At 42.2% G+C, this 72089-nt stretch overlaps 4 protein-coding genes and 1 long non-coding RNA gene across 8 annotated transcripts in view; 2 read left to right on the top strand and 3 right to left on the bottom strand.

Annotated features, from left to right (window-relative positions):
* The first annotated feature begins 11944 nt into the window (after positions 1-11944).
* LOC311111303 (hepatoma-derived growth factor-related protein 3-like) lies at positions 11945-22307 on the top strand. 3 transcript variants are annotated; one of them, XM_084154024.1, is made up of 7 exons: positions 11945-12076; positions 12661-12761; positions 13739-13815; positions 15734-15872; positions 16353-16520; positions 18660-18791; positions 19413-22307. In XM_084154024.1, exons 2-7 carry the CDS (start codon positions 12678-12680, stop codon positions 19437-19439), a joined length of 627 nt encoding a protein of 208 aa, XP_084010150.1. In that variant the 5' UTR covers positions 11945-12076; positions 12661-12677; the 3' UTR covers positions 19440-22307. The 3 variants fall into 3 exon arrangements, with proteins under 3 accessions (XP_084010150.1, XP_084010151.1, XP_084010149.1); XM_084154025.1 differs by lacking the exon at positions 11945-12076 and having other exon boundaries at positions 12091-12761; positions 18663-18791; XM_084154023.1 differs by lacking the exon at positions 11945-12076 and having other exon boundaries at positions 12094-12761.
* Positions 22308-22405: 98 nt separating this feature from the next.
* Positions 22406-32911, bottom strand: LOC311111302 (transmembrane 6 superfamily member 1-like). Its single transcript, XM_084154022.1, has 10 exons — positions 32802-32911; positions 32467-32570; positions 31087-31188; positions 30733-30832; positions 29219-29301; positions 27362-27480; positions 26682-26786; positions 26219-26311; positions 25160-25279; positions 22406-23341 (listed from the first exon to the last, which is right to left on the bottom strand). Exons 1-10 carry the CDS (start codon positions 32891-32893, stop codon positions 23147-23149), a joined length of 1113 nt encoding a protein of 370 aa, XP_084010148.1. The 5' UTR covers positions 32894-32911; the 3' UTR covers positions 22406-23146.
* A 4335-nt stretch (positions 32912-37246) lies between these two features.
* LOC311111750 (BTB/POZ domain-containing protein 1-like) lies at positions 37247-45262 on the top strand. 2 transcript variants are annotated; one of them, XM_084154565.1, is made up of 8 exons: positions 37247-38446; positions 38853-39009; positions 39720-39825; positions 40306-40503; positions 41274-41466; positions 42299-42386; positions 42787-42933; positions 43341-45262. In XM_084154565.1, exons 1-8 carry the CDS (start codon positions 38028-38030, stop codon positions 43497-43499), a joined length of 1467 nt encoding a protein of 488 aa, XP_084010691.1. In that variant the 5' UTR covers positions 37247-38027; the 3' UTR covers positions 43500-45262. The 2 variants fall into 2 exon arrangements, with proteins under 2 accessions (XP_084010691.1, XP_084010692.1); XM_084154566.1 differs by having other exon boundaries at positions 37896-38446; positions 41337-41466.
* On the bottom strand, positions 45263-66783 carry LOC311111751. Its single transcript, XR_014610789.1, has 3 exons — positions 66701-66783; positions 46242-46316; positions 45263-46066 (listed from the first exon to the last, which is right to left on the bottom strand). It is a non-coding gene; the product is annotated as an uncharacterized lncRNA (long non-coding RNA).
* A 3560-nt stretch (positions 66784-70343) lies between these two features.
* The window catches only part of pcsk6 (proprotein convertase subtilisin/kexin type 6), a 97078-nt gene continuing 95332 nt past the window's right edge, over positions 70344-72089 (bottom strand). The window contains exon 21 of the mRNA XM_084154760.1: positions 70344-71383. Within this exon, the coding sequence (XP_084010886.1) occupies positions 71286-71383 (98 nt within the window). The 3' untranslated portion in view covers positions 70344-71285. The remainder of the gene's footprint in view (positions 71384-72089) is intronic.

Here is a 72089-nt window from a genome sequence, read left to right as displayed (position 1 = left end):
TTTGCAACTGCACATGGGGACAAAGATTGTACATTTTGGAGAAATGTCCTCTGGTCTGATGAAACAAAAATAGAACTGTTTGGCCATAATGACCATCGTTATGATTGGAGAAAAAAGGGGGTTGCTTGCAAGCCGAAGAACACCATCCCATCCTTGAAGCTCGGGGGTGGCAGCATCATGCTGTGGGAAGCTTGTGGAAGGCTACCCGAAACGTTTGACCCAAGTTGAACAATTGAAAGCCAATGCTACCAAATACTAATTGAGTGTATGTAAACTTCTGACCCACTGGGAATGTGATGAAATAAATGAAAGCTGAGTCATTTAGCAGACGCTCTTATCCAGAGCGACTTACAGTTAGTTAGCATACTTTTTTTTGTTCATACTTCAACTGTATGTATAAGCTGGAAGGAGAAGCTTAAGAGTTGTTGTCCATTACTTTACTCCAATTAGGGGATGGATGGTAGGGTTAGGGGAAAATAACAAGAAATTAAAATTTAAAAATATATATATACATATATATTTGATATACAGTGAGCTCCATAATTCACTGGACAGTGACCATTCTTTTGTTATTTTGGTTCTGTACTCTAGCACTTTGAGTTTGAAAGGATACAATGACAATGAGGGTGAAGTGCAGACTGGTAGCTTTAATTTGAGGGTATTTTCATACATATCGGATGAACCGTTTACGAATTATAGAAGCTTTTGTACATGGTCCCCCCCATTTTCGGGCATCAAAAAACATTGGACAGTTTAACATAATGTAGAATAAAGTAATCATTGTTAATATTTGGTCGCATATCCTTTGCATGCAATGACTGCTTGAAGTCTGCGATGCATCGCCATCACCAGACGCTGGGTATCTTCCCTGGTGATGCTCTGCCAGGCCTGTACTGCAGCCATCTTCAGTTCCTGCTTGTTTCGGGGACTTATTGCCTTAAGTCTCCTCTTCAGCATGTAAAATGCATGTTCAATTGGATTCAGATCTGGTGATTGACTCGGCCAGTCAAGGTTTTTCCACTTTTTGGCCATCAAAAACCCCTTTGTTGCTCTAGCAGTATGTTTAGGGTCATTGTCTTGTTGCGTGATTAAGTGCCGTCCAATGAGTTTGGAGGCATTTGGTTTTATCTGAGCAGAATTCATTGTTCTACTTCTGTCTGCAGTCACATCATCGATGAAGACAAGTGAGCCTGTTCCACTGGCAGCCATACAGGCCCAAGCCATAACACCCCCTCCACCATGTTTCATGGATGAGGTGGTATGCTTTGGATCATGGGCATTTCTTTTTTTTCTCCACACTTTTGTCTTTCCATCACTCTAGTACATGTTAATCTTTGTCTCATCTGTCCACAATATTTTTTTCCAGAACTCTTGGGGTTCTTTTAGGTGCTTTTTAGCAAACTGTAATCTTGCCTTTCTGTTCTTCAGGCTTATCAGTGGTTTGCATCTTGTAGTGTACCCTCTGTAGTCCTGCTGGTGTAGTCTTCTGCGTATGGTAGACTTTGACACATCTACACCTGCATCCAGGAGAGTGTTTTTGATCTGTTGGGCTGTTATCAGGGGTTTTTTCTTCACCATAGAGAGTATTCTCCGGTCATCCACTACAGTGGTCTTCCTCTGTCTACCGGGTCTTTTGACATAATTGAGTTCACCGGTTGTTTATTTCTTGTTAATGATGAACAAAACTGTTGACTTGGGCATGGCCAGGGTTTTTGCAATGTTCCTGAATGATTGATTTTCATTTCTGAGCCTTATGACGGCCAACTTCATTTGCATCGACACTGCTGTCTTCCTCATGTTGTCACACCCCAATAACAACCTCCAAAGGCAATAGCAACTTCTAGAATCATTACTATTCATCAACAGCTCTCCTGCATTCACTAACGACACAAATGAATTCACCTGCCTAACGACACACATCTGTGAAGCCAATTTAACAAATACTTGTAGTACCTTAAAATGGGGGGACCATGTACAAAAGGTGCTGTCATTTCTAAACGGTTCATCCGATATGTATGAAAATACCCTCAAATTAAAGCTGACAGTCTGCACTTCACACTCATTGTCATTGTATCCTTTCAAACTCAAAGTGCTAGAGTACAGAACCAAAATAACAAAACAATGGTCACTGTCCAATGAATTATGGAGCTCACTGTATATACACTACCAGTCAAAGGTTTTAGAATACCTACTCATTCAAGGGTTTTTCTTTCTTTTTACTATTTTCTACATTGTAGAATAATAGTGAAGACAACAAAACTATGAAATGACACATATGGAATCATGTAGTAACCAAAAAAGTGTTAAACAAATCCAAATATATTTTATATTTTTAGATTCTTCAAATAGCCGCCCTTTGCCTTGATGACAGCTTTGCACACTATTGGCATTCTCTCAACCAGCTTCATGAGGTTGTCACCTGGAATGCATTGCAATTAAGAGGTGTGCCTTCTTAAAAATTAATTTGTGGAATTACTTTCCTTCTTAATTGAGACAATCAGTTGTATTGTGACAATGTAGGGGGGGTATACAGAAGATAGCCCTATTGGTAAAATTAATCGAGGAAAATAAGAACAATCCAAAATTTCTTTTTGATACTGTTGCAAAGCTAACTAAAAAGCAGCATTCCCCAAGAGAGGATGGTTTTCACTTCAGCAGTGATAAATTCATGAACTTCTTTGAGGAAAAGATCATGACCATTAGAAAGCAAATTACGGACTCCTCTTTGAATCTGCGTATTCCTCCAGGGCTTAGCTGTCCTGGATCTGCACAGCTCTGCGAGGGCCTGGGATCGGGAGAGACACTTAAGTGTTTTAGTACTATATCTCTTGACACAATGATGAAAATAATCATGGCCTCTAAACCTTCAAGCTGCATACTGGATCCTATTCCTACTAAACTGCTGAAGGAGCTGCTTCCTGTGCTTGGCCCTCCTATGTTGAACATAATAAACAGCTCTCTATCCACCGGATGTGTACCAAACTCACTAAAAGTGGCAGTGATAAAGCCTCTCTTGAAAAAGCCAAACCTTGACCCGGAAAATATAAAAAACTATCGGCCTATATCGAATCTTCCATTCCTCTCAAAAATTTTAGAAAAAGCTGTTGCGCAGCAACTCACTGCCTTTCTGAAGACAAACAATGTATACGAAATGCTTCAGTCTGGTTTTAGACCCCATCATAGCACTGAGACTGCACTTGTGAAGGTGGTAAATGACCTTTTAATGGCGTCAGACCGAGGCTCTGCATCTGTCCTCGTGCTACTAGACCTTAGTGCTGCCTTTGACACCATCGATCACCACATTCTTTTGGAGAGACTGGAAACCCAAATTGGTCTACACGGACAAGTTCTGGCCTGGTTTAGATCCTACCTGTCGGAAAGATATCAGTTTGTCTCTGTGAATGGTCTGTCCTCCGACAAATCAACTGTACATTTCGGTGTTCCTCAAGGTTCCGTTTTAGGACCACTATTGTTTTCACTATATATTTTACCTCTTGGGGATGTTATTCGAAAACATAATGTTAACTTTCACTGCTATGCGGATGACACACAGCTGTACATTTCAATGAAGCATGGTGAAGCCCCAAAATTGCCCTCGCTAGAAGCCTGTGTTTCAGACATAAGGAAGTGGATGGCTGAAAACTTTTTACTTTTAAACTCGGACAAAACAGAGATGCTTGTTCTAGGTCCCAAGAAACAAAGAGATCTTCTGTTAAATCTGACAATTCATCTTGATGGTTGTAAAGTCGTCTCAAATAAAACTGTGAAGGACCTAGGCGTTACTCTTGACCCTGATCTCTCTTTTGACGAACATATCAAGACTGTTTCAAGGACAGCTTTTTTCCATCTACGTAACATTGCAAAAATCAGAAATTTTCTGTCCAAAAATGATGCAGAAAAATTAATCCATGCATTTGTTACTTCTAGGTTAGACTACTGCAATGCTCTATTTTCCGGCTACCCGGATAAAGCACTAAATAAACTTCAGTTAGTGCTAAATACGGCTGCTAGAATCCTGACTAGAACCAAGAAATTTGATCATATTACTCCAGTGCTAGCTTCCCTACACTGGCTTCCTGTTAAGGCAAGGGCTGATTTCAAGGTTTTACTGTTAACCTATAAAGCGCTACATGGGCTTGCTCCTACCTATCTTTCCGAGTTGGTCCTGCCGTACATACCAATACGTACGCTACGGTCACAAGACGCAGGCCTCCTAATTGTCCCTAGAATTTCTAAGCAAACAGCGGGAGGCAGGGCTTTCTCCTATAGATCTCCATTTTTATGGAACAGTCTGCCTACCCATGTGAGAGACGCAGACTCGGTCTCAACCTTTAAGTCTTTACTGAAGACTTATCTCTTCAGTAGGTCATATGATTGAGTGTAGTCTGGCCCAGGAGTGTGAAGGTGAACGGAAAGGCTGGAGCAACGAACAGCCCTTGCTGTCTCTGCCAGGCCGGTTCCCCTCTCCACTGGGGTTCTCTGCCTCTAACCCTGTTGCAGGGGCTGAGTCACTGGCTTGCTGGTGCTCTTTCATGCCGTCCCTGGGAGGGGTGCGTCACTTGAGTGGGTTGAGTTACTGACGTGATCTTCCTGTCTGGGTTGGCGCCCCCCCCTTGGTTTGTGCTGTGGTGGAGACCTCTGTGGGCTATACTCGGCCTTGTCTCAGGATTGTAAGTTGGTGGTTGGGGATATCCCTCTAGTGGTGCGGGGGCTGTGCTTTGGCGGAGTGGGTGGGGTTATATCCTTCCTGTTTGGCCCTGTCCGGGGGTTTCTTCGGATGGGGCCACAGTGTCTCCGGACCGCTCCTGTCTCAGCCTCCAGTATTTATGCTGCAGTAGTTTATGTGTCGGGGGGCTGGGGTTAGTTGGTTATACCTGGAGTACTTCTCCTGTCTTATCCAGTGTCCTGTGTGAATTTAAGTATGCTCTCTCTAATTCTCTCGTTCTCTCTTTCTCTCTGAGAACCTGAGCCCTAGGACCATACGTCAGGACTACCGGGCATGATGACACCTTGCTGTCCCCAGTCCGCCTGGCCTTGCTGCTATTCCAGTTTCAACTGTTCTGCCTGCGGCTACGAAACCCCTACCTGTCCCAGACCTGCTGTTTTCAACTCTAAATGATCGGCTATGAAAAGCCAACTGAGAGACCTGAGCCCTAGGACCATACGTCGGGACTACCGGCCGTGGTGACTCCTTGCTGTCCCCAGTCCGCCTGGCCTTGCTGCTATTCCAGTTTAAACTGTTCTGCCTGCGGTTATGGAACCCCTACCTGTCCCAGACCTGCTGTTTTAAACTCTAATGATCGGCTATGAAAAGCCAACTGAGATTTATTCCTGATTATTATTTGACCATGCTTGTCACTTATGAACATTTTTGAACATCTTGGCATGGTTCTGTTATAATCTCCACCCGGCACAGCCAGAAGAGGACTGGCCACCCCTCATAGCCTGGTTCCTCTCTAGGTTTCTTCCTAGGTTTTGCCTTTCTAGGGAGTTTTTCCTAGCCACCGTGCTTCTACACCTGCATTACTAGCTGTTTGGGGTTTTAGGCTGGGTTTCTGTACAGCACTTCGAGATATTAGCTGATGTAAGAAGGGCTATATAAAATAAAATTGATTGATTGATTGTAAAAGACCAAGTCCATATTATGGCAAGAACAGCTAAAATAAGCAAAGAGAAACGACAGTCCATCATTACTTTAAGACATGAAGGTCAGTCAATAAAGAACATTTCAAGAACTTTGAAAGTTTCTTCAAGTGCAGTTGCAAAAACCATCACGCGCTATGATGAAACTGGCTCTCATGAGGACCGCCACAGGAATGGAAGACCCAGAGTTACCTCTGCTGCAGAGGATAAATTCATTAGAGTTACCAACCCAAATAAATGCTTCACAGAGTTCAAGTAACAGCCACATTTCAACATCAACTGTTCAGAGGAGACTGTGTGAATCAGGCCTTCATTGTCAAATTGCTGTAAAGAAAACACTACTAAAGGACAGCAATAAGAAGAAGAGACTTGCTTGGGCAAAGAAACCCGAGCAATGGACATTAGACCGGTGGAAATTTGTCCTTTGGTTTGGAGTCCAAATTGGAGATTTTTGGTTCCAACCGCTGTGTCTTGTGAGACGCGGTGTGGGTGAACGGATGATCTCCGCATGTGTATTTCCCACCATAAAGCATGGAGGAGGAGATGTTATGGCGTGGGGGTGCTTTGCTGGTGACACTGTCTGTGAATTATTTAGAATTCAAGGCACACTTAACCAGCATGGCTACCACAGCATTCTGCAGCGATATGCCATCCCATCTGGTTTGGGCTTAGTGGGACTATCATTTGTTTTTCAGCAGGACAATGACCCAACACACATCCAGGCTGTGTAAGGGATATTTTACCAAGAAGGAGAGTGATCGATTGCTGCATCAGTTGACCTGGCCTCCGCAATTCCCCGACCTCAACCAAATTGAGATGGTTTAGGATGAGTCGGACTGCAGAGTGAAGGAAAAGCAGTCAACAAGTGCTCAGCATATGTGGGAACTCCTTCAAGATTGTTGGAAAAGCATTCCAGGTGAAGCTGGTTGAGAGAATGCCAAGAGTGTGCAAAGCTGTCATCAAGGCAAAGGGTGGCTATTTGAAGAATCTCAAATATAACATATATTTTGATTTGTTTAACACTTTTTTGGTTACTACATGATTCCATATGTGTTATTTCATAGTTTTGATGTCTTCACTATTATTCTACAACGTAGAAAATAGTCAAAATAAAGAAAAACCCTTGAATAAGTAGATGTTCTAAAACTTTTGACTGGTAGTGTATTATATGTTACAAAAATATTTATGGGGGATTGGAAACGATGCAGACAATTACATTGATGGAAGCCACAATCTATCTGCAATATTAAAGCTGATCTAAAACAAGAAGCTATTTTTGTTTCTTTTTGACCATTTTAATTGAAGACAATCACAGTAAGGTATTTAATTTTTACCCAGAAATTATTCGATATTGAGATAAAAACGGCTGCATTTGACCTTTAACAACTCCATATGGTTTAGCACCTACCTAGTTTGAATTGCAAACAGCCCCTTTGGATTAACAACCCCTTCCCACCACTCCCAGTTTGCCGGTTACACACCAATATGTATAAAAGGGTGTACAGCTGCTAAAAACAGAAGAATAAGGATCTGTTTGAATGGAGGTCATATAGTAATGACCTTTTTTAAAGGTAAAATACTGTGTATTCTTTGTGAAAATGGCTTTACATTGATAATTACCAAATTACAGAATGTTCTATTATTTTTTATAATGACAACCCTTATCACAGACTGTCACTATAGAGGTCCTATAATTCAATGTATTATTATGTAATAACACTTCAGCCAAAGGATCCACATGTTAACATGTACATTGAGGAAAAACATTTTGAACCCAAATAGATTAAAACATCTTTGATGTTATATTTGCTTTTTATCTTTAAATTATTTCCACTTTTCAGTATGACGACCTTAACCAGTTTATAGCCTACCAAGAGCCTTACCAAAATATTTTAGTAGCTTAAGTCTTGATATATGTACCATACACAACATGGAAAAAAATATTTGATTGAATGATCAAGTATAAACTATAAACTTAAAGCATCATTATGACAATTTTTTATCGAATGTGGTATGCAGTGCATTCGTAAAGTATTCAGACCCCTTCACTTTTTCCAAATGTTGTTACGTTACAGCCTTTTCTAAAATGGATTAAGTAAAAACATGTCCTCCTTAATCTACACACAATACCTCATAATGACAAATTTATTAAAAATAAAAACAGAAATACCTTATTTACATAAGTATTCAGACCCTTTGCTATGAGACTCGAAATTGAGCTCAGGTGCATCCTGTTTCCATTTATCATCCTTGAGATGTTTCTAAAACTTGATTGGAGTCCACCTGTGGTCAATTTAATTGATTGGACATGATTTGGAAAGGTACACACCTGTCTATATAAGGTCCCATTGTTGACAGTGCATGTCAGAGCAAAAACCAAGCCATGAGGTCGAAGGAATTGTCTGTAGAGCTCCGAGACAGGATTGTGTCGAGGCACAGATCTGGGGAAGGGTGGCAAAAAAAATCTGCATTATTGAAGGTCCCCAAGAACACAGTGGCCTCCATCATTCTTAAATGGAAGAAGTTTGGAACCGCCAAGACTCTTCCTAGAGCTGGCCGCCCAGCCAAACTGAGCATTCGGGGGAGAAGGGCCTTGGTCAGGGAAGTGACCAAGAACCCAATGGTCCCTCTGACAGAGCTCCAGAGTTCCTCTGTGGAGATGGGAGAACCTTCCAGAAGGACAACCATCTCTGCAGCACTCCATCAATTAGGCCTTTATGCTAGAGTGGCCAGACGGAAGCCACTCCTCATTAAAAGGCACATACCAGCCCGCTTGGAGTTTGCCGAAAAGCCCCTAAAGGACTCTCAGACAATGAGAAACAAGATTCTCTGGTCTGAGGAAATACATTTGCTAAAATTTATAAAAACCTGTTTTTGCTTTGTCATTATGGGGTATTGTGTGTAGATTGATGAGGGGGATTTTTTTTTTTTTAAATCTATTTTAGAATAAGGCTGTAACGTAACAAAATGTGGAAAAAGTCAAGGGGTCTGAATACTTTCCGAATGCTCTGTATATATTGTAAGCCTAATGTGATAACTATACTGAACAAAAATATAAACGCAACATGTAAAGTGTTGGTCCCATGTTTCATGAGCTGAAATTAAATATCCCCAAAATTTTACATACGCACAAAAAGCGTATTTCTCTCAAATGTTGTGCACAAATTTGTTTACATCCCTGTTAGTGAGCATTTCTTCTTTGCCAAGATAATCCATCAACCTGACAGGTGTGGCATGTCAACAAGCTGATTAAACAGCATGATCATTACACAGGTGCACCTTGTGCCTAATATGAACTGTAACTCAGTAAAATCGTTGAAATTGTTGCAAGTTGTGTTTATATTTTTGTTCAGTATAGAAAGAGCCAAAGCTAAACATTTGAGCTGTTTTCCCAGTCACAGTTTACACCTAGTTATAGACAATGGTGGAAAAAGTTCCCAATTGTCATACTTGAGTAAAAGTAAAGATACCTTAATAGAAAATGACTCAAGTAAAAGTGAAAGTCACCCAGTAAAATACTACTTGAGTAAAAGTCTAAAAGTATTTGGTTTTAAATATACTTAAGTGCCAAAAGTAAACGCAGTTGCTCAAATATAGTTAAGTATCAAAAGTCTAACTACAAATAATTAAAAATGTCCTTACATTTAGCAAACCAGACGGCACATTTTTCTTGTTTTTTATTTCTTTAAGGATAGCCAGTGTCACACTCCAACAATCAGACATAATTTATAAACAAAGAGGCAGGGATGACCAGGGATGTTTTCTTGATACCTGTGTGAATTGGACCATTTTCTGTCCTGCTAATTATTCAAAATGTAACAAGGACTTTTGGGTGTCAGGGAAAATGTATGGGGTAAAAAGTACATTATTTTCTTTAGGAATGTAGTGAAGTAAAAGTAAAAGTAGTCAAAAATATAAATAGTAAAGTAAAGTACAGATACCCCAAAAAACTACTTAAATAATACTTTAAAGTATTTTTACTTAAGTACTTTCACCACTGGTTATGGACTAAAAAACACGTCCAGGGTCGGTCCAGGGCTTTGCCAGAGTGGAAGAGGCGAAGTGAGAGGTTTTACTCCGTCCGAAATCTGTCCACAAAAAATAAGCCCACGAAGTGAGGAATTTTTGTATGGAGGTCAATGAAAGAGATTGTCGCATTTGGTCAACAAAATATGTAATTGCTAATTTGCTACGTGAGGCTTACTTGATCGAATATAAGTTTTGTAATGGTTAGGTTGTTACGACGAATGCACTGATATAAGTGTACGCACGTGGCATTTCGGCAACTATGAAAATAAGAAATGTAAATAGGAGTTGTGCCTGTAGTCATAGAGATAGATAGAGGACTCATCATGGATATAACATGCCATTGCCATTGAGGGCTTCGACCATTTTGAATTCCTCGACTGGGTGTGGATCCCTATGAGTTGGGAGCATTCAACCAATGAAGTAGAAGAAAACGGACTACTTTAAAATGAAGATAGCCGCATTGGCACTGCCCACGCTGTCACAGACGCTATAAGAGCACAGATACAAAGATGAGTCCTCTATCTATCTCTATGGCCTGTTGTTCACATGTGTATCTGCCCTCTCATTGGCTAGAATGGTCCCACCTGATCTCGCCTCCTCCCGCCTGCCTTCCATCTTTGAGGACATGTATTTCCATTGTTAGAGTGGTCAATCAACTATCTTGTCAATATATTAGACAATCTTTAACTGTGCTTAATCTGTGTCCGGGAACTGCGCCGTTATCATTTGGGCTGCGTTCAGTACAAAAAAAAAGGTGTGCAACGTTCAGTTAAACGGAAACGGTGCTGTTCTGTACGACCAGTTGAAAAACGGGAGGGGTTTGGTTGTGGGTTCAAAACGCACCGCTGCCATCTAAATACGCATACGTCACTCATTACGTACGTCAAGCCACACTCCGACACACCCACCAAACATACCTCAAAGTCTGTTCAAGAATGTTGACGAACGTTTTGGGGAAACGTGTCGTTCAGCACTAACCGTCACGCAACGTAGCAAATGTTGACTCGAACTGAACACACCCCTGGGAAACTGTGTCCCTGGCTGTCCATGAGTGTTTGGTCCTTTGGCATTGCTTAGGTTTTACTACCATCTGCTGGTTGAAACATATCTGCACATTATTCAGATTTTCCTCTTGAGTTTGAACATTAATTTATGTAACCTTGGATTGTAGTGAACATCTTTCGGTGAGTGTGACTTCCTCTCTTAATCTTTATATGTGGAAATATGTTATAGTTAATTCTAAACTCTACATATAACCACATTTCTTAATAGCACTTTAACCATTCAGAAAAGGCCTCAATCCGAACCACAATATATGAATTAACCAAAACCCAACCTAATCACAGCATCATTTTAATCTGGAATAAAAAAATAAAATAAAAAACGGCCCTGAATCAAATAAGTGCGATCAATATCTCTTTAAATAGGCTATACATAAGTTGCTAGCTAATTGTGAACCTTCAATGTTGGCCTTAGTATTGCCTGCATGTTTCATTAACTCATAAAATCAGTAGTTTTATGCTAACAGTAGAGCCCCACAGTGGAGGTGTCATATTACCCATTAAACCAAGTGGTCAAACATTCATTTTTCCGATAGGGGATGTTAGAAAAACTTAAAATAAAGGCTGTGTTTTGTGTAGGCTTACCCTGGCGTGACGTTTTGATAATCATGTAAATCTCTCTCGGACAATGTGACTTTTATCAATATATTCGGCTCTATTTACTCTCAGATTTGAAAATGCTAATTAGCATCAAAGTAGACTTCCTGCAAGTTTACAAATCCCTGCAAATTCCAGCACGTCATCTCTAGCTGACACCTTTGCTAACAGGTATTGTGTCAATTTAAAACTTGCACAAGACAGTTCACAGAATTGTCAATTTAAAGAAATGTAGCTAATTTATTAATTACTACATTTAGCTAAAATCTTAAATTAATCCAGAGATTCATACCTTTGCCTTGATTCGGCAGTCTGTCCAGATCATCATGGCATTTGTAGTTCTTTATGATAGCCACATTAGCAGCTAATTAGCATTTCATTTTATTATTATTATTATTTTTTTTTGGGGGGGGGGGGGGTAAATACAGGCAAATATATTGATAAAAGTCACCTTGTCCTAGAGAGATTTACACAGCCCTTATTTTAAGTGTTTATAAACCCCCCTATGGAAAAAATTAATGGTGGAACATTTGTTGGAACCATTTCAATGTTTGACCGCTAGGTTTTATGGGTATTATGACTCATACTGTGGTACTCTATATACTGTAACTTTTGCTCATGTGCATGGGGAGGTGTGCCCCTTTCTATCCAATGAGATAATCTGGACAGTGGCCTCTTTTGGATCAATAGCACCCCCAGAAGCAAAAATTCCTTACAGACTTTAATCGTGGTGTTCTTTGCACAAGGTAGTATATTTATGCATATACTTTGGCAGTGTTAGGGTTAGTTTGACACCTATGGCACTGGCAGACCTATTTACTGCCCTAATTTATTTAGCATATTTAAGTAGCCTGCAGGCTACTCAAAATGTAGGCTGTCATTGAAAACAATACTGCATTTAAAATTTGTCTCTTTGCAAGGACAGGCAAGAAATTGGTCATGTAGTCTAGGAATTACCCATATTTTCTGTCTCCATTTGAGGAGTAGCCTAATTTTGGTAAGAGTCCATGTTCTCAATGTCGCTCTCCTTTTTAAATTAATACATCCACTATTGAGGACGTTTTTTTTAGTTATTATTATTAACACACTCTCTAAGGACTACAGTGACAGCTTCTCGACGTTGGGATTTAGGTTTTGTACCTGTATTCTTGCGCTGATCTACACATTTTTGTGCATGAGGCACCGTTTCCAGGCCTTATCCTTTTCTTTAATTATTTATTTACGTGTAAACTGCAGTCTTGCTATCAATACATTGATGGTCGATAATTCCCATCTCTGTTGAGGGCCGAACTAAAACACCTTAATTTATTTTCATCTCAAATTGGAGTAGGCCTACACACAGTCATTATGGCCCGTCCACGGCCGCGGGAGTACAAGGCAGGAGATTTGGTTTTTGCGAAGATGAAGGGATACCCACACTGGCCAGCGAGGGTGAGTAGGTGATGCAGCCGAGCTGAAAAGCAGGGAGGCGGGGTTGCCTGAGACAATACCGCCGATGCTTTGGGATATATGCGATGGGCTCTTGCCGCCACCTTCTTCACCATGCTTGTTCGTCTTTTGCAGTAAAGTGCTTAGTTCACAGTGCACCTACCTTCATCACATATACAGCTATTGCAGCTCGCTATTTTGATACACTGCAAACCACAAGAACCAGTAATTCTTATGTTTACCATTGTTGACATTTTCCCTGTGTTTCTCAGTCAGGAAATGAGGGCGCTATTGTATAGTGTGCTACTATGTCTATTTTTGAATCCGTCTCTTCCTTACGTACGGTTTTTTCTTTTCATTTTCCACATTCCACAAATTACCTTGAATTCAAAGATGTTGCAATTGTATAGGCCTGTAGAGTAATTAGCTACTGTAGCAACTCACCGATTTGGTATAGCCTACTAGAGCTAGCCTTTATAGTCAGTCAGACTTGACCTGAGGTAACCGGGTGAGCGTGAGCCCTTTCCAGCAACAATGTTACATTGTAAGCGTTCTGGTTACACCGTTGCACTCAAGTGTTCTAGTATCTGCAACATTGTTTCAAGATACTGACACTTTATACTCTTGTTTCTGTTGTTTGGAATATGTAGCCAACATACAGCATTGAAGATATGATAGTACAGTTTACTGAAATATTAAAGTGTGTCAACAATGCAGTTCACATACACTGTTGCAGTTTGTATTATGAGTTCATTTTGAAAGATGATCTCATGAACAGATGCATCTGATTTGAGTGTTATAACAGTCTCTCTCTCTCTGTCTCTGTCTCTGTCTCTCTCTGTCTCTCTCTCTCTCTCTCTCTCTCTCGCTCTCTCTCTCTCTCTCTCTCTCTCTCTCTCTGTCTCTGTCTCTGTCTCTGTCTCTGTCTCTGTCTCTCTCTCTCTCTCTCTCTCTCTCTCTCTCCATCACCCCCCCATTAGATTGATGAACTTCCAGAGGGAGCCGTCAAGCCACCTGCTAATAAATATCCCATCTTCTTCTTCGGCACGCATGAAACGTACGCCAAAACACTACTATTTTGTCCCAAATGGCATCCTATTCCCTATGTAGTTCACTACCTTTGACCAGAGCCCTATGGGGTAAGTAGTGCACTACATAGGGAATACGTAATTTGGGACACATCCACACCTTTTCTTTGCAACTTCTTTGTATCAATACCTATTTTGTTGATAAGCAGATTACCAAAAGCATCTCCTGTGGCCATTTGTATTACACTGAGGCCTATGGTATTACACTGAGGCCTATGGTATTACACTGAGGCCTATGGTATTACACTGAGACCTATGGTATTACACTGAGGCCTATGGTATCACACTGAGGCCTATGGTATCACACTGAGACCTATGGTATTACACTGAGGCCTATGGTATTACACTGAGACCTATGGGATCACACTGAGGCCTATGGTATCACACTGAGACCTATGGTATTACACTGAGACCTATGGTATTACACTGAGACCTATGGTATCACACTGAGGCCTATGGTATCACACTGAGGCCTATGGTATCACACTGAGACCTATGGTATTACACTGAGACCTATGGTATCACACTGAGACCTATGGTATTACACTGAGGCCTATGGTATCACACTGAGGCCTATGGTATCACACTGAGACCTATGGTATCACACTGAGACCTATGGTATTACACTGAGACCTATGGTATTACACTGAGGCCTATGGTATCACACTGAGACCTATGGTATTACACTGAGACGTATGGTATCACACTGAGGCCTATGGTATTACACTGAGGCCTATGGTATCACACTGAGGCCTATGGTATCACACTGAGACCTATGGTATTACACTGAGACCTATGGTATTACACTGAGGCCTATGGTATCACACTGAGGCCTATGGTATCACACTGAGGCCTATGGTATTACACTGAGGCCTATGGTATCACACTGAGACCTATGGTATTACACTGAGACCTATGGTATTACACTGAGACCTATGGTATCACACTGAGACCTATGGTATCACACTGAGACCTATGGTATTACACTGAGGCCTATGGTATCACACTGAGACCTATGGTATCACACTGAGACCTATGGTATCACACTGAGACCCATGGTATTACACTGAGACCTATGGTATCACACTGAGACCTATGGTATCACACTGAGACCTATGGTATCACACTGAGACCTATGGTATCACACTGAGGCCTATGGTATCACACTGAGACCTATGGTATTACACTGAGACCTATGGTATTATACTGTTATAACACTGTATTATAGTGATCAGCAGATTATATAGGCCTATTATAACTGGGTGGTTCGAGCCCTGAATGCTGATTGGCTGACAGCTGTGGTATATCAGACCGTATACCACGTGTATGACAAAACATCTATCTTTACTGCTCTAATTACGTTGGTAAACAGTTTATAATAGCAATATGGCACCTCGGGGGGTTGTGGTATATGGCCAAAATAGAGAACTGCAATACTGCCGGTCTTTCACGCTCAACAGTTTCCCGTGTGTATCAACAATGGTCCACCACCCAAAGGACATCCAGCCAATTTGACACAAATGTGGGAAGCATTGGAGTCAACATGGGCCAGCATCCCTGTGGAACGCTTTCAACACCTTGTAGAGTCCATGCCCCGATGAATTGAGGCTGTTCTGAGGGCAAAAGGGTGCAACTCAATATTAGGAAGGTGTTCTTAATGTTTGTACACTCAGTGTATATGCAGAATTCCTAGACCAAAAAAACCGATTGTGAAATAATACAAGAACGTTACTTTGGACGTTACTTTGGACATCAACTCAATAGTATGAAGGTGTTCTTAATGTTTTGTACACTCAGTGTAAGTTACATTTTTGTGATGACAAACTAATGTTAGTGGTTTGGTACTGGTCATGTTGGCCTTACTTTTCACCATCTGTTGCACCACAGTGCCTTCCTGGGCCCCAGGGATCTCCTACCATACAACGAGTACAAGGACAAGTTTGGAAAGTCCAACAAGAGGAAAGGTTTCAACGAGGGTCTGTGGGAGATCGAGAACAACGCAGGGGTCAAATTCACCGGCTATCAGGTCAGTCGTGCTCCTCAGTCAATTTTTGTGGATTGACCGGCACATACAGAAGTATACAAAAGTAATCAAGATATGTGGACCGTGCATTCTGACTAGCAGTTATAACTTGTAAGCCAAACTCATAACTAATAACTTATAAGCCATCAGCAACAAGGACACACACACACACACACGAGAGTTGTATCTTAGTTGCTGATGTCTTATAACTGCTTGTCTGAGTCCAGTGTTCACATATTATGGGCTGCTGCTTGACTTTGGTGTAGTCATCTCCTGGAGAGTTTGTTATAGAAGAGATTTCTATTTTATTTGTTTTGTTGTTAATATGTTCTCAGTTGATCTCAATAGCACATCAGTGAATAACGTCTGCTCACTGTACTGTTCTGTAAATTTTTCTCATATCACTATGAAGCCAAAGGTATATTTTCCACTTCTTTTGGACAATAAAGTTGTATTCTATTCTACTCTATTCTATGTTCTCAGGCTATCCAGCAGCAGAGTTTTTCCAAGACGGAGGGAGAAGGAGGAAACGTGGCAGACGGGAGCAGTGAAGGAGAGGAGGGAGATTCCATAGAGGAGGTGGAAGATGACAAAGTCAAACTGAAGGAAGACCGGGCCGGGTCCAAACGGAAAAAGACGGCCTCCTCTAAGGTACAGGTTATCACAAACGAGTTATCAGACTCTAACCTGTTATTACACTCTATCACACTCTAAACCTGTATAACTCATCCCTAGTCCTGGATGTGTTAGTGCTGGGCTATAAAAAAGCCTGCACAGCCTGTGGGTCCCCAGGAACAGGGTTGAAGAACACTGGCTTAACCTAAGTGTCACGATGGTCTTGGGCGTGTTATGATTTTTTTTAGTATGAGATGGTTGCCAACAGGGTAATTTCAGGGGCATCTCTAAGGGTGCATCTCAAAACTCTCAAGAGGCTTCCTCTCCTTGCCTCCTCTCCTTCATCTGCACTGACCAGACAAGGTGAAAGCAATATAATGGATGCCTTCCAACCAGATATCTGTCTTCACCTGTTTAGTAATGTCAGCTAAATGAAGCAAAGGATAAAATGAGAGGAAGCCACGTTAGACTATTGAGCTCTATCTCTAGTCTCTCTGGAGCTATAGCTAACCTATAGGTTAAAGGTGAGAGGTCAGAGTGCAGGTGCTTATGTTCAGGGGAGCAGTAAGGGGGGGGGGGGTACAATCACTCACAGCTTGCTGTTGTAGGCTATCACAAGCACCTGTCACTACCCATGTTATAGCCTACTGTTACATTTCATTCCAAGTTGTCAGCTAATCTTGAAAAAGACAGATTATGAAGTCAACTAGGAGGGTTGAGAAACACTGATAGTTCCATTTGAATGGTGTTTCATTCATAAGGACAACACAAAGCCTATCGGCCTATATAGAGGCGGGGAGGTTGTAGGTAATGTTACTGTGGTGTCGATTCAGGCCTGGGTTGAAAAAAGTCACCCACAGCCCCCTCCACCCTGTCCTCGCTTAGCAACCACTGTTGCCTAGCAACTGGGCTCCATTACGCACATCTATTGGATGGAATGTAACATTCCAGAAGACCGACCTCAGCCTCTCAAATTGGAATGGTCTAACTCATACTTACATTACACAGATGGCAATTTTCTTGCTTTAGTCCTTCAAAGCGCTGGCTATGCTTTTACTGTTTTGTTTCTCAGTGCAAATACAGCTGTTATGTTTAAGCGCACACAGCATTTGACCTGTGTTCTTTATATGTGTAGTGTGGTGTAGTGAAAGGGAACAGATCAACATCACACACTGAGTTGAACTGAGCTACAAGGTCATGCAGAGCAGATGTTATGTTAATACATTATGATATACTAACAGGGATGTTATGTTAATACATTATGATACACTAACAGGGATGTTATATTAATACATTATGATACACTAACAGGGATGTTATGTTAATACATTATGATACACTAACAGGGATGTTATGTTAATACATTATGATACACTAACAGGGATGTTATGTTAATACATTATGATACACTAACAGGGATGTTATGTTAATACATTATGATACACTAACAGGGATGTTATATTAATACATTATGATACACTAACAGGGATGTTATGTTAATACATTATGATACACTAACAGGGATGTTATGTTAATACATTATGATACACTAACAGGGATGTTATGTTAATACATTATGATACACGAACAGGGATGTAGATCTTTTCTATCAGATTTGAGGTAATGAGGACAATGACCTGATGAAGCCTGACTGGGGGTTGGTTGAAACATTATTAGCCATGCTCATTTATTCAGATACCTTACAGAACATTTTGGAACCAAATATTATAAAAAAATGTATCCAGTCCAGAGAATAATGGATGCATTAATTAAACTTCATTAAATACTTACTTTATTGTTCAATGAGGCGCTCTGTTTACCACATATTGCAAGACTGCAAATCATCTCTCTGAAATGTAATGAAATAATTATTGATACAGTATCATGGAGTCTAGCTATCCACTAGCTAAGCACGTCCATGTAGTGTTGCATGAGTGCTGATCTGACAAATAAGCACCTCATCACTACCCGCACACAACAGCCCCCTGGTTACAACGTCCCCAGGAAGGAGTTGTCCTCAATAGGTTCAGAACTGGCCATGGCACATGCCTCGCCAACTTCCACCGATGGGGCATAAAAGCAAGCTATGGCCTGTGGGGTGGAGCAAACCATGCACCACATTCTTTGCATTCACTAAATAAATAAATAGAGCTGATCTGTGTGTGTTGTCCCCAGAAGTCGTCCAAGCTGTCCAGGATCTCGTCTGGAGAGGAGGATCTGGAGGACGGGAAAGAGGAGGATCAGAAGAGCGGATCAGAGGGGGGAGACCCCGATAACGGCATCATCCAGAACACCACTGACAGCAAGGTGAGCCGCCCAGGGGGGATAACAGGGTTGGGGACAATTCTAATTAATGTCAGTCAAATCAGGAAAGGATTTGAATTTAAATTAAAAATAAATATGTTCTCCTTTTCAATTTATTGAGAAGTCATTGAAAATATATGAAAGTTTTACAACAATTAAGTCGGAATTTCAGTCTACTTGACTGTCTTCAATTTGAATTGACCCCAACCCTGGTGGATGTAGCCTGATCCCAGATCTGTTTGTATGGTTGGCGTGACATTGACCCTAGTTGACAAGACATTGCTGACACATTTCAGTCACAGATATGTTTATTCCTTCCTTAGTACCACAAAGTGATAGTGTGGAAAGATCAACACTTGATTACTAATTTATTTGATTTAGCAAAGATTAAAATGGAGCTGAAAATGTTGCAGATATTGTTCATTCAATGCACAAATACTGACACCAGGGGGCATGGTAGCAAAATAATTGTTCAGATTCTGTTTGACATCTTGTATCATTCAAACAGCATTATTATGTCACTTCATTGTGTCCTGTGTCACTGTTAGATACATGTTTCTTATGAGTATTCTAATTCTTTAATAGGATCTTTTTCATTGACATTATTTCTGCCTTCTCTTCCAGAACCAGTTGCTGAGAGAAGAACATTAGGTGCCGTGGACACCTGCAGACGGAAGGGAAGGTATTCATTGTTGCTGTCATGTGAAATTGGAACGGTCAAACTCCCATCATCACCACCTCTAGCACGTCCTGTAATGGGCCATTCACTTCTAACTCTATGTAAAAAATAACATACATCTACGACAGTATATCACTAAATCTGTACAATTCTGCTTCAGGCCAACAGACTCACACCCAGGCTAGACTACAGCCAAAGTAACTAGCTTCAAAACCACACACACACACTTGTGTCCTCGTCTCGTCGAAATCAGAACACCACATTTAATATCCAAACAGTGTAAAATAAGCATAAATCGATATTTATATTGACCCTTAGCCTCCACTATCTGATTAATCCATCAATGATGTCATAGAGGTAAACATGTTAGCTATGTTTGATAAAAATTATATGAATATACAGTCTAATATACTCCCTTGTGGTCTATGATGATTGATATATGTTGGGTATTGCAGTGTTGTGATCATACTAGTTGTATCTTGGATTTGCTTTTCTAAAACAATGGTTTAAGGGGAGGGACTAGCTTATGGTTGCAAAATTCCGGTACATTTTCAAAAATGTCCAGTTTTCCAGAAATCCTGGTTGGAATATTCCTGTAATCAGGAGGGAATAAGCAGTACATCCGGGGATCATACGACTGGAATTTATGGGAAACCTGGGATTTTGGGGAAAGTTACTGGAAATTTGTGTTTAACTGACTGTATAACATTATCCATATCACTCAGCACTGTATGTAACCTTCAAAAAATGAATGGAAAAATACATAGATAAATGTACGAAGTGTTGTGCACAAATCGAGTTACACATTGTAACTCTGTATAACTCTGTAACTCTCTATCTATATATTTTACTTTGGCTGTAGAATATAGGGCCAATATTCTACCTGACTCCTCTAGCTAACTACTCGTCTGCATCCCAAATGGAACCCTATTCCCTACATACTGTAGTGCACTATGCTGCCTTCATCTTTCTATGGGAAGTGATGAATCGGTTTTAACGTGTGTCAGTAGAATGGGTTATGGTATATTTTAAAAGCTTTTTATAGTGGCATGCTCAACTGTTGTACACAACTACCTAGTTATTTTCTCAACGTTTTCAATTATACTGAACAAAAATGTAAACGCAACATGTAAAGTGTTGGTCCCATGTTTCATGAGCTGAAATAAAAGATCCCAGAAATGTTCCAATGCACAAAAAGCTTATTTCTCTCAAATGTTGTGCACAAATTTGTTTACATCCCTGTTAGTGAGCATTTCTCCTTTGCGAAGATAATCCATCTACCTGACAGTTGTGGCATATCAAGAAGCTGATTAAACAGCATGATCATTACACAGATGCACCTTGTGCTGGCGACAATAAAAGGGCACTCTAAAATGTGCAGTTTTGTCACACAACACAATGCCACAGATGTTGCAAGTTTTGAGGGAGCGTGCAATTGGCATGCTGACTGCAGGAATGTCCACCAGAGCTGTTGCCAGAGAATTGAATGTTCATTTCTCTACCATAAGCCGCCTCCAACGTCATTTTAGAGAATTTGGCAGTACATCCAACCGGCCTCACAACCGCAGACCACTTGTAACCATGCCAGCCCAGGACCTCCACATCCGGCTTCTTCACCTGCGGGATCGTCTGAGACCAGCCACCCGGACAGCTGATGAAACTGAGGAGTATTTCTGTCTGTAATAAAGCCCTTTTGTGGGGAAAAACTCATTCTGATTGGCTGGGCCTGGCTCCCCAGTGGGTGGGTCTGGCTCCCAAGTGGGTGGGCCTATGACCTTCCAGGCCCACCCATGGCTGCGCCCCTGCCCACTCATGTGAAATCCATAGATTAGGGCCTGCTGAATTTATTTCAATTGACTGATTTCCTTATATGAACTGTAACTCAGTAAAATCATTGAAATTGTTGCATGTTGCATTTATATTTTTGTTCAGTATACCTGCTGTTTTTCCATTCACACTTCTTCCACCGTGCAGTGAAGGAGAAAATAAGACATAACACAACAATGTTTGCAAAGCACCTTTTTCAGACGATATATTGGTTTTCATCCTTCGGCATTTATGACATGTTGGAAACTCAGAAATACAAGCTTCCGAGTGAAAAGAACAACATTTGAACGGCCCTCCAAGTAATTACAAGTGGGAAACTCGGGTATCATTCCTGTGCTCTGACTTCTCCGACATGCTGACCTCTGACATGCTGACCTCTGACATCACCTACTAAGGAAATTACCTCCATAACAACATTTTCGGCAGTTAAATGCAACAACAAAACATTATCTATAAAAAAAAAAACGTGCTATTTATATATTTTTTTTAACACTATAATTTCTTTACAAGCTTGATAGCTGTACTTTCATTTGTGATTGATGCAGCTTGTTTGCCATTAACCAATCAGCGTTCTCAACCAGTTCAAGGCACGTGAATGCACACAACTCGTTGCTCCAAGTGTACAAGTCATATTTTCAGAGTATCCAACTTGTCATGAATGCAGCTTTAGTGTTTGGTGTAAAGTTGGCATCTGGCATGCTGGAAAATTGTGTTTTCTGCCTTGGTTCATCGTACTGTTACACACTCCCATCAACGGGATGCCAGTTGCCTTCTTTCCTTCCTATTTCTGTCTTTATGAAAAAATATATTATATTTATTTTTTGACGATAGTTGATTATAACACTGTGTGAAATGTAAACTCATACATTTTCCTTTTTTTGTTTAAACCTTTCAATCTTTGTCAATGCACGGAATTGGAACATGTTTTACATTTGAAAGGTTTGTAGTTTAAAGTAAACTGTTTTTTGCTGTTTATGGACAATACTTTTACAGAATAAACTCATTGGAATGCACTCAGTGTTTGCAAACACTGATTATTTGGATAACACAGACATCTCACACGCAAGGGCACCAAAAGAGCTAGAAAACACAAATCAGATTTTACAAATCAAGATTTCTTTCAGGTTTTTAACAATTGAAAAAATTGATTGTACACAAATATTGCATCACAAAACTAGTACTTACATTATCTTTCTAAACACCTTTAAACATCACACAATCTATGTTGATTCACCATATAGCATTTTATGACACCAAACCTCTTGTCTTATTTCAACGTAAACGTTGTAGTGCTTGACAGAACCAGAGAATACAATAAGTAATTTAGCTGAAAACACACATTTAGAACAGGGCTGTATTCATAAAATGTCCCAGACTAGGAGTGCTGCAGATCTAGGATCAGGTCCCCCCTGTCCGTATATTGTTATTCATTGCAATCTAAAAGGCTAAACTGATCCTAAATCAGCACTCCTACTCTGATGTGACGTCAGTCCCATAAAGACTAGTCACTGACAAACAGAAATGAAGAGTAAAGGTATCAAGTTTTCTTTCTATGTAAAGGAATGTTGTACCACTGGGCAGGAGATGCTTGGATGCTGTTTTTAAGTCTCATTGCTGTTGTGTTGCGGCCAGTAGAGTACAGCAGTGAGACTACAGTAGAGTACAATAGAGAGTACAGTAGTGAGTATTGAATGGACTACACTTGGAGTTGGCCAGTGCAGAACATGAAACAGTGGCCACCAGGTTATGCTAGGCAGAGAGATACTTTTGGACTGGTTTCTGTGTAGTCAGGGCCTGAGTCCGCCAGCCAGTCAGCCAGCCAGCCAGACAGATAGCCAGTCAGCCAGCTCCTTCAGTCAGTCTTCTTGTCATTGGGTTGGTCTCTGAGGAAGAAGGCAGGGCTGGTGACACAGCGGTAGCAGAGGGCTTGAGGTACGATGGCATACAGGGCGTTGACTAATAGGAAGACAATCTGGCTGTCAGCTGGTACTCTGTAGGAGAACGGCGTCCGCGTGTGGAAAGATGCACCGATGTGGGAGAACTGGGCCTGAGGAGGAGGAGAGAAGACAGAGAGAGTATAAGAACAATAAGTGGAGGAGAAAGAATGGGGGAGATAAGGGGAGAAGAAAGAGGGAGAAGATGAGGAGGAGAAAGAATGGGGGAGATAAGGGGAGAAGATGAGGAGGAGAAAGAATGAAAAAAAATGAAGGATGTGTTTTGACAATCTCAACATGACAGATGGACGATACACTAGAATAGCTGTATTTCTTGGTACGCATCTTCTATATACTGTACAAGCATACCATACATCTGCTATGAACCCTGTACCATAGCATAGACCTACACTCTCCTGAGCTGTTTACTATCAGATTCTGTCACCATCATGAGTGGAATATCTCTCCACTATCAATCTCTGTACCGGGCCTATTTCCCTGTAGCCTACTCCTGTCATTCCTAGCATGGAGTGGCATTGAAACGAGACGTATGAGTCTGTCTGTCTGTCTGCTTGTCTGTGTCTGTCTGCCTGCCTGTTTGCCTGTCAGCCTCTTGTCTGTCTGTCTGCCTGTCTGTACACTCTCTACCTCTATATTTAGCCTGGCTAGGCAGCTGGCTTGTATACAATACCAATGTGCCTGCTGTGTCTAAAGATGGCCCCGGCTTTTGTCTCTCTTGGGACTGACAACACAGGGCAGCCTACTGGCTTCACAACAAAGCAATGGCAGCCGCTCACTGTTTTGTTTGCTTCTTCCAACCACACACGTGATCTGTAAATAAGCTTTTAGTGGTACACATACATACATTTTGACCGATCAATCAACCAAAATGTATTGTACCCAAAGGGAAATAGGTCTGCAAGCAAGGTAAACCCACCTGAAAAAGAACGTGTCAGTCCAACGTCTATCTGTATGTCACTAAAAACTGATTCAACTCATCAAGACCTGGTGTGATGATTTGTTGATCAGTTGAATCAGGTGTGTTGTTTAGGACAAGGCTGGAACAAAAGCATGCATACTGTGGGTCAGTTGCTTTAGCAAATATCACCGGTCCTTAAAGATGCATCAAAATACTGGCCATATACAGAGCGCTCCCTGAGCCCTTGTTAGAGAGAGTACCTTAGAAACCCAGGTATATATAGCACTAATCAGACTCTGTGTGTGTGTGTGTGTGTGTGTGTGTGTGTGTGTGTGTGTGTGTGTGTGTCTGTGTGTGTGTGTCTGTGTGTGTCTGTGTGTGTCTGTGTGTGTCTGTGCGTGTGTGCACACACTGGCCTTTGCAGTACTACAGCTTGTCCACAGGAATTCAGATGACTTAACCATGTGCAGAGCCACAGTCATTCACAGGCTTTATCTAGGACCACACTGGTATTTGTATAGGTGAAGTTTCCCCTAGGTATAGATCTAGGATCTGCTCCCCCAACCCTAACCTTGACCTATAGTGGGGAAAATGCACAACTGACCCAAGATCAGCATGTAGGATGGGACATTTCACCCTACTTATTTTTATTGCACACAGCGGGCAATTGTCACTGCTTTCTGTGCCAGAGAGAGAGAAACACTCATGCTCTGGCTATTGGCTAATATTCAATAGCTGCAATAGTTACCATAGGACATGGGTTCAAATAGTATTTGTATCACCCGTAAAACTTAAACTGAGCTTCATTGAGCTTCCCTGACAATGAAACCAATGCCATAGTCCCAAAAGTGCAAATCCCACCCATCTAGCACTCCAAGCAGGCTCAATCAAACTCTGAAAGCAATTTTAAAATAAAACAAATACTGTTTTAACCCAGGTCTACTTCCCCACCATAGAACTAGAATAAAAATAGTAATTTAATTCCAGTTATATTTCTATGCTCCCCACTCACCTGTGCTATTGCCCCAGAGTGGACCAGAGTGAGGTCAGGCATCCACTCACACCCAGGCACGAGCAGCCCGTAGAGAGCGATGATGTAGTACGGACCGGAGTAAAGCATGTTCACTATCATCTAGGACACAGCAGAGACATAGTAGGTTGCTTTTACACATGCAGCACAATTCTGATCTGTTTTCCACTAATTGGTCTTTTTTTCTCCCCAATTTCGTGGTATCCAATTGGTAGTTACAGTCTTGTCCCATCGCTGCAACTCCCGTACGGACACGGGAGAGGTGAAGGTCGAGAGACGTGCGTCCTCCGAAACACAACCCAACCGAGCCGCACTGCTTCTTGACACAGTGCCTGCTTAACCCGGAAGCCAGCCGCACCAATGTGTCGGACGAAACACTGTACTCCTGGCGACCGAGTCAGCGTGCACTGCGCTCGGCCCGCCACAGGAGTCGCTAGTGCGCGATGGGACAAGAACATCCCTGCCGGCCAAACCCTCACTTACCCTGGATGACGCTGTTGATCCACCCACTGATGTTACACCCATTGCTATTGATCCACCCACTAACATTACACCCATCGCTGTTGATCCACCCACTTATTTTGCAACGCCCACTTTCAGACACACACGTATTTAGTTACCCATACTTGTAATTAGTTGGATACTCTTAAAGGGATGGTTCATCCCTAAACCCTCAAACCTGTTGAGACATTTCCATTCCCTATTACTAAGTGATCTAAAGTCAAGCTGTCTATATTCTATGTGCTAGTCTATCTGCTGTTTAGAGAAATCAGCAGGCCTCGATCCCATATGAATGTAAAGGTTGGCACCGTCTCATCAGATCTAACGATAAGACGGTGCCACTCTTTTCCATTCATTTAGGATTAAGACCTAGGGTGACATTTTCCTCTTGCTAAGACACCTGTGCTGTGAGCTAACGCACCATAAGTGAAATTAAATTGTAACTTTTCTTTAACAATTTCCGTGAGGAAGAACTTAAGTTTAACAAGACATTTAGTATTAAACAGCGGGCCACACGCACCACACACAATGCAATCTTACCTGTATTTTAGGATAAGATGAGGGGTCCTTTAGGTAAGGCTCATATTGCTGGGTGTACTCCTGACACCACTCTGTCGGGCAGTCCAGGGCCACCTAGGACACACTGTTCAATTAGTTTTACATCAGGCCCAGTTATAAACAGCTAAATGGGCCTCACACCTTTCTTCAGCAATGAGTATAACTATAATGATGAGGTCCTTTTGTAACAGAAGCTTTTATTCAGCTCAGAGTGACATATTCAGTATTAGGTGGCCCTGGTGTGTTGACATTGGTGTTGCCAGCACCATGCTCTAACATTTTCATCCATCATCCTTCTCAGATTCTTTTTACCTTTATTTAACCAGGGAAAGACCCTTGAGGTTGGAAACCTCTTTTGCGAGGGGGACCTGGCAGTAACACTGTAACCCATAGATCCATTAGAAGTACAACTGGCTGGTATCTGTAGTTTGGCAACGGTTCTTACCAGGCCTCTGAAGACACAGAAAAATGTAGCGGGGACAAGGTAGATGACAAACAGAAAGTCTAGGGGCCTCTCTACCAGCGTAGTCCTCTGGGCCTCATGGATACTCTGACAGACAAAAAACAAACAAAACAACACTAACAACATCAGCGATGTCTCTCTGTTTTAATGGATAGTGATATTGCTCAAGTCAAGATTTGTCGCTCGATGTATGCACACCAAAAAAGCTTTGCAGGATTGAGTGAACAAAATAAAATAAAAAATTGCTTCAGATTGAAATGCTTCAGATTGACATGAAAACATTTTGTCATAAAATGCTTGGCCTCTGCAAGAGGAGCCAATTCCCATTGAATTGTCTAATAATATCTGGGAACATCTATTTTTACTGTGGCATCTTTAACCAAAATCCCCAGTGGTCAATCATGGTGGATGTATCATTGCTCAAACAAGTAGGCCTTTTACTGATAAATGGAGAGTGACTATGTAACACATGTTGCTCTGGGTTATGGCATGTTGACCCTTGACCCCTGACCCCTGAGTAAATTGGCCTTTCACCATTGGCGGAGCCTGACAATAACTATGTCACTTACTGCATTGCATTACAGCATCCGGTTACAATGCAATACAGTTGCCTTGGGTTAGGCTACTGTATGACCTTTGACCCTGAAGGATTGGGCTCTTACCATTGGCCGAGCCTGTCTGGTGGAGGACTGGCTGAAGACGCGGAAGCAGGCCCACACCGACACCACGACGTAGAGCATGTGGATCAGGAACAGGGGGCTCAGCTGGGTACCATACTTCCCTGGTGGAGAGAGATCAAAAAGTATGTGTGAAAATGTAATGTTCCTCTCTGAGGACAGACAATACATGTTCTGTCTGTCTTTCTGTCCGTCTGTCCAGCCGTAAATCTCACTAGAACCGTGCTGAGACTGATTTGTATTGTGTTCAGGGATAGAGCATACAGTGAGGGAAAAAAGTATTTGATCCCCTGCTGATTTTGTACGTTTGCCCACTGACAAAGAAATGATCAGTCTATAATTTTAATGGTAGGTTTATTTGAACAGTGAGAGACAGAATAACAACAACAAAATCCAGAAAAACGCATGTCAAAAATGTTATAAATTGATTTGCATTTTAATGAGGGAAATAAGTATTTGACCCCCTCTCAATCAGAAAGATTTCTGGCTCCCAGGTGTCTTTTATCCAGGTAACGAGCTGAGATTAGGAACACACTCTTAAAGGGAGTGCTTCTAATCTCAGCTTGTTACCTGTATAAAAGACACCTGGGAGCCAGCAATCAATCAATCAGATTCCAAACTCTCCACCATGGCCAAGACCAAAGAGCTCTCCAAGGATGACAGGGACAAGATTGTAGACCTACACAAGGCTGGAATGGGCTACAAGACCATCGCCAAGCAGCTGGTGAGTGGCGCAGTGGTCTAAGGCACTGCATTGCAGTGCTAACTGTGCCACTAGAGATCCTGGTTCGAATCCAGGCTCTGTCGCAGCCGGCCGCGACCGGGAGACTCATGGGCGGCGCACAATTGCTAACACACTACGCCGTCAAGGACTGAAATCCTGCAGCACCCGCAAGGTCCCCCTGCTCAAGAAAGCACATATACAGGGCCGTCTGAAGTTTGCCATGAACATCTGAATGATTCAGAGGAGAACTGGGTGAAAGTGTTGTGGTCAGATGAGACCAAAATGGAGCTCTTTCGCATCAACTCAACTCGCCGTGTTTGGAGGAGGAGGAACGCTGCCTATGACCCCAAGAACACCATCCCCACCGTCAAACATGGAGGTGGAAACATTATGCTTTGGGGGTGTTTTTCTGCTAAGGGGACAGGACAACTTCACCGCATCAAAGGGACGATGGACGGGGCCATGTACCGTCAAATCTTGGGTGAGAACCTCCTTCCCTCAGCCAGGGCATTGAAAATGGGTCGTGGATGGGTATTCCAGCATGACAATGACCCAAAACACACGGCCAAGGCAACAAAGGAGTGGCTCAAGAAGAAGCACATTAAGGTCCTGGAGTGGCCTAGCCAATCTCCAGACCTTAATCCCATAGAACATCTGTGGAGGAAAGCTGAAGGTTCGAGTTGCCAAACGTCAGGCTCGAAACCTTAATGACTTGGAGAAGATCTGCAAAGAGGAGTGGGACAAAATCCCTCCTGAGATGTGTGCAAACCTGGTAGCCAACTACAAGAAACGTCTGACCACTGTGATTGCCAAAAAGGGTTTTGCCACCAAGTACTAAGTCATGTTTTCCAGAGGGGTCAAATACGTATTTCCCTCATTAAAATGCAAATCAATTTATAACATTTTTGACATGCGTTTTTCTGGATTTTCTTGTTGTTATTCTGTCTCTCACTGTTCAAATAAACCTACCATTAAAATTATAGACTGATCATGTCTTTGTCAGTGGGCAAACGTACAAAATCAGCAGGGGATCAAATACTTTTTTCCCTCACTGTATCAGCCATGCATGTTCAATAAAGTAATGGTCTAATTTTATCCATTAGTTTGAGTGTACCCACCCACAACATTCCCAGGAATGTAGACAATGATGCGCATGAGAATGGACCCCACCCAGTACAGGCCGATGGCTCTGTAGCTCGCCCTGCAAAGACAGGCAACACACACATCACAACACACACAACACGCACGTCACACAACACACACATCACACAACACACAACACATACATCACACATCGTAACTGTTGCTCCTTGTTGTAGCCCATAACTAAGACCTCTATGGGCTCTGGTCAAAATTAGTGCACTACAGTATATAACTTTCTCACTCATCATTATTCACCATTCACTCAGGATGATCCATAATCAGGGTAGCATCCACATTAATGTAGAAACATATTATATTCTTATTTACAATAAAAGTGACTCCAAAATGACACAATACATTATTTACCATTAATTTCTATTGGGCACAAAATAATCTGAAACACAACCAAAACAAACAGCAAATGCATCCAACAAATTTGTAAAGTCACAAGCTTGATGTAATCATTGCATGCTATGAATATAATAATAATAATAATAATAATAATATGCCATTTAGCAGACGCTTTTATCCAAAGCGACTTACAGTCATGCGTGCATACATTTTTGTGTATGGGTGGTCCCAGGGATCGAACCCACTACCTTGGCGTTACAAGCGCAATATGGGACCAAATAAGTGAATTTGTCCCAATACTTTTGGTCCCCTAAAATCGGTGGACTATGTACAAAAGGTACTGTAATTTCTAAACAGTTCACCCGATATGGATGAAAATACCCTCAAATTAAAGCTGGCAGTCTGCACTTTAACCTCATAGTCTTGTATCATTTCAAATCCAAATTGCTGGAGTACAGAGCCAAAACAACAACAAATGAGTCACTGTTCCAATACTTTTGGAGCTCACTGTATATAAATAATACGGCACTCCAAGTCATCATGTCTGATACTGACAGGAGTCATGTCTGTTAATGTGTGAGCATGAGCTAAAGGCTGAGACACCCTCATAATAAGGAGTTATTAAGGAGCTATTACCCCCAGTTCAGTACAGTTGAGTGGTATTTGCTATCAATGTAAATGTATGATTGTTTCAGCTTCCTTACCTTTAAAGTTTTTTTATAAACTGGGTGTTCGAGCCTTGAATGCTGATTGGCTAACAGCTGTGGTATATCAGACTGTATACCACGGGTATGACACACATTTATTTTTACTGCTCTAATTACGTTGAAAACCAGTTTATAATAGCAATAAGGCACCTCGGGGGTTTGTGGTATATGGCAAATATACCACGGCTAAGGGCTGTAACCAGGTACTCCGCGTTGCATCGTCCCTAAGAACAGCTGTTAGCCGTGGTATATTGGCCATATACCACACACCCTCAGGCTTAAATAGACTCCATTAAACTTACTTATATAGTCTTAACAGATTCCATTGAACTTACTTATACGGTCTTAACAGACTCACTTAAATGTTATTTTTCTAAACCTCTTTGGATGTGTCTCCTAAAACGGCTATAAAGTCAATGTAAAGCACATACCCCCAGGTTATAGCTGCAACCATGAGCAGGTACATGAGATAGTGGACACATCCATCCCAATAGGAGATCATGTGTCCATGGGCCGTGTTAATGTAGGGGTCTGCCTGTAATGAACATTATAAAGATATATTATTACAACACTGTTAAAGTCCGTTTTCATTGGGTTCTTCATTGCATGGGTCAGTTTTCAGTTTTCAGTTTTCAATTATGTATTCAATGGCACGGACTGTAGGCAGTGTGTGTGTGTGCATGCGTCCGTGTGTGTGTCCATCCGTGTGTGTGTGTCCATGCGTGCGTCCGTTCGTCCATGTGGGTCCTTCCGTCGGTCCGTGTGTGTGCCGTAGGGATGTTTACTTGCATTTTTTAGATAGAAGGTGATGAAACCATCGATGATACTGTCCTGCTCCAGACCAATGATCAGGTTTACCACACTCAGGAACGCATACACTGCAAACACTGGCAGAACAAGAGAACACTGAATAATACATTTCCATTTTACTTTTACTTATTTTAGTTATTCTAGTCATTTAGCAGACACTCTTACAATCAGTTCCTTCAATTAACAACCACATAACGAAATCATAGCAAGTAAAACCAAATAGAAAAGACAAGTCCAATGGCGAAGGTAGAGCCCAGTGTGGCTCAGTTGGTAGAGCATAGCGCTTGCAACGCCAGGTCCAGGATCCTGGGGGTTTTCGATGCCGGCTGGGGTCACACATATGAAAATGTATGCACACACTACTGTAAGTCGCTTTGGATATATATGGATAAATATAGTTCTGTATATATACACTACCGTTCAAAAGTTTGGGGTCACTTAGAAATGTCCTTGTTTTCTAAATAAAAGCAACTTTTTTGTCCATTAAAATAACATCAAATTGATCAGAAATACAGTGTAGACATTGTTAATGTTGTAAATGGCTATTGTAGCTGGAAACAGTTGATTTTTTTATGGAATATCTACATAGGCGTACAGAGGCCCATTATCAGCAACCATCAGTCCTGGGTTCCAATGGCACGTTGTGTTTGCTAATCCAAGTTTATCATTTTAAAAGGCTTATCGATCATTAGAAAACCCTTTTGCAATTATGTTAGCACAGTTCAAAACTGTTGTGCTGATTAAAGAAGCGATAAAACTGGCCTTCTTGAGACTAGTTGAGTATCTGGAGCATCAGCAATTGTGGGTTCGATTACATGCTCAAAATTGCCAGAAACAAATTACTTTCTTCTGAAACTCATCAGTCTATTCTTGTTCTGAGAAATGAAGGCTATTCCATGCGAGAAATTGCCAAGAAACTGAAGATCTCGTACAACGCTGTGTACTACTCCCTTCACAGAACAGCGCAAACTGGCTCTAACCAGAATAGAAAGAGGTGTGGGAGGCCGCAGTGCACAACTGAGCAAGAGGACAAATACATTAGAGTGTCTAGTTTGAGAAACAGGCGCCTCACAGGTCCTCAACTGGCAGCTTCATTAAATAGTACCCGCAAAACACCAGTCTCAACGTCAACAGTGAAGAGGCGACTCCGGGATGCTGACCTTCTAGGCAGAGTTGCAAAGAAAAAGCCATATCTCAGACTGCCCATCTTAATCTTTTCTTTTTATTGGCCAGTCTGAGATATGGATTTTTCTTTGCAACTCTGCCTAGAAGGTCAGCATCCCGGAGTCGCCTCTTCACTGTTGAAGTTGAGACTGGTGTTTTGCGGGTACTAGGAAAACAGTGTAAACTCTTACCATAGAATAGAGGGTCTTTGGGTGCCCCCTTCTTGAATAAAAATAGTGCAGATATAGCCAAGATAAGAACAGTTGTAGATCCAGCGAAAAAGATTGTCTCAATGCTAGAAATAAAAAATCCTCAATTAATTAGGCCTAAACAGAAATAACCTACGCAGAATACAATCAACTAGGATACATATGACTAATGCCTTTAAACTAGATTGCATTCAAGACTGCATACAAAACTACTAGGCTATAGCATCATCCACTATCAAGCATTATAAGGTTTATTAACGGCTACAATTAAACACAAAACACATGAAAACAATATTATCTACAATATCCATACTCACCAGTTAGTGTAGATCAGAGAGTTGAAGAAAATTGAAATGGGTATTGATGTCAAGGACAAGATAAAAACTCCTGTCCCAGCAGACGCGTTCATTGCTCTATTTACACTGTCGACGCGCATAAATCATTAATAGTTTCTGAAAATAAAACACAACATTATATCTGTTAAAAATATTCGAACATGTTGCTCCACTCAGACCGTGTGATATAGTAAAATGTTCAGAGAACTAGGAAAACAAGGTGAAGTCTTCGCGTTCAGATAAGCTGTCTTCTTGCGCGCATGCTGCATGCAGTGTACTACTTTTCTGCCAGCATTCTGGGCACATCTCAATCGTCTTCATCCTCGCCATCCCCTGTATTTGAACTGATCTGTAAAGGCAGGATAGATGAAATTGACAATGCAGAAGTCGGGTAACCTAGGCTTAGGCTATCTGCTTTTACCTGTCCAAGTGTCACAGGTCAGTGTGGATGAAGGGAAGGAAGCAACGAGAGGAAGCGACTGTACAGCATTGAGATATATCCCCTTTCCTATGGCGCTAAGGTTATGGCTGTCTATTCTGACTGATGTCGTCGACGCGTGGTACCACAAGTGGAGTTCACATCCCTGAACATGACACGCGATTAAACAGGGTTTTAAACAGGATCGAGGTCCTTGCTATTAACATCATAGCACAAAAATAGGAAAGACAATACTTGGCGTATTTAATCACCCTATTAATATGTAGGCCCCTTTTTTAAGAACTGTGAATTAACTAAGTAGTAGACTATAGCCTATGACTGATTGGAACATCTGCAAAGATCAGTGGTTCCCAACAAGGGGTACTAGGACCCCTAGGGGGTACTTAGTCTATCCACAGGGTGTACATGAGAATACTCATGGACCATAGATCTACTGCTAAAATGCACATGAGGGGGTACTTCAGGGGTACTCCTGGCAGAGCAACATTATGTTGGTGGTACAGTAACCGAAAAAGATTGGGAACCACTGAGCAAAGTGATGATGAACGATATGACCATCTTGAATTTAGGCTATTTAAATGTCATAGGCCTACTCTATGTAGTACAATATACATCCACCAGACAACATATTAGTAGTCTGCGCTCCAGCAGGTATATCTCACTGGTCATCCCCAAAGCCAACACCTCCTTTGGCCGCCATTCCTTCCAGTTCTCTGCTGCCAATGACTGGAACGAACTGCAAAAATCTCTGAAGCTGGAGAATCTTATGTCCCTCACTAACTTTAAGCATCAGTTGTCAGAGCACCTTACTGATCACTGCACCTGTACACAGCCCATCTGAAATTAGCCCACCCAACTACCTCATCCCCATATTGTTATTTATTTTGCTCATTTGCACCCCAGTATCTCTATTTGCACATCATCTCTTGCACATCTATCATTCCAGTGTTAATACTAATTATAACTATTTTGCACTATGGCCTATTTATTGCCTTACCTCCATAACTTGCTACATTTGCACACACTGTATATATATTTTCTGTTGTATTTTTGACTTTATGTTTTGTTTTACCCCATATATAACTCTGTGTTGTTGTTTTTATCGCACTGCTTTGCTTTATCTTGGCCATGTCGCAGTTGTAAATGAGAATTTGTTCTCAACTGGCTTACCTGGTTAAATAAAGGTTAAATAAAAATAAATAAATAAATATTTCCATGGCCTACAATTATTAATTTTTTCAAAGACAAGCGGGACCTCAAGAGTTAACCAACTCTGCAAACGGGTTTGGTATCTCATATATTTATATTTCAACAGGGAAGTAAGGTATGTTGGAAGCTTGTGGAGCAGAGCTTTGTAAACAAGAAGGGAGTAATGAAGTGATCTACGGGATTTTAGTGAGGTCCAGCCAACCTTCTGATAAAGGATGGAGTGTTGAGTATTAAAACTGTAATAAAGCGAAGGGCGCTATGGTAAACAGCATCCAAAGGTTTAAGATTAAGAGCAGTGGCTGCAATCTGGTAAATGGTGTCACCATAGTCAAGAACTGGCAGGAAAGTTGACTGTACAATCTGCTTCCTGCTGTTCATGGAGAGGCAAAATCTATTTTTTTTAAAAAGAGCCCTACTTTAAATCTTAGCTTTTTAACTAGCTCATCAGTATGTTTTTAAACGTTAGATCTTTATCAAGCCAAAGCCCAGATATTAATAGACAGGAAAGGAACCTGCTCGAAAAGAGAGCCATCCAATGAGTGAATATGTAGCACATCTGAGACATTTTTCAGTGAATTAGAGAACAACGTATATTTCATTTTGCCTGCATTAAGTACAAGTTTTGAATCAACAAGGGCTTTCTGTAATGCAACTAAATCAGATTGCAGCTCTAACATAGCTTGGTCAACAGTCGGTGGAATGGCATACATAACCATATCGTCTGCATACAGATTGATATTACAGGATTTAATACATATACCAATATTATTTATATAAACAGTCAAAAGAACAGGTCCCAATACTGACCCCTGCTGTTGAAGAAACTAGACTTGACACCATCACAAAGCACACATTGTGTCCTGTCTGTCAGATCACTCTTAAACCATTTGAAAGATTTATTGTCCAGGCTATCTCAGACCGTTTTTGAATGAGTAGGGAATTCTAATAATTCTAAAAAATTAATAACGGAAAAGTGGTGCGTGCATATGTATTCACCCCCTTTGCTATGAAGCCCCTAAATAAGATCTGGTGCAACCAATTACCTTCAGATGTCACATAATTAGTTAAATAAAGTCCACCTGTGTGCAATCTAAGTGTCACATGATCTCAGTATATATACACCTGTTCTGAAAGGCCCCAGAGTCTGCAACACCACTAAGCAAGGGGCACCACCAAGCAAGCGGCACGATGAAGACCAAGGAGCTCTCCAAACAGGTCAGGGACAAAGTTGTGGAGAAGTACCGATCAAGGCAAGGAGGGCATTAGTCAGAGAGGCAACAAAGAGACCAAAGACAACCCTGAAGGAGCTGCAAAGCTCCACAGCGGAGATTGGAGTATCTGTCCATCGGACCACTTTAAGCCATACACTCCCAGAGCTGGGCTTTACGGAAGAGTGGCCAGAAAAAAAGCCATTGCTTAAAGAAAAAAATAAGCAAACATGTTTGGTATTTGCCAAAAGGCATGTGGGAGACTCCCCAAACATTTGGAAGAAGGTACTCTGGTCAGATGAGACTAAAATTGAGCTTTTTGGTCATCAAGGAGAATTAATTTGATTAATTCTCTAAACTCTAGTCTACTAATTAGTCATACATTATTAGTTTAGATGAGGGTGTGACATTTTAGTCATATCTCACTCACACATTTCTTTATCAAAGGGGAAACATTTAAATGTCTTGGAATGGCCTAGTCAAAGCCCAGACCTCAATCCAATTGAGAATCTGTGGTATGACTTAAAGATTGCTGTACACCAGCAGAACCCATCCAACTTGAAGGAGCTGGAGCAGTTTTGCCTTGAAGAATGGGCAAAAATCCCAGTGGCTAGATGTGCCAAGCTTATAGAGACATACCCCAAGAGACTTGCAGCTGTAATTGCTACAAAAGGTGGCTCTACAAAGTATTGACTTTGGGTGGGTGGGTGGGGGGGGGGGGGGGGGGGGGTTATGCACGCTCAAGTTTTCTGTTTTATTTAGTCTTATTTCTTGTTTGTTTCACACAACAAAATATTTTGCATCTTGAAAGTGGTAGGCATGTTGTGTAAATCAAATGATACAAACCCCCCAAAAATACATTTTAATTCCAGGTTGTAAGGCAACAAAATAGGAAAAATGCCAAGGGGGGTGAATACTTACTTGCAAGCCACTCCCTATTGTTATTTTATTTTACTTTAATTATGTGCTATTTTTTATTTTGTACTTATCTATTTTTTACTTAACACTTTGTTTTTTTCTTTCTTAAAAACTGCATTGTTGGTTAAGGGCTTGTAAGTAAGCATTTCACTGTAAGGTCTACACCTGTTGTATTCGGCGCATGTGGCAAATACATTTTGATTTGATTTGATTTGAAACAGCGCTATCTCCAGATCTAAAACCAGACTGGTGCATATTTAGAATAGAGTGAGATGTTAAAAAAGTTTGTAGCTGGGAGTTGGTCAGGGATTCTAGTACCATGGCTAGTCAAGATAACTTGGAGACTGGGCGGTAATTATCTAAGTCAGAAGGATCTGCCTTTATGTAGGGGGAGAACATGTGCCGCTTTCCAAATCTTAGGGATAACACCAGTAGCAATTGTCAAGTTAAAAAAGTTTTTACTGGCACTGCAGAATGCAATATAGGTCTGCTAATACAGGACTATTCAAGGCCCAGTGCACTACTTTTGTGAAAAAGTATTTTTTGTAATATTCATCTATATATATATATTTTTTAAATTATTATTATTATTATTATTATTCAGATTTTTCAGGGGAAGCTGCAGCACCCTCAGCACCCCTACCTCCGCGACTATGGACAGAGAGCTGTAATAAGAAGGGGTCAAGTGAATCAGTCCCTGTGGATTTTTTTTTACATCGATCTTTAGCAAGGCACTTAATACATCGTAGACATCAAATAGTTGAAGTAAACAAAAGTATGTGAGTCTGTTAGAGCATTATTCTCTACAATCTGTTGAGGTGACTAAAGGACTCCCTTTTTCAGAGACTATCCTTTCAAGCAGGTGGCCAGCGGAAGCCAAAACGCTTATTAAAGCACTACAATTTTACATTTAGTCTAGTATGGGACCAGAGGCTGTCAAAACCTGCTGGGACAAGGAAGGGGTGGAGCTTTGTTTCACAGATTTGACCATTTTCCAGAAGTTAGCTGGAAAGTATTAACAAAAAAAACGAGTATATAAACGATTCAAGAATGCTTGGCTTGTTGCAAAGCAGCTTTGCTCTGCGCATTCGGATTCTGTGGAAATTATTAACTGTGTGTTGTTGTGTCTAATATGCATGGTCCAGACTGATTTATGGTCCAGACAGATTTATGGTCATTCCCAAATAAAGGTATTCAGCGATGCTGCCTGCTTGACGTGACACCACAAAACAGTGCCGCCTAATGGGTTAAAAGAAAACAACAACAAAGATTCACAGGAAGAGACGTAAACCGCGGAAGTGTGCGTCATTCCTGGAAAGCAGTAACAAACGCTGGCCCATTCGTCTGTGAAAAAATCGCAATAAAACGCAAATATGTGTAATTTATATTTTCCACCATTATCAATCGTAAAAGACGATAAGGACAACGGTACAAATGGCGACTGGGGGTGGTGGCAGCGGCCCACCGTCCAATCTTGAAGGAAGAGCATCCAATTTCGCGCATTCTGGAGCGGGAAGAAATGCTGGAGCGGCCTCGAATATGCCAGTCCCCGTGGTCGCAGCACCAATCTCCCCCCCGTCGGGGGGCCTTCACCGGGAGCCTATGTACAACTGGCAGGCCACAAAGAGCTCGGTAAAAGAGCGCTTCGCGTTTCTCTTCAATAACGAACTGCTCAGCGACGTTAGGTTTATTGTCGGTAAAGGTAGACAGGCGCAGAGGATACCAGCGCATAAATTCGTCCTAGCTGCTGGTAGTGCAGTATTTGACGCAATGTTCAACGGGGGAATGGCCACCACCTCGGCCGAGATAGAGTTACCTGATGTGGAACCTGCAGCCTTCCTAGCCTTGCTAAGGTAACGTCTATTGACCGATCATGCAGTGCACTGCGATATAATATATTTATAGAGAAGTGTTGTTGTTGTTACCTAACTAGCTATATTTGTTGCTCTTATGTTATGAGTTCTGACATTGCATTTTCTGTATGTGAGTTGATGAAACTGATATAAACAAGGCTCCTGGCTGAGCTATGGCTACCGCTTCCTCATTCTAAATCTATTGTCCAGATTCCTTAACCATTTTTTACAAAACAGGCTAGTAATAAAAATACTTCACATGATAATTACCAACAGGTAAAAACATTTTTTGCTCTTCTATATGCAATGTCAAGCATTTGTTTTAGAAGACAGACATTTGGTGTTCTGGAAGCCAGTCCCTCCCACCTTCTTTGACCACTTACTTTGTGTGTGTGTGTCCCTGCAGGTTCCTGTACTCTGACGAGGTCCACATAGGACCAGAGACAGTGATGACCACTCTGTATACAGCGAAGAAATATGCCGTCCCTGCTCTGGAGACCCAGTGTGTGGAGTTCCTTACCAAACACCTCAGGGCAGACAACGCGTTCATGCTACTCACTCAGGTATATAAGACTGGTAATATAACTCCTATTGCATAAACTATTCTACATAATACTACTATTCACTCAGGAAGTATAATGATGGATAATCATAACTAGCCTAGAGGCTATGCTTCTCACTCAAAGAATATAAGATTGATGATGTAGGCTGATATCAAATAACCTAACCTGCCATATGCTTTTCACTCAGCATATAATGTAGGATACACTGGCCAGTGTAAATAAAATCCTCATGTGGGTACTAAATAATATGTGAGCTCTGCACTAAATAGAATAAACTACTGTAGTTCATCACATAGAAAGAATAGCCAGGATGGTGTCTCTGCCAATTCCTCTTGAGTAACAATTCAGAACAGGGTGTACAAAACCCCCAAAACTAAGCCATGACCGAAGATAATACACTGGCCTAGATGACTTGGGTTGTACTACAGAATAAACCAGCCTAAACACACTTCACTCTGTTCATGTCCACTGTCCTAAGTATTTTCATAGGCCAATGTGCTTCCAAAACATCAAAATAAAATATATATTCAAGAGATCTCGTTTCCTATTTTTGTCCTGTTGAGCGAGCAAGTTTGATCCTAGAATGTTGTATATCAAGTTATGCTTTTATCAAATCAATTGGACATTCCCAGGGTGCTACTTGAACAGACAACTTCCCCATGTGTCTCATGCTGATGTGTCATCTTGTACCGTGTACATTCTTTCTGCAGGCCAGACTATTCGATGAGCCTCAGCTTGCCAGCCTCTGTTTGGAAACGATAGACAAAAGCACCGGTGATGCCATAAACGCAGAAGGATTCACTGACATTGACCTAGGTATACATGAGTATGGGTTATTATTCACACAGGAACATATCCCAATGATATACAGTGGATGATTTGGGTAAACGGTGGGGGTTAGCCTTCATGCGTGCTTCTGAAGTAGTCAACTGGGTGGGACTTGCTATGAGTTAAGGAAGAAGAACAGAATTCCTTCCAGGTCATCAGGAGGGGTCAGCAAATGAATTAAACTCCTGAGCAAACATTCCATAACTGCAGGTGGTATTAGCTACATCAACAAGCGTGGCTTTATACCTGTTCAGACCTATACACACTCAGCACAGTTAATTTATGAACCGCCAATACACTCATGGTATTTGGTGTTTTATTAGGATCCCATCATAGAGGTAGTAGAAGAAATTGACTACTTGTTTCTGGGTGCATTCTGGAGACAATCAAGTTTAACCTTTGACCCTAACTCCTTCCCTTTTTGTCATACTGTGTAGACTAGGCCTAACGCTGAACCTGTGTTTTTAGATACGCTGTGTGCGGTGCTGGAGAGAGACACCCTGGGGATTCGCGAGAACCGTCTGTTTGGTGCGGTGGTGCGCTGGGCGGACGCCGAGTGTTACAGGCAACAGCTTCCCCTCACCTCTGAGAACAAACAGAAGGTTCTGGGCAAGGCCCTAACCCTCATCCGCTTCCCACTCATGACTGTGGAGGAGTTTGCCGCAGGTGGGCATCTCTCTGTCTGGGACATAAACACAGAGACAGATGCACGTAAACAGAAAGACACAAACACACACACTGTATCTACATTAGTAGTTTAAAATTTGAAATAAGTAAGGACTCTGCTTTGTCAGATTTCACATAGCCTACATGTTATTACTTTTTAATATGAGTAAGCACTGCTTTTCATCAAGCTCATTCTTGTAGAATGTAAATACTTAAAAATACTTGTAACCTAGAATTCCTATAGAACATAGAACGGTGTATAATCATTTTATAAATGTGTTGTGTGTTTCTGCTGTCCAAAGAATCCAGCCCTAGAAAGCAGTTTGATATTCATTATTGTGCAACAGGGCCTGCCCAGTCTGAAACCAGTTTGATATTCATTCTTGTGCAACAGGGCCTGCCCAGTCTGAAACCAGTTTGATATTTTTTCTTGTGCAACAGGGCCTGCCCAGTCTGAAACCAGTTTGATATTCATTCTTGTGCAACAGGGCCTGCCCAGTCTGAAACCAGTTTGATATTTTTTCTTGTGCAACAGGGCCTGCCCAGTCTGAAACCAGTTTGATATTCATTCTTGTGCAACAGGGCCTGCCCAGTCTGAAACCAGTTTGATATTTTTTCTTGTGCAACAGGGCCTGCCCAGTCTGAAACCAGTTTGATATGTTTTCTTGTGCAACAGGGCCTGCCCAGTCTGAAACCAGTTTGATATGTTTTCTTGTGCAACAGGGCCTGCCCAGTCTGAAACCAGTTTGATATGTTTTCTTGTGCAACAGGGCCTGCCCAGTCTGGAATATTGTTGGATCGGGAGGTGGTAAATCTGTTTTTACACTTTACAGTAAACCCCAAGCCGCGGGTAGACTACATTGACAGGCCCCGCTGCTGCCTCCGCGGAAAGGAGGGCAGCGTTAGTAGGTTCCAGCAGGTTGAAAGTCGCTGGGGATACAGTGGCACCAGTGACAGGATCAGGTGAGACGGTGTACTTGCTTCTCTAAACTGTGACAATGTCCTACTGGCCCCACAAACTATATAATTAGAATGACTAAAAGCCCTTGCACAGAAATGTTTTTTATTTTCTCATCTGGAAAAGTTAGCATGCAAAAAACCTGCCTCTTATTTTTTACGTGCAAATTATTCAGATGGAAAAACCGGACTTGGTATGAAAAGATAAACTAATTCTATGCTACAAACCAACACAGATGATGGTGTGTCAAAAGCAGCTGCAGTACAACTCTGGTTTATCATTTAATAACATATAAGCCTTTTTCTACAGACCTCGGTGTAGAGGAACACTTATGAGCGGCAGGTGGCCTAGTGGTTAGTGTTGGGCCAGTAATGGAAAGGTTGCTGATTCAAAACCCAGAGCCGACAAGGCTCTGTCGATGTGCCCTTGAGGAAAGCACTTAACCTTAATTGCTCCTGTAAGTCGCTCTGTAGAAGAGCGTATGCTAAATGACAATTAATGTAAAAAAATTAATAATAATTAATGAGTTCAACATATTTGAGGAGGGGGTTTGCTTCTGGCAGAGCCATAAAAAAACTGCTGCCTCACTGTTTTACAGTGGTGGAACATTTGAATGCAAATCAACACCCCCAAAAAGTTTTGAGATGGTTGTTATTCTATTGCAAGGTATGCTGTTAAAGGAGTCAACCAATTGAATTTGAGTGATGGTCTTTCTCCAGCCTCATACCTCTTCACCACACCCCCATTGGTGGAGACTCTATTGCATGTGTTTTAATAAAGGCAGTGTTAGTTCGTTTGAGGTTTCTAAAATTATCTTGTCATTTCCATCTCCTGCAGATTTAATGTAAATAGAAGAATATCAGTAGTGGGGTTTGGACTGTATGGGTCGATCCACGGACCTACGGACTATCAGGTTAATATACAGGTACGCATTTAATAAGGATGTGGTAATGAATGATGTTATATCTCCTGTGCTATCAGCCTGGTAGCCAGATGAAATGTGTCCTGTTAGTGCTTCAGCCTCACAACAACTTCTCCAATGTTCCTTACTGCGTATGAAGCACTAAGAGATCTGGTTACCAGGGTCGCCTTGAGTAGGGCACATAGTAACAAAATGTTTTGCAATGAAAAACCAAAAACCTGGGTTATTGGACAAGTTCAGGTAGTACCTTTCCGTTTCAAAACGTTTTTTACCCGGTTTGAACACGATCCAGGTCATTATAGTGAATTTGTTCAGAAAACCTTTAAAAAATAATCGATATATATATATTTTTAAGCTATAGTGCAAACAGTAATTGACTAATTGTTTCTGTCGTTTTCTGCAGATTATTGAGAGTGACAAAAGCCTAACACTAGCAACAAACGACACAGGCTTTAGCTGTGACGGAACAGCCAACACATTCAGAGTCATGTTCAAGGAGCCTGTGGAGATTTTACCCAACGTTAGCTACACCGCTTGTGCAACCTTAAAGGTACGCTCACCCCACAACGACAGAAGCTGTGATACTGAGTACTCAAATGCATGTTTACAAACAAATAGGTTATTGTGTTTTCTTTTTATGAATTTGAACTTTGCCTCTGCTGCTAACAGCAGCATGTTTATTATAGACATTGAATCAAATGTTGTTATTGCAAACTAGTTTTGGTTGGTATTCTACTAGATTATAAACCCTGTGTGACCACAGTTGAGAATTTGTAATGAACATTTAATTGTCATCTCATCTTAAAGGGATTGTTCACACAAAACAAAACTATAAACACATATTCCACTGTTAATACAATCCCCAAAATCTTTGTCAAGCTTTCAAGGTGTAGCACTTTCAGTACAGAGCAAAAGCGGTGAGTTTCTCCATCATAACAATCCACGTGCCTTCTGTAGGGCCCGGACTCTCACTATGGCACTAAAGGGTTCAAGAAAGTGAGCCAGGAGTCCGCCACGGGGACCAAGACCACCTTTTTCTTTTTCAGTTCTCCTGGGAACAACAACGGCACGTCGGTGGAGGACGGACAGATCCCGGAGATCATCTACTACACCTAGACAACGCCTCACCACACCTGGGTCCTGTTCAGTTGGGCCAAAACGTTTAGAAACTGGGGCGGTCCTACCCGGACTCGTTCATTTTGGTTTCCGTTGCAACTCTTTACAAAAAAAATATTTTCGTTGCTTGCACTATTAAACACGACTCCCTAGTAAACACGACTGGGTTGTGTTCAGTAGGCAAACTTGGAACGTTGCAGCTAGAAATGTCACGAATAGAAATGACGTGATGCCTTATTCTCATTGCGGCATGTTTGTTCTAGATGTATTTCTATCTAAACGTTCCACAACGTTGTGCCCTGCTGAACAATGCCCTGGATCAGGTAGACACCATCTACCACACCTAAACCAGGGGGGCCATGTTCAGTAGGCATAGAATGGAGGAAAACGGAGTGTGACAGGGAGGTACTACCTGAGCTTGTCAAATAAGAAGCACTTATTTACATTTTCCGTTGTGAAATGTTTTGCAAGGGTGTGCTCTAATGAGCATGACCTGTGCGGTCGGGTAGGCCTGAGAGTGGAATGGAATGGCAGACTTCAGGAAGGATTGTAGCCTGGTCCCAGATCTTTCTGTGCTCTTGCTGAGTCCATTGCCATTGTTGTCCAAGACGATTCCATAAGGAGTAGGCAAGAGGGCAGAAACAGACCAGCACCCAGGCTAGAGGGATTGTGCCTTCTGCTGTTCAGGAACGGATACAAAGACTTTTGGAAACCAAAAGGAGTGGAGTGTAGGCCTACTCTGCTGGTTTGTGAACTGGGGTGTGCGAGGCCAGTGGAGGCTGGTGGGAGGAGCTATAGAACGGGCTCATTGTAATGGCTGGAATGGAATAAATGGTACGGAGTCATATGTGGTTTCCATATGTTTGATACCTTCATTTATTCCATTCCAGCCATTACAATGAGCCTGTCCTATAGCTCCTCCCACCAGCCTCCATTGTGCGAGACATATTTGACGTAATAGAACTGGAACTCAAAATGGATTGATACTGAGACATGTAGAGATGCATAATAGGACTGGACTGGCTGGAATCTGGGTGAAGGTAGACAATGACACATCAGTTGTAAATGTTCTATGTTCTACTTCAGTGGAGGCTGCTGAGGGGAGGACGGCTCATAATAATGGCTAGAACGGAAACCATGTATTTGATACCATTCCACTGATTCCAGTCCAGCCATTACCACGAGCCCGTCCTCCCCGATTAAGGTGCCACCAACCTCCTGTGTTCTACTGGCTATCTGTGGTCTGTACCTTCATCAGGGAATCACCGACTACAGTGGTGTCGTCTGGAGTGTATTCAATAGACACCAAACAGAAGAGAACGGACCGAAACGGGAAAGGACTACCTGAACTTGTCCGATAACAAACTAGTTTTCATTGCAAAACGTTTAACTATGGTGTGCACTTATGAATACACCCCATGTAGTGTAAAATCGCAGAGAGTGCCCTTCACTGATCGATCAACGTAATTTCGTAGTTTGAATGCTGGCGTGGTAAAAGTTCCACTGTTATCGTGCACTACCTTTATCATTTTTATTTGCAGGTGGAATTTTTCATGTGCAAATAAAATCTTAACTAGTGACGTCTGAGTATTTGTGCATATGTGAAAGTTTGCCTATGTACGTGACATGCTTTAATTTGTTACCTTGTTTCCTTGGCATGTCATATAAGAGTAAGACAGGAGAATATAGTGACTGTTATTTGTTGAAACGAGCAGAAATGTATATTTTTAGCTTTTGGCAATAAAGTATGTTGACACCAATGATTGATTTGTTTGATACTTTCTGAAATGATTCGGTATAGTGTGTCATTAAAGCTACAGTCTGTGATCAGTGAAGCTGTTCAACAATACATAACAGATTTGATGCTCTCAAACACACCCATAATCTGGGAAACTGTTCAACAATACATCACAGATTTGATGCTCACAAACACAGCCATAATCTGGGAAACTGGTCAATAATACATTACAGATTTGATGCTCTTAAACAAGGCCATAATGTAGGAATATACAGAAAGATGGGGGAAACGGCAAGGTAACAAGAAGTTGTAATACTACACTAGTTCCTATCGGGGGAGCTCCAAGTTAAATCAATGGAGCTCCAACTTCAAGCCTGGTCCTAAGGACCCTGGACCCACTGGCTATGCAGTAGGCTATTGTTCCATCCCAGCATTAACACTTGATTCAACCAACCAAAGGCTTTGATTAATAGCTGATTAGCTGAATCAAGTGTTGTGCTTATAGGCATACTTTTAAATAGCTTTGTATCTGCATAAGGTACAGATCTAAAATCAACCACCGAGTCCTCTGGCCTCTTGTCCATGCTATGGTAATATGGTTTTTCAAATGTCCACTTGTTTGATTTTATACAATATCAAAGGTAATATACATCAGATAACATGCTAGACAAGTTGACCTGCCTTGTAGGTAATGGAGGACAGAGAAAGGGATATGCTTGTTTTTTTTGTTTCATATGCTGAATTGCTTGGGTTGCTTGCTAGACTGTCGAAGATGCAGCAGCAGTTTTTTTTGTTATCTGCGGAAGGCCACTCCGCAAAGGACATTGGCCTGTGAGAGAAAAATAAAGTAATTACATCCCTGTTACTTCAGCCATACTTTACTGTGAATAAATAGGTGTTTAATTGTCAAGCTCAGGAAATACAATTTTTGAAATAGATATATTTTGTGTGAAAAAGATTTTTCCAAACGGTGTAAACATTGGTAGTATTTCCGAGAATCATACCTGGGGCTGGGTTTGAGAGGTTTTCCCTGGGCTGGTGATTTTTTTCCCCATTCCACCATGCTGAATTCTCTGAATCTGCAGAGAAAAAACATCTTACTAGCCCTCCCTCACTGTCTCTTACAAACATCTAAACACATCATACAGTGGGGAGAACAAGTATTTGATACATTGCCGATTTTGCAGGTTTTCCTACTTACAAAGCATGTAGAGGTCTGTAATTTTTTATCATAGGTACACTTCAACTGCGAGAGACGGAATCTAAAACAAAAATCCAGAAAATCACATTGTATGATTTTTAAGTAATTCATTTGCATTTTATTGCATGACATAAGTATTTGATACATCAGAAAAGCAGAACTTAATATTTGGTACAGAAACCTTTGTTTGCAATTACAGAGATCATACGTTTCCTGTAGGTCTTGACCAGGTTTGCACACACTGCAGCAGGGATTTTGGCCCACTCCTCCATACAGACCTTCTCCAGATCCTTCAGGTTTCGGGGCTGTCGCTGGGCAATACGGACTTTCAGCTCCCTCCAAATATTTTCTATTGGGTTCAGGTCTGGAGACTGGCTAGGCCACTCCAGGACCTTGAGATGCTTCTTACGGAGCCACTCCTTAGTTGCCCTGGCTGTGTGTTTCGGGTCGTTGTCATGCTGGAAGACCCAGCCACGACCCATCTTCAATGCTCTTACTGAGGGAAGGAGGTTGTTGGCCAAGATCTCGCGATACATGGCCCCATCCATCCTCCCCTCAATACGGTGCAGTCGTCCTGTCCCCTTTGCAGAAAAGCATCCCCAAAAAAGTATGTTTCCACCTCCATGCTTCACGGTTGGGATGGTGTTCTTGGAGTTGTACTCATCCTTCTTCTTCCTCCAAACACGGCGAGTGGAGTTTAGACTGTCATGTAGTTCTGGGCTGATCCCTCACCTTCCTCATGATCATTAATGCCCCACGAGGTGAGATCTTCATGGAGCCCCAGACCGAGGGTGATTGACCGTCATCTTGAACTTCTTCCATTTTCTAATAATTGCGCCAACAATTGTTGCCTTCTCACCAAGCTGCTTGCCTATTGTCCTGTAGCCCATCCCAGCCTTGTGCAGGTCTACAATTTTATCCCTGATGTCCTTACACAGCTCTCTGGTCTTGGCCATTGTGGAGAGGTTGGAGTCTGTTTGATTGAGTGTGTGGACAGGTGTCTTTTATACAGGTAACGAGTTCAAACAGGTGCAGTTAATACAGGTAATGAGTGGAGAACAGGAGGGCTTCTTAAAGAAAAACTAACAGGTCTGTGAGAGCCGGAATTCTTACTTGTTGGTAGGTGATCAAATACTTATGTCATGCAACAAAATGCAAATGAATTACTTAAAAATCATACAATGTGATTTTCTGGATTTTTGTTTTAGATTCCGTCTCTCACAGTTGAAGTGTACCTATGATAAAAATTACAGACCTCTACATGCTTTGTAAGTAGGAAAACCTGCAAAATCGGCAGTGTATCAAATACTTGTTCTCCCCGCTGTAGCTCTTGAATAAGGCAGATAAGTAATAGTTATAGTAGACTTATTCCAGGCAGCTATTGTTGAATAGTAAATATAAATATCCATATTTTACAAACGAATTGTCCCACTACATGGACAGTAACAGAGAGGTCAGTAGCAGTATACCTATTGAAGACAAATGTCCATAGACAAACTACTTCTTATCTGATTCAAATTATGAAACCACCAAAAGCCAACAACTTTTGTCCTTCCTAATGAATATTCAGTGTGCTATCTCTGAATAAGTTCGCACTTTGGTTGAACAGTGATTTCCTGAATAGCTATTTTGAAACAGATGTGTGCGCATGAGGGGTTTGTGATAAGTCTCCAAAGACTATTAAAAGCAATAACCAAATGTAGGAAGTTATGTATGCCTATTTCTGACCTTTTGTTTGCACTTGTTATATTCAGAAGACAATAAAAACCACATATGGTTTGAAAGATGATTATGCATGAGGTAATTAGCCTTTGTATACTTTTTTCATCAAATGCGCAGAAATCCAAATGAGAATATTAGTAGAGAATGTTGGCTATCCATAACTGATCCATATCCAGATACAGAATAAATCGAAAGCTCCTCTCTGTGCATGGACACATGGGGACCGCCTGGCTGGCATTCTCCTCGCCCATTTCTCACATTATTATTTACCTGGCATGGATCTTCTTGACTTTCAGAATAGCCTTTACTTATTTTTCCGGGGCTGAGAGTCAGGGGGGATTTTTCAAGCAATTTCTGCTCTGTGGAGAATGCCAGCCAGGCATGTGTCCATGCACAGAGAGGAGCTTTCGACCTTACACCCTCCAACAGGTCAGGGATTTAACTTGTCCTGTCTGTGAGTGGCACAGAATTACAGGCTTGTTGGCCTGGAGAGAGAAACATGATTGAGCCTCACTCACAGCGAGAGACATCAAGTCTTTAAATATTTCAATAGCCGTTTGGTGAAAACGGCCCTTGGCTTTGGATTCCATGTGTATCTCAGTCAGAATACACTGTCTCCCTGTGATCTAATAGCCTTACTGCAAGATGCCACCAAACATGAAAAGCAATATCCACCTGGGTCTTTACTGGCCTGTAAGCAAAGTCAGTTTATAGAAATATCCATGTGGACCAGCGGTGTCTTATTTTCCAAAAGTAATGGGTTTTTCTGCACTGCGGTTTTTCTGTGAACTGCTTCAGAAGGCACAGTGTCTTCGCGCCTCCTTTGGGACTGTGGCACTGGACAGAACAAAAGAGGATGGGATCTTTGCAACTTGCCGGTAGGAGGCCTGGGGAATAGAGGTGAGCCTAAACGTATGGTAGGCTATCACATTAGCCAGGGGTACACAAATGTAGATGCCGAAGTCGGCAGCATTGCTGGTGTTCACCCTTCCCATTGCGTCAGAGACCTGGGATATCAGGGGCACAACATTCACATATAAATATATACTGTAGAACTAACATGCCTGACTATGACATGTAGAATAATGAATCATTTTGGCTCTTATTTATGACATTTCTATCTACAACATTCAACAACGTCTTCCTTCTGAACATGGCCCAGGTGACAAAACTCTCTGGCCAATCAGTGACACGAATCAGTCAGAAAAACAGCAGTACTTCAGACCCTGAGGACTAGATTTAATAACCCTGTTATTAAATAATCCATCCCTATCTCCTAGCAATGCCCCACAGGCCACTGCCAGACAAATACTGTATGTGCCACCTGTACTGAATACCAGTGTCAACTGTAAATCACTTTGAATAACATCATCTGTTAAATTACCATATTCTACCACTACTATCTTGTTTAGCAACTTTGGAATCCATCCCTCCAGATAACTTCACATAACGTTACTTTCTCCAAAGTTTCATTCTTCAAAACGTAACCGCCTTAAGTTATTGTTATCATGCTAACCCCACGTTTGCCTTCTTTGACTTCTCTTGAGTTATTCCCCTCTCTGGGAGAGTGAGCGATAGCTCCAACTACCCCTGGGCTGCTGGTAGGTGATAACCTGCTGTACCCACAGACTCAGATCTCAGTCTGGCTTGGGGGAATCTAATTCCACCTGTGTGTGTGTGTGTGTGTGTGTGTGTGTGTGTGCGTGCGTGCGTGCATGTGTGTGTGTGTAAGTCTCAGTATGTATGTGTGTGTGTGAGCGTGTACATGCATGCATGAGTGAGTGTGTGTTTCCAGCATATACGCTATAGCTCTGTAGCATTCAGCACAGCTCTCCACGTCCCTGGTCTTTTTCTTCCTTCAAATGCTTATCTGCCTCTGAGGGTTCACTGAGGGGGATTTAGAAGCTACAGTTGATTCATACATGAGCGAGAGAAGAGGAGGCTGGAATGGAAAGTCAGACTGCGAAGAAGAGGAGGACATCTCGGCGGCAGGTAGCTTAGTGGGTAAGAGCGTTGTGCCAGTAACCGAAAGGTCGCTGGTTCTAATCCCCGAGCCAACTAGGTGAAAAATCTGTCGATGTGCCCTTGAGCAAGGCACTTAACCCTAATTGCTCCTGTAAGTCACTCTGGATAAGAGTGTCTGCTAAATGACTAAAATGTAAATGTAAATCTCAGAGAGTGATAGCAGAGTCTCATAACTGACAAAGCGACTTACTTTGCGTCTGTGGGAGACTTGAGTGATGCACCTGAACCAATCAATTAATCAAATGTATTTATATTGATCAGCAGTTGTCACAAAGTGCTTGTACAGAAACCGAGCCTAAAACCCCAGAGAGCAAGCAATGCAGATGTAGAAGCACGGTGGCTAGAAAAAACTCCCTAGAAAGGCTGGAACCTTGGAACAAACCTAGAGAGGAACCAGGCTGTGGGGTGGCCAGTCCTTTTCTGGCTGTGCTGGGTGGCAAGTGTCTTCACTGACATTTTCAACCTGTCCCTGACTGAGTCTGTAATAGCAACATGTTTCAAGCAGACCACCATAGTCCTTGTGCCCAAGAACACTAAGGTAACCTGCCTAAATGACTACCGACCCGTAGCACTCACGTCTGTAGACATGAAGCGCTTTGAAAGGCTGGTCATGGCTCACATCAACACCATTATCCCAGAAACCCTAGACTCACTCCAATTTGCATACCGCCCCAACAGATCCACAGAAAATGCAATCTCTATTGCACTCCACACTGCTCTTTCCCACCTGGACAAAAGGAACACCTACGTGAGAATGCTATTCATTGACTACAGCTCAGCGTACAACATCATAATGCCCTCAAAGCTCATCACTAAGCTAAGGACCCTGGGACTAAACACCTCCCTCTGCAACTGGATCCTGGACTTCCTGACGGGCCGCCCCCACGTGGTAAGGGTAGGTAACAACACATCTGCCATGCTGATCCTCAACACGGGGGCCCCTCAGGGGTGCATGCTCAGTCCCCTCCTGTACTCCCTGTTCACCCATAACTGCATGGCAAGGCACGACTCCAACACCATCATTAAGTTTGCTGACGACACAACAGTGGTAGGCCTGATCACGGACAACGACGAGACAGCCTGTAGGGAGGAGGTCAGAGACGTGGCCGTGTTGTGCCAGGACAACAACCTCTCCCTCAACGTGATCAAGACAAAGGAGATGATTGTGGACTACAGGAAAAAGAAGAGGACCGAGCACGGTCCACATCACCAACAAACTATCATGGTCCAAACACACCAAGACAGTCGTGAAGAGGGCACGACAAAGCCTATTCCCCCTCAGGAGACTGAAAAGATTTGGCATGGGTCCTCAAATCCTCAAAAATGTCTACAGCTGTACCATTGAGAAAATCCTGACTGGCTGCATCATTGCCTGGTATGGCAATTGCTCGGCCTCCAACCGCAAGGCACTACAGAGGGTAGTGCGTACAGCCCAGTACATCAATGGGGCCAAGCTTCCTGCCATCCAGGACCTCTATACCAGGCGGTGTCAGAGGAATGCCCTAAAAATTGTCAAAGACTCCAGCCACCCTAGTCATAGACTGTTCTCTCTGCTACCGCACGGCAAGCGGTACCGGAGCGCCAAGTCTAGGTCAAAATGGCTTCTTAACAGCTTCTACCCCCAAGCCATAAGACTCCTGAACAGCTAATCAAATGGCTACCCGAACTATTTGCATTGCTCCCCCCCTCCTCTTTTACGCTGCTGCTACTCTCTGTTTATTATCTATGCATAGTCACTTTAACTCTACCTACATGTACATATTACCTCAATTACCTCGACTAACCTGTTCCCCCACACATTGACTCTGTACCGGTACCCCCTGTATATAGCCTCGCTACTGTTATTTTATTGCTGCTCTTTAATTATTTTTATTTTTTACTTACATTTTTTAATAGCACATAGACTATTGCAGCATAGATACTGGGGACTGAGACAGGGTGGGTCGGGAGATGCTGTGGCCCCGTCCAAAGTTACCAACGGACAGGGCCAACCAGGCAGGATATAACCACCCACGTTGCCAAAGCACAGCCCCCACACCACCAAAGGGATATCAACAGACCACTAACTTACTACCCTGAGACAAGGCCGAGTATAGCCCACAAAGATCTCCCCCACCGCACGAGCCCGAGGACAGGAAGGAAGATCACGTCAGTGACTCAACCCACTCAGGTCGAGTATAGCGATAAAAGCCTGGTTAGAGGTGATGCACCCCTCCTAAGGACAGCATGGGAGAGCGTGAGCAAGCCAGTGATTCAGCCCCCTTAATAGAGAGAGGGGAGCCAAGCAGGCAGAGACAGCAAGGGTGGTTTGTCTCTCTAGTGTCTTGCCGTTCACCTTTACACCCCAGGGCCAGACTACACTCAATCATAGGACCTACTTCAGTAAATATTTAAAGGGATACTTCAGGATTTTGGAAATGAAGCCCTTTATCTAACATCCCCATAGTCAGATGAATTCATTTTCATGTCTCTGCGAGCAGGTTGAAGAAAGTTGCTAACTAGTGTTAGCGCAATTGCTAACTAGCGTTTCCCATAGACTTCCAGTCATTGCGCTAACGCTGGTTAGCATTGGCTCACGAAACTACCTCTATCGTTCTTCATACTGGATGCAGAGACATAAATGGTATCCATGAGTTCATCTGACTCTGGGGAAGTCCACTGAACCAAAATATAAACGCAACATGAAACAATTTCTAAGAGTTCATATAAGGAAATCAGTCAATTGAAATAAATAAATTAGGCCCTAATCTATGGATTTCACATGACTGGGAATACAGATATGCATCTGTTGGGCACAGATAGCTTAAACATAAGGTAGGGGCGTGGATCAGAAAACCAGTCAGTATCTGGTGTGACCATCATTTGCCTCATGCAGCGCGACACATCTCCTTCGCATAGAGTTGATCAGGCTGTTGATTGTGGCCTGTGAAATGTTGTCCCACTTCTCTTCAATGGCTGTGTGAAGTTGTTGGATATTGGCAGGGACTGGAACACGCTGTCCTACACGTCGATCCAGAGCATCCCAAACATGCTCAATGGGTGACATGTCTGGTGATTATGCAGGCCATGGAAGAACATTTTCAGCTTCCAGGAATTGTGTACAGATCCTTGCGACATGGGGCCGTGCATTATCATGCTGAAACATGAGGTGATGGCGGTGGATGAATGGCACACAATGGGCCTCAGGATCTCGTCACAGTATCTCTGTATATTCAATTTGCCATTGATAAAATCCAATTGTGTTCGTTGTCCGTAGCTTATGCCTGCCCATACCATAACCCCATCCCCACCATGGGGCACTCTGTTCACAACGTTGACATCAGCAAACCGCTCGCACACACGACGCCATACACGCTGTCTACCATCTGCCTGGTACAGTTTAAACTGGGATTCATCCGTGAAGAACACACTTCTCCAGCGTGCCAGTGGCCATCGAAGGTGAGCATTGTCCCACTGAAGTCGGTTACGACATCGAACTGCAGTCAGGTCAAGACCCTGGTGAGGATGACGAGCATGCAGATGACCTTCCCTGAGACGGTTTCTGACAGTTTGTGCAGAAATGCCTCGGTTGTACAAACCAATAGTTTCATCAGCTGTCCGGGTGACTGGTCTCAGACGACCTCGCAGGTGAAGAAGCCGGATGTGGAGGTCCTGGGCTGGCGTGGTTACATGTGGTCTGCGATTGTGAGACGGGTTGGACGTACTGCCAAATTCTCTAAAACGACATTGGAGGCAGCTTATGGTAGAGAAATTAACATTCAATTCTCTGGCAACAGCTCTGGTGGACATTCCTGCAGTCAGCATGCCAATTGCATGCTCCCTCAAAACTTGGGACATATGTGGCATTGTGTTGTGTGACAAAACTGTGCATTTTAGAGTGACCTTTTATTGTCCCCAGCACAAGGTGCACCTGTGTAATGATCATGCAGCTTCATCAGCTGCTTGATATGCCACACATGTCAGGTGGATGGAGTATCTTGGCAAAGGAGAAATGCTCACTAACAGGGATGTAAACAAATGTGTGCACAACATTTGAGAGAAATATGCTTTTTGTGCATATGGAAAATGTCTGGGGTCTTTTATTTCAGCTCATGAAACATGTAACCAACACTTTAAATGTTGCATCTATATTTTTGTTAAGTATACATAAAGGGTTCATTGCCAAAATCCTGAAGTATCCCTTTAAAGGTTGAGACAGAATCTGCATCTCTCACATAGATCGGCAGTCCATTCCATAAAAAATTTAGCTCTATAGGAGAAAGCCCTGCACAAGGCTATCAAGCCTTCATCAAGTCCAAAGAGAGTGTTTTGAGTGTTTTACTGTTTTAAGAGTGTGTGTGAGGTCAAATTAAGTTATTAATCATACTAGCACAGAAAGAAGTGATGCGATCAGTCAGATTCTGAACTATATAATGTTTTTCATGTCTAGACAAAGCACTTTTGCAACAGAAATCAATCTTCTCTGATATCACACTGGTTTACACTTTTGTTATTAGTCCCTGGAAAGACAATGAGCACCATCAAAAGGAACCGTCTGTCCCCTTCTGTCCTCGCTCCATATAGGGAGGGAGGACAGAAGGGGACAGACGGTAGAGGGGGTTTTGCGACTCTCACACCCAGAATGATGCTGCACCTCGGAAAGTTTCCTAATCATACACGCTTATCGTCCTGAGAAATGGGTCACCGCGGAGTCATACTGCCGTCGCTGTAGCGCAGTTATCACCTCCACACAGCGACACAGCCACATCAAGAACTAGGTTCTGGGCAATTGAAGTCATGAGTAACCTGTCTCTAGTGCAGAGAAAACAACGCGCTGAGGAGCACGGGTAGCTCGAAAAAGATATAAAAGTCACACTGAGTGATGATTCATATGCTATGCTTGGATGTTAGCGCTGGCTAAACAGGCTTGTAAGGAGGATGGCTAAGGAGATAGTCAGTCAGAGAAGCCGAACCGGGTCAGATAATGAATTTGTGCTCTGAAAGATGAAAGTAGCCTTTCATGTTTGGAGCTCGAGAGGAGAAGAGGGCTGAGGGTTTTCCCGACAGAGCTTAACCCATGTCCTTTCTTTCCATCACGAAATGACTCCCTATTCCCTATATAGTGCACTAGCCCAACTATTGACCAGAACCCTATAGAGAAAAGGGTCCCGTTTGGGAGGTACACAGAGTAAGCTTACAAAGCTTTATTTTCTGTCTAAAGAGGAATATGGTATATGCATTTGATGTTTTACTTATTAGTCTAGTCTGTAGAAACATCGACCTAAAAGGTTTCACCAATAACTTAATCACCATTGGAAGTAACTGGTGAAACGTTTTTTGGTCAATGTTTCTATGGCCAAATTTCAACCCCACATAATTTCATGTCCATCTACATGTCAATAAAGAAAGCATTACTGTATGTCAAGTTCAAAATCATTTCTTTCCAAATAAAATAGCAAAATGGAGATTGAAGTATGGAGTATTTATTATTGATCCTATTCATCACTTGCACTTCTGACAGCCTTTTATAATAATAATAATAATAATAATAATAATTTTCAAAAGCTTTAGAATTTGGTAGTGATCATGTTAAAAGAACCAACAGAATACTTGAACTACAACAATATTTTCAGTAATGGTTACGGAAACTGAACACTGGGTACTATTCTAATGAGCTCCGCCCCCAAACAATGCCAGCCTGACCAATCATAGACGTATATTTTCGGGGACGGTCCAGCCTTGATTTGGCCCAAGAATAGTTGTGTATTGATTGGTCTAGATCTAGTCCGCCCGGACCGGTGTGGTGATTGTCATGGGCTGAGGTTAATGTGGTGTGGGAGTCAGGCGCAGGACACCGAAGCTAGTCCAACAAAGTTTACTAGTGCAACACAAGGCAAAATCCAATCAACGGCCTCAACATAAAACAGAGGCGAGCGATTACGCAAACTGTGCGTAAACTACAAAACAACAAACAGAGAAAACACGCAGCACTAACGGACAGGCGAATAACAACACACAAACTAACCAACACAAGACAGGCAACTTATAGGACACATAATCAGACACAAACGGACACAGGTGCAATAGACAGACAAAAGCAATCAAACATCGAAACATCTAACGGTGGCAGCTAGTACTCCGGGGACGGCGAACGCCGAAGCCTGCCCGAGCAAGGAGGAGGAGCAGCCTCGGCAGAATCCGTGACAGTGATACTGATGGTTTCTTAGAACTGATGGATTATGCAGTGACACGGAGAATGAACGTGGAAAGCCATGTATGAACCAAGAGAACGAACTCCAACAAGAGGCATGGATATAGTCACTTTTCCATGCTCATTATTTTAAAGTCGTAGTATTTATCAATCTGATTTTTATCAAAGAAACAACTATTAAAATGCGAGCAAATCGCTCACCTCATTATTTTTATTTAGTGAAGCAATTAAACCGAAATCAAATCAATGTTGGCAGTTCAAAATACAACTGTATTAGTCAAACATTGGCCTACTTGGTGTAATTTGTTGATAGTCAGTAGGCTAGTTTTTGATCAGTGATGATTTGTATAATATTTTTCTGATATGATATTTGAGACAAGAGGAAAATAAATACGATCCTGTTTGATATTCTCATAGCCTATTTAGGAAATAACAAATCTTTGATATTATGCACAAAACAAACAAGTGTCAACATTCACCTGCAGGCTACACTGTTCTACAATAATAATGTATAGCAAATATAGGTAGGCCTAACTCCGCTCAGAGAATAAACTTCTCAGGTGTCATCTAATAGGCCTTTAATAATAATATAGCAATTCAACATCGGTTTTCATGGAAAGCTAATTACAGTGAGTGGGCTTAGTGCATGCAAAGTCTGGCCACAGAGTGTTCTTTTCAGTTACGCTGAAAGTTCTACGCTCTGGTAACTGAGCCCAACAGTCACGGTGTAACAAGTGCACATGTACTTATCTGGAAACAAGTATTTGAAAATAGTTTGAAATAGTATTTATAGGAAACTATTTGAAAAAAATTGCTAATACTTCAAATAGAAGTAGTTCATTCGCTCAATATGGAAGTGGTCAGATGACGTGGATACTACGCTACAGGACTGTTTTGCTAGCACAAACTGTAATATGTTCCATGATTCATCCAATTGCATTGAAGAGTATACCACCCTCAGTCACCGGCTTCATCAATAAGTGCATCGATGACTTCATCCCCACAGTGACAATACGTACAGTTGAAGTCGGAAGTTTACATAAACTTAGGTTGGAGTCATTAAAACTCGTTTTTCAACCACTCCACAAATTTCTTGTTAACAAACTATAGTTTTGGCAAGTCAGTTAGGACATCTACTTTGTGCATGACACAAGTAATTTTTCCAACAATTGTTTACAGACAGAATATTTCACTTATAATTCACTGTATCACAATTCCAGTGGGTCAGAAGTTTACATACACTAAGTTGACTGTGGCTTTAAACAGCTTGGAAAATACCAGAAAATGATGTCATGGCTTTAGAAGCTTCTGATAGGCTAATTGACATCATTTGAGTCAATTGGAGGTGTACCTGTAGATGTATTTCAAGGCCTACCTTCAAACTCAGTGCCTCTTTGCTTGACATCATGGGAAAATTTAAAGAAATCAGCCAAGACCTCAGAAAAAAATTGTAGACCTCCACAAGTCTGGTTCATCCTTGGGAGCAATTTCCAAACGCCTGAAGGTACCACGTTCATCTGTACAAACAATAGTACGCAAGTATAAACACCATGGGCCCACGCAGCCGTCATACCGCTCAGGAAGGAGACACGTTCTGTCTCCTTGAGATGAACGTACTTTGGTGCGAAAAGTGCAAAACAATCCCAGAACAACAGCAAAGGACCTTGTGAAGATGCTGGAGAAAACAGGTACAAAAGTATCTATATGTACAGTAAAACAAGTCCTATATCGACATAACCTGAAAGGTCGCTCAGCAAGGAAGAAGCCACTGCTCCAAAACCGCCATAAAAAGCCAGACTACGGTTTACAACTGCACATGGGGAAAAAGTTCGTACTGGTCTGATGAAACAAAAATAGAACTGTTTGGCCATAATGACCATCTTTATGTTTGGAGGAAAAAGGCAGGGCTTGCAAGCCGAAGAACACCATCCCAACCGTGAAGCACGGGGTTGGCAGCATCATGCTGTGGGGGTGCTTTGCTGCAGGAGGGACTGGTGCACTTCACAAAATAGATGGCATCATGAGGAAGGAAAATTATGTGGATATATTGAAGCAACATCTCAAGACATCAGTCAGAAGTTAAAGTTTGGTCGCAAATGGTTCTTCCAAATGAACAATGACCCCAAGCATACTTCCAAAGTTGTGGCAAAATGGCTTAAGGACAACAAAGTCTAGGTATTGGAGTGGCCATCACAAAGCCCTGACCTCAATCCTATAGAAAATTGTGGGCAGAACTGAAAAAGCGTGTGCAAGCAAGTAGGCCTACAAACCTGACTCAGTTACACCAGCTCTGTCAGGAGGAATGGGCCAAAATTCACCCTACTTATTGTGGGAAACTTGTGGAAGGCTACCCAACATTTTTTACCCAAGTTAAACAATTTAAAGGCAATGCTACCAAATACTAATTGAGTGTATGTAAACTTCTGACCCACTGGGAATTTGATGAAAGAACTAAAAGCTCTCTACTATTATTCTGACATTTCACATTCTTAAAATAAAGTGGTGATCCTAACTGACCTAAGACAGGGACTTTTTACTAGGATTAAATGTCAGGAATTGTGAACTGAGTTTAAATGTATTTGGCTAAGGTGTATGTAAACTCCCGACTTCAACTGTACATATCCCAACCAGAAGCCATGGATTACAGGCAACATCCGCGCTGAGCTAAAGGCTAGAGTTGCCGCTTTCAAGGAGCGGGACACTAAGAAACCCTGCTATGCCCTCAGACGAACCATGAAACAGGCAAAGCGTCAATACAGGACTAAGATTTAATCCTACTACACTTTACATTTACATTTACATTTTAGTCATTTAGCAGACGCTCTTATCCAGAGCGACTTACAGGAGCAATTAGGGTTAAGTGCCTTGCTCAAGGGCACATCGACAGATTTTTCACCTAGTCGGCTCGGGGATTAGAACCAGCGACCTTTTGGTTACTGGCACAACGCTCTTAACCACTAAGCTACCTGCCGCCCCCATCCGATGGCTTTGACGCTCATCGGATGTGGCAGGGCTTGCAAACTATTACAGACAACAAAGGGAAACCCAGCCACAAGCTGCCCAGTGATGCGAGCCTACCAGATGGGCTAAATGCCTTTTATGCTCGCTTCGAGCTGTTCCGGACGACTTTGTGATCACGCTCTCCGTAGCCGATGTGAGTAAGACCTTTAAACAGGTCAACATTCACAAGACCGCGGGGCCAGACGAATTACCAGGACGTGTACTCAGAGCATGCACGGACCAACTGGCAAGTGTCTTCATTGAAATGTTCAACCTCTCCCTGACCGAGTCTGTAATACCTACATGTTTAAAGCAGACCACCATAGTCCCTGTGCCCAAGAAAGCGAAGGTAACCTGCATAAATGACTACCACGCTGTAGCACTCACGTCGGTAGCCATGAAGTGCTTTGAAAGGTTGGTCATGGCTCACATCAATACCATCATCCCGGAAACCCTAAACCCACTCCAATTCGCATACCGCCCCAACAGATCCACAGATTACGCAATCTCAATCGCACTCCACACTGCCCTTTCCCACCTGGACAAGAGGAACACCTACGTGAGAATGCTGTTCATTGACTACAGCTCACGTTCAACACCTTAGTGCCCACAAAGCTCATCACTAATCTAAGGACCCTGGGACTAAACACCTCCCTTTGTAACTGGATCCTGGACTTCCTGATGGGCCGCCCCCAGGTGGTAAGGGTAGGTAACAACACATCTGCCACGCTGATCCTCAACACGGGGGCCCCTCCGGGGTGCATGCTCAGTCCCCTCCTGTACTCCCTGTTCACCCATGACTGCATGGACAGGCACGACTCCAACACCATCATTAAGTTTGCCGACGACACAAAAGTGGTAGGCCTGATCACCAACAACGATGAGACAGCCAATAGGGAGGAGGTCAGAGACCTGGCAGTGTGGTGCCAGGACAACAACCTCCCCCTCAGGAGATTGAAAATATTTGGCATGGGTCCCCAGATCCTCAAAAGGATATACAGCTGCACCATCGAGAGCATTCTGACCGATTGCATCACTGCCTGATATGGCAACTGCTCGGCATCTGACCGTAAGGAGCTACAGATGGTAGTGTGTACAGCCCAATACATCACTGGGGCCGAGCTTTCTGCCATCCAGGACTTCTATACTAGGCGGTTTCAGTGGAAGGCCCAAGAAATTGGCAAAGACTCCAGTCACCCAAGTCATAGACTGTTCTCTCTGCTACCTCACGGCAAGCGGTACCGGAGCGCCAAGTCTAGGTCCAAAAGGCTCCTTAACAGCTTCTACCCCCAAGCCATAAGACTGCTGAACAATTAATCAAATGGGCACCCGGACTATTTGCATTGATTTGATTATTTGAAAATACTCAAATACACAGAAAATAAGATTTAATATGCATGTATTTGAACTCTGATCTGACTGCCCCACACCTTCATATAGGTTCCACATTCAAAAAACTCAGGACACCCATCTCTCTATCAGCTAGTCAGGTCATCAGAACACCTAGGCAACCAAGTACTATCCCTTGGGCCCTGGACCGGCATTAAAAAAAAGTTGATCAAATGTCATACTATCAAATGATCAAAGGCAACAATCAATATGCCCCAAACAATATATTTTGAGTATTGTTGTACAGAAACAATATATTTAAAGTGTTGATGTACAGAAATTATATATTTAGAGTGTTCTTGTACAGAAACAATATATTTAGATTGTTGTTTTACAGAAACAATATATTCAGAGTGTCGTTGTACACAGAAACAACATATTTAGAGTATTGTTGTACAGAAACAATATATTTAGAGTGTTGTTGTACAAAGGGTTAAACCATCAGATACGTTTCAATATAGGGGGAGATAGACAGACAGCCTATAATTAATATCAATACTGCACTCTGTTAACAACTTGACATAGCTCCCAAACAGCCACTGGTGTGGTCAACTAGATGCCTGGGTAGTTTTGAGCAGTGACAGGGAAACAGCAGCAGTGAGGGGAAAACAGCAGTAGTGATTGGAAATAGCAGCAGTGATGGGAAACAGCATCAGTGAGGGGGAAACAGCAGCAGTGAGGGGGAAACAGCAGCAGTGATGGGGAAACAGCAGCAGTGAGGGGGAAACAGCAGCAGTGAGGGGGAAACAGCAGTAGTGATTGGAAACAGCATCAGTGAGGGGGAAACAGCATCAGTGAGGGGGAAACAGCAGCAATGAGGGGAAAACAGCAGCAGTGAGGGGGAAACAGCAGCAGTGAGGGGGAAACAGTAGCAGTGAGGGGGAAACAGCATCAGTGAGGGGGAAAACAGTAGCAGTGAGGGGGAAACAGCAGCAGTGAGGGGGAAACAGTAGCAGTGAGGGGGAAACAGCAGCAGTGAGGGGGAAACAGTAGCAGTGAGGGGGAAACAGTAGCAGTGAGGGGGAAACAGCATCAGTGAGGGGGAAACAGCAGCAGTGAGGGGGAAACAGTAGCAGTGAGGGGGAAACAGCATCAGTGAGGGGGAAACAGCAGCAGTGAGGGGGAAACAGCAGCAATGAGGGGGAAACAGCAGCAGTGAGGGGGAAACAGCATCAGTGAGGGGGAAACAGCATCAGTGAGGGGGAAACAGCAGCAGTGAGGGGGAAACAGCAGCAGTGAGGGGGAAACAGCAGCAGTGAGGGGGAAACAGCCACAGTGGGACACAAGGCGTTCCTCCACCAGTACATGAGCAACAGTTCATCTGGTCAGGTCAAGACTTCTTAGCCCTTTGGTCATTCACCACAAGCCAGCTGTTTCTCCTCAATATGCTTGACTCCTTTCTGTGTGTTAGCAAGTTAACAATACTGGATGCAAAACATGTGGTAACTGCTGGTCATTCTGTCACACTGGCATTGGCTGCTAAATGTTATGGTCCTGTAAAAAGAAATCTGAAAGCTGTAAAATTTGGGGAATCCATGATGAGAGGAAATTACTTTAAGACGATGAGATTAGTTAATGGGTTCTCATGGTTCTCACCCCCTTCCAAAGACTTACACAGTAATTATGACAACTTTCGGAGGACGTCCTCCAGCCTATCAGAGCTCTTGCAGCATGAACTGACATGTTGTCCACCCAATCAAAGGATCAGAGAATTAATCTAGTACTGAAAGCATAAGCTACAGCTAGCTAGCACTGCAGTGTATAAAATGTGGTGAGTAGTTGACTCAAAGAGAAAGACAATAGTTGAACAGTTTTGAAAAAATTAATTTATTCCAAAATGAAGGAGAAGCAAGAGAGAAAATAGAGAGATTTCGTCATTGTTTTTCACTTTTAGTTTCACTTACTTAGCTAGAAAATGCAGCTAGCTAGTTTAGCCTACTGAAACACCCTGCTCAAACAGAGGGGTGCTATGTTAGCTAGCTGGCTATGACTTTCCAACACAACACTGGAACTCTTTCAAGTCAAGGTAAGCTTTTGGTATTACTAATTTATTGCCACTGGGGCCCGCTGGTGTAACTGCTTACTGACTGTACACTAACGTTACTGCATGATTGTAGCAGGTTTACTAACGCGTTAATTCTAAGACTATGACGTTACTTTAGCTAACATGGTGATAACGATGTAGGCTGTGGGCAGCGGTTTGGCTTGGAAAGGTTTTTTCGGCTGGTCACATACAGCTGATGTGTTGTGCATTGAAGTCCACAAGCAAAGGGAAGAGGTGAGAGGAGGAGAGTGCATAGATGCGAGAAGGAATACAAGGTGGCTGCTATGAAAGTGAACTGTGTCTATGCGTGACCAGGGGTGTATTCATTCCGCCGATTATGTTGAAAAGCGTTTCTTAAACGGAAGCAAACGGAAGCAAACGGAACAAAACAGGGATAAACGTACCTGCATTTGTCCAATAGAAACTCTTGTTTGAAACTGTTGGACTAATGATTACACCCTATATCAGCTAGACGCAGGCAAGAGTGTGCAAGGCGGTATTGAATGTCACTGTCTGTCCATATGTCACAAATTTGTCTCTTGACCTGTGTGCACCTACCACCTAACTTTTATTCATAGACTAGGTTGTAGCAACCTCATGATGGGTATAGGGCAAATTTGAGGATCATGTAGTACCCTAAACCTATCGCGGTTACATTGAACTGGGTGAATGGAATAGGAATGAGAGTCATCCAATATGCTGTACTTAAACGGCACTGACCACCACTGGTGAGGACAGTATTGAATGGACCAAATACACAAACACACATGCACGCACACAATCCTCAGGGTACAAGTGAAGTAGGGCAAGAGTACAAAATACAAGGCTAAAAGGAGGACAACCTCAGTCAAACACAGCAGAGAACATTTTCTCCTCAAAGAGCAATGTGCTGATAGTGAATACAAAAAACAAATCCTCTTCCAGTAAAGTTCATGCTCCCAATGTTAGGCAACTCAGGGTCTGTGAGTGCTGAAAGCTAAGATGGGTTGTGTCCTAAATGGCACCCTATTCTCTATATAGTGCACTACTTTGTGTACTAAATGGGGAATAGGTTGCCATTTTTTACGCAGACATGGTGATTTACCATAGGAGAATACACAGCCACATTCCCAGCACAAAGGGTCAGTGAGGTGCAAATCTTGAGATCCTTGTGCGTAACTGGATTTTATGCCAAAATCTCCTGTTGACATCATAGCATTATTTATGCAAAAGTCTGAGGGCTCTTTTTGAACAAATCTAGTACAATGGTAAATCGTAGCACTGGTGGTATTGCTATAAATTCAGTGGTGTGTCAGAAATATTTGTGCTATTTTCACAACCAGAGTTATGGGCGCAGTAGCTGATGGTGGCGTAAAAGGGCTGAGTTTTGATGAATGAACAAGTTATATGTGTGTCAAGGCATGACCCCTCACTGGTCAATCAGAAAGTGGTCCATGGCTAAATATGTGGTTGCTTCAAGTAGTGTATTTACAGTATTTTATGTATTGAGTTGTTATCAACCCCAATTTGAATGTTAGTCCATATATAGCCTAGTTTGTTAAATAGCCTGCAGAAACAAAATAACAAGATGCATGAAGGCCTATCCCATCTTTGCTAAATATGTTGAACATATTTGCAGTCAACATTATAAGAAGCCTAATTGCATGGCTTCAATATGAAAATATATTGTTAAACATAGCATTTGCACTGATATGACATGGGGCGGCAGGTAATGTTGTGGTTAAGAGCGTTGTGCCAGTAACCGAAAGGTCGCTGGTTCTAATCCCCGAGCCGACTAGGTGAAAAATCTGTCAATGTGCCCTTGAGCAAGGCACTTAACCCTAATTGCTCCTGTAAGTCGCTCTGGATAAGAGCGTCTGCTAAATGACCGATTTATATAGGGGCTAGGCCTACTGTAAATTGCATTATGTCTCAGCCATGGACATGCCAAATGTTGTCAATAAGCAAGATCAAATTCTAATCAAAACGAAACAACTTGTTTTAAATGGGCTATGTCTATATATAGTTACATGCACCATAGTTGCTCCCCGTGGGCATAATTAAGGTAGACTATGGAGGCTTTTAAGCACATCCTAAATAATAATAGGTTCTACCTAAAATAATGATAAAAATGCTCCCTGTTTTACTAGTCCCAAACTTGACCTTTTAATAAAGCTTTGGTGATTAATATTCATTTCCAAGCAATCTCACGAGCCAAACCCTTTATTGATGGGCTGCTATTTGTAGATGGGTTGGCTGACAATGTTACTAAAACGATGTGTTCGCTTCCATGGGGCAGAAGTCAGCCTGTTGTTGTGATGCTGGATGGCCAGATTGCTTGCAAGAATGACAAGAAACTGCTATGTGGGGAATATTAAGTGGCTCGTTTCAGGTTGTTTCATCTTGTTATTGATACCATGGCTTGTTTTGAGGTGTTTTGACTGATTTCATGTCAATGCTAATATGGCTAAAATTCGCTAGCTAACCAACAACTGTAATTATGTATTTGAAAGACAACAAATTGTCATTGTGCAAATGTATTTATGTTTTCAATAAACATTGGAGACGAACTATAGCTTACATGTTGCAAACAATCTAAGGCAACCTCACCTGTTTTGCCCCATGGTTGCGCGCGTGTCGTTTTTGTTGATAAACAATCAACCCCTCTATTGGGCGGGACAAAAAAGCAGCCTTCATTGCTTTTTAAAACAACAACAATATTTCTAAATAGAATGGGGTCAGAAACATTATATCATAAATCGCATATCTTGTTCCATGGCACTCTGTACAAACGTAGGCCTAAATATCTTTATGCATAACATCCTGTCAATTGTATCATTGCCTATGTGCAATGCACATTCTCCCAAAAATCGGCAGTTGATATGGCATTATAGGAGGACTGAATAGTTTGGAGGAGTGCGTATTTGGTAATCTGAAGAGGGGCGCTCTCTGAAAATTGGGATGGATAGCCTACTTGAACAAGTGAAATGAAGTATGCAGGTACTGTATGTGAATTGTGAGTAATGAAAAAGCAATATATTTAGAGGGCAAAAACCTCCAAAATCTTTCACGGCACTTAGGCATTTAAAACCCCTTTATTCATATAGGCTACTTGGCTAATGCATGGCCAGGATACAAATATATTCTATGCGAAGCTGCTAAACCAGCCTTGATTAGGGGGCTAAACCAGCCTTGATTAGGGGGCAATCGGTTTTCTATGTTTCTAAATACAAGATTCACAGGCACAAAATGCACATCCCTTGTTCCCTGGGCACTGTGCGTCACTGCTGGATAGGCTGCACTTCCGCTCTTAAAATCCATGTCATTACCAACTGCGTTAACGTTAAGACCTGCTTTTGGTGGGTCTTAAAACTTCCCTTTAGTGCTGCATGAAATTGTCACTTTTGCGCTTGTTTTTAATGAAACACCTCAAATATTGCCACCCCTCCCACATCAGCGCAAGCGAGTTGATTAGTCAGGTAAATTGCAGACCCTGGCATAAGGGGTGGAAAATACAAGTGCGCCCGTTTTTACATGACGAAATTGCAAACCAACGTGCATTTGAAACTTGCGTGGATCTCAAATTAGGATTTGGCCTTGAGACATGATATTCCCGAAGTAGCAGGAATGGTGAAATCCACATGGTGGGTGGGTGACGAGGGTATCCATAAAGCCAAACAGATTGAAATAAGACTCATGGAAAAGTTTAACTTTTCTGTCCGAGTCTTTCTGTATGCCACAGCCGATGACAATCGCAATAGACGACAATGGCATCATGTAGGGAGACAGAAAGGGTGTTATCTTCAAAAGAACCCTCTGCGGGAGCATTGAATACTATTAGCAATACAATGAGGAAGAATGTAAAGACCATCAATGAGATTGAAGTAACTAACAACTGTTTAGATTGGCTCACCTGATTGGCTGTGCTGTCAAAAAGATGACAAGTCTTTGGCTAAGTGGCTCCATATAAAATAATGTAGTTTAAAAAGCAATGGCATGTTGAGGCTTACAGTGCAATTCCCTTACAAAAATGTCCTGTGGTATTCATGTGGTACTTTAAATGTACATCAGAAAGTACCACAAGAATCGTTGCCCTTTCATGCAGCCAAATGATCAAATCGCCCACTTGTGGCCTCATGGGTGGAATGTTATTAATATTTTTCATAATTTCATAATTAATCAACATTATTTCAACAACGAAAAACACAGCAACTCTTGTATTCCTATGTCAAACGGTTTTGTTATATTTCAGTCTTCTGTGATGCATATAAAGTGTAATATTGGGATGCAAACTAAAAATGGAATACATTTCAACTCTATATCTGACATGGTACAGGTGTCTTCTTTTTTTTAAGCCCATAACCATGTGTGTGCGGTGTATACTTTTGTTTCAAAGTAGATTTGTTTAAGACTACCAAGAAACACTCTGTGTGACCCTGATGTAGCCCACTGCAGTAAAATGTTAATTAAAACCTGACGGTATGATAGGAATACAACAGAAAAGTCATGTGGTACCGTACCACAAGAATAAAAGTAATGTGGTACCGTACCACAAGAATAAAAACATTGAGTGATAATGTACCTCAAGAATTTAAGTGTTTTATTTTTCTGTGGTAATGTGGCGGTAATCTTGCAGTATTTGACAGAAATCATCAAAGGCAAGCTATTCCTGTGGTACAATACTGCCTAAACAGAATAATCCACAAAATGTAGCTAATAGGTATCTCAATATCATGTTCTGAGTATGATTAGACAAATTGGACCGTTCAAATCTTAAATTATCTTAAGACAGTCTCTTTCAGGAGAAATAAGACAATAAACTTGTTAAAAAACAAACTACTGTTTATTTTATTCATTAAACACTTTGTCTGGAGCCCAGGTTTCAAATGTAATTAAGAATATTTCACTTTTAAAAGGCATACTTGACATCAATTCAATAGATCATGGCACATGTATTTACGTATTTGTGATTTTTCATTAATTTGTGAGTTGCCTCACATATTTGTGAATTGCGTTTTAAGGATCAGTTTCAGGTACGTAAAATGCAAAAATTAACATACCATGTGGTACCACCAATTAACCACAAAAGAACATAGAATTACCACATTAAAAAACTAAAATTATCACACAAAACCACATGATTTGTACCACAGCAATAACAAATGTGTGGTAAAATGGTCCAAAATACACTATATATACAAAAGTAAGTGGACACCTCTTCAAATGAGTGAATTCGGCTATTTCAGCCACACCCGTTGCTGACAGTAGTATAAAATCGAGCATACAGCCATACAATCTCCATAGACAAACATTGACATTAGAATGGCCTTACTGAAGAGCTCATTGACTTTCAACGTAGCACTGCCATAGGATGCCACCTTTCCAACAAGTCAGTTTGTCAAATTTCTGCCCGGCTAGAGCTGCCCTGGTCAACTGTAAGTGCTGTTATTTGAAGTGGAAACGTCTAGGAGCAACAACGGCTCAGCCACGAAGTGGTAGGCCACACAAGCTCACAGAATGGGACCGCCGAGTGCTGAAGCACGTAGCGTGCCAACTGCAAAGTTTGGTGGAGGAGGAATAATGGTCTGGTGCTGTTTTTCATAGTTCGGACTATGCTCCTTAGTTCCAGTGAAGGGAAATCTTAACGCTACAGCCTACAGTGACATTCTAGACAATTCTGTGCTTCCAACTTTGTGGCAACAGTTTGGGGAAGGCCCTTTCCTGTTTCAGCATGACAATGCCCCTGTGCACAAAGTGAGGTCCATACAGAAATGGTTTGTTGAGATTGGTGTGGAAGAACTTGACTGGCCTGCACAGAGCTCTGACCTCAACCCCATCGAACACTTTTGGGATTAATTGGAACGCAGACTGCGAGCCAGGCCTAATCGCCCAACATCAGTGGCCGACCTCACTAATGCTCTTGTGGCTGAATGGAAGCAAGTTCACGCAGCAATGTTCCAACATCTAGTGGAAAGCCTTCCCAGAAGAGTGGCGGCTGTTATAGCAGCAAAGGGGGGACCAACTCCATATTAATGCCCATGATTTTGGAATGAGATGTTCGACAAGCAGGTGTCCACATACTTTTTGTCATGTAGTGTACCACAAAATGTCTGGACACCACAAGAATACCATAGGTCCGGTACCACAGGAATAGCCCAGAGTACCACAAGACTACCACTGGAGAAGTACCACAGGAATACTTGACTGTGTGGTAAATTTACCAGAGTTACCACAGGAAATTTTTGAAAGGTTGCAACATCAGACATAGTTGTGTGGGAAGTCAGCATTAGATTGAAAAAGCTCAAATGAACATTAAGGTTTCCAGAGAGCATGGTGTTATCAGACCCCCTGGAGTGATAAGAATTTCGACATGACACTAAATCGTATTTAAACCAACGTGTTAATAAGAAGGTATGCAAATGTCAAGGGCAAGAGATTAAGTGAAATCACTGCAAGGTGTTTTCAATTAGAGAACGCGTTGTAATGTGCCAAGCTAAATGAAATTATGTTTAAGTCATGCTGGTGAAAACTGAGGCTTAGATTCAATCAGTTCAGCGTTATCCTGCGACAATCGACAATTGCATAGCGTATCATTGTTTTTATGCGATGTCGGAGGTGTAACTGCGTTAGAGCTGTCAAATCGGTGAGCGGTTGCTCATGTAGTTATTGTCAGGAAGCCACACCCTTACCACTCGCCTTAGAAGTTCAGAACGAGAAAGTGTATATAGTGTAATATAATGCTATATAGAAATTACACTTAAATTGAAAATCATTCAACAAAATAATAAGGATCTATATCAGCCTTATCAAGGTGAAGATTACATCACACATTCCAGTGTTCAACTTGTGCTGCATGGGCTTTCTGCTAATAGACAGGTTGGTTGTTTAGCAACAAAACCGACCGGTGTGCAACCATGGGGAAAAACAGACGGGGTTGGCTTAGATTGTTTACATGTAAACTATATTTCGTCCACAATGTTTAAAAAAAACATAAATCAGTTTGCACAATGAGCATTTCTTGTCTCTCAGATACATTGTTACAGTTGTTGGTTAGCTAGCTAGCGGATTTTTGTCATATGAGCTTAGACATGACCAGTCACCTCAAAACAACATGGTATCAATAACAATATACAACGAGCTGAAACAAGCCACCCACGATTCCCCACATGGCAGCTTCCTGTCATTGTTGCTAGCTAACTGGCCATTCAGAATCACAACAACGCACAGACTTCTGCCCCATTGAAGCGCGCACATTGTTTTCGTGGCGTTGTCAGCTAACCCGTCTATGCGACTCCAATGGCAATGTCTGCGATAGGTATAACACTGGAAGCTATTTGTGGTTGTGACAGCTCCAACGCATTTCCACCTCCGACATCGGCTAAACACGCTGAATTGTTTGAATCTAGGCCTGAGGCTTTGGACACAACTTAACAATGTTGACTTCACAAACTCCTTGTATTGTTTTGTCATTGGTTTGAAGATCTGATAAGAGTCATATTCAGGTTGAAGTTTTAGTGGGTTTGAAAGCCTGTGTCAAACATTTCTATGCAACAAGATATCATACACAATGTACGTCTTTTATTTCGTTCTTCTGATCTTACATAAAACTAATGTTAAAACATCAAATACACATTCTAAAATGTACAACAGCATTTGAAATGTTACAGTGTACCATAATGGTCCTGTGTAGCTCAGTTGGTAGAGCATGGCACTTGCAGTGCCAGGGTTGTGGGTTTGATTCCCATGGGGGACCAGTATGAAAATGTATGCACTCACTACTGTAAATCGCTCTGGATAAAAGCGTCTGCTAAAATGTAAAACCGTATACAGTATTTTATTGTTTTACACATTTCTTTATAAAAAGCTAAAAGCCTTATACAGTATAGACCATTTTTTTGTGAGGAAGTTTGTATCTTAAGTATGAAAAAGTTGATCCGGGTCGTAATCGGTAGGGCACACAACAGAAAACGAAAACAAGTTCAAGTAGTCCCTCCCTGTTTCAGTTTGTCGTATTCCATTTGGTGCCTTATAAATACGATCCCGATTTTGAGTGATGCTGTTTATTTATCAACCAGTTCATACTATTCAGGTGACCGATTCACTTACAAAAAACAGTGGTTCAATCAGAGAATTATCGACTAACATGTGTAGTCGTAAAAAGTACCGTACTTTACAACGATGCAGCCTTGGAATAAAAAATAAACATTTTATACATGTTACATACTGTATGTAGTTTTTTATAAAACAGACAACTTTAAAATATATATTGTATGAAAATCAAGTCTACCCTTTGCGGGGTAAAATTGATGGGAGGAATAGTGCGTGTTCCAGGGTTGGTCACCAACCCTGGTGAACCAACCCTGGTGAAGGCCTATTCATTCTTTCTTTTAATTCAAACACAGACATTAGCTAGTTTGGAAATGTACAGCGGATGAGGAAGTGGTGGGTTCCACGCTGGGCTCCTCTCCAGGTTCCACACTTTGGGTTCTCTGGGGTTCTCATCCGGTCATCAGACAGGTTCTGCAGCAGAACTGGCGAAACAGCTTCTTTTCACACAGCCGGTTGGACTTTACCATCTCACAGAACACCTCGTCGGCTAGAGAGAGAGAGAAAGAGCGTTCAGAAATGATCCACACAGCTATGTCCTCTTCCACTCTTTCCTTCCTTCCCCTATACAAACTTCCTGTTCAGAGATGATCCACACAGCTATGTCCTCTTCCACTCTTTCCTTCCTTCCCCTATACAAACTTCCTGTTCAGAGATGATCCACACAGCTATGTCCTCTTCCACTCTTTCCTTCCTTCCCCTATACAAACTTCCTGTGCCAACCCTTTACTACTACACCAACCCTTTACTACTACACAAATCCCCTTTCCCAAAAACGCCCTCTCCTCCCTCCACTGTTACACTCACCCCTCTCCTCACCCCCTCCACTGTTACACTCACCCCTCTCCTCCCTCCACTGTTATGCTCACCCCTCTCCTCACCCCCTCCACTGTTACACTCACCCCTCTCCTCACCCCCTCCACTGTTACACTCACCCCTCTCCTCCCTCCACTGTTACACTCACCCCTCTCCTCACCCCCTCCACTGTTACACTCACCCCTCTCCTCCCTCCATTGTTACGCTCACCCCTCTCCTCCCTCCATTGTTACGCTCACCCCTCTCCTCACCCCACTGTTATGCTCACCCCTCTCCTCCCTCCATCGTTACGCTCACCCCTCTCCTCCCTCCTCTCCTCCACCTCCAAGCCTGTTAACCAGAGATAGGTCCCCAGACCCCGGGCCAACCCTGTTCCCTCT

Source organism: Coregonus lavaretus (genome assembly GCF_964263955.1).
Source record: "Coregonus lavaretus genome assembly, chromosome: 37".
Classification (NCBI taxonomy): domain Eukaryota; kingdom Metazoa; phylum Chordata; class Actinopteri; order Salmoniformes; family Salmonidae; genus Coregonus; species Coregonus lavaretus.
This window is presented reverse-complemented; position numbering and strand designations above follow the sequence as displayed.

Excerpts from the sequence above, each read along its gene's own strand:
- LOC311111303 (XM_084154024.1), top strand. The coding sequence starts at position 12,678 with ATGGCCCGTCCACGGCCGCGGGAGTACAAGGCAGGAGATTTGGTTTTT. Across the intron at positions 15,873-16,352 it reads TCAAATTCACCGGCTATCAG|GCTATCCAGCAGCAGAGTTT; the intron begins GTCAGTCGTGCT and ends CTATGTTCTCAG. Across the intron at positions 18,792-19,412 it reads AGAACACCACTGACAGCAAG|AACCAGTTGCTGAGAGAAGA; the intron begins GTGAGCCGCCCA and ends CTTCTCTTCCAG.
- LOC311111302 (XM_084154022.1), bottom strand. The coding sequence starts at position 32,893 with ATGAACGCGTCTGCTGGGACAGGAGTTTTTATCTTGTCCTTGACATCA. Across the intron at positions 29,302-30,732 it reads GTTGCAGCTATAACCTGGGG|GGCGAGCTACAGAGCCATCG; the intron begins GTATGTGCTTTA and ends CTGTCTTTGCAG. Across the intron at positions 23,342-25,159 it reads ACTCTGGGGCAATAGCACAG|GCCCAGTTCTCCCACATCGG; the intron begins GTGAGTGGGGAG and ends CCTCCTCCTCAG.
- LOC311111750 (XM_084154565.1), top strand. The coding sequence starts at position 38,028 with ATGGCGACTGGGGGTGGTGGCAGCGGCCCACCGTCCAATCTTGAAGGA. Across the intron at positions 41,467-42,298 it reads GGCACCAGTGACAGGATCAG|ATTTAATGTAAATAGAAGAA; the intron begins GTGAGACGGTGT and ends CATCTCCTGCAG. Across the intron at positions 42,387-42,786 it reads ACTATCAGGTTAATATACAG|ATTATTGAGAGTGACAAAAG; the intron begins GTACGCATTTAA and ends CGTTTTCTGCAG.